General features: G+C 41.8%; 1 long non-coding RNA gene across 1 annotated transcript; it reads left to right on the top strand.

Moving 5' to 3' along the window:
- Positions 1-13,153: 13,153 nt before the first annotated feature.
- LOC125442975 lies at positions 13,154-44,026 on the top strand. The gene is made up of 3 exons (XR_007246054.1): positions 13,154-13,314; positions 38,281-38,402; positions 43,027-44,026. It is a non-coding gene; the product is annotated as an uncharacterized LOC125442975 (long non-coding RNA).
- The last annotated feature ends 28,063 nt before the right edge of the window (positions 44,027-72,089 follow it).

The following is a 72,089-nucleotide window of genomic DNA, read 5'->3' as shown; positions in this document are numbered from 1 at the left end:
TGTATATAATTTTACCATGTTGTTAGCTGCCCTGAGCCCTTCAGGGATAGGGCAGGGTATAAATTAAAATTGAAATGAAATGAACATGTTGTCTTCAAACTTCTTTATGGGTGAGAAAAGTAGCTCCCTCTTCTATTTTGGCAGGAAACTGTGCTTCTTAGAGACTGAGTTGGTAGAAATCTGACTGAGAGATGTTAAAGGGTTTATTTTGTATTTCAGACAATTTTATGCTAACAAGGGAAAAGCAATAATCAAAATGAGGTTATTTGCATCAGCACTGAAAGTTTGCAAAATTTGGTCACAATCCTCAAGAATTCCCTACATAAAAAAGTGCAGAGACACTCCAGTAGAGTGCCTTTCTAGGTAACCTTTGCTTTTGTTCAAGGGGGCAGCCTGTACCTGATGTTTCTTCTTCACAGCATAATCACTATTCAGTTTGTATGTTTATTAGTAATTGGCTTCTGTTGAAGACATCATAATTCTCTCACACCTTTTGCCCCAAAGGTAAATGACCCTATAAGAGCTCATTTGAACCTTTCACTACTTAGAGAAAAGAGTGTACAATACATAATTAATATTTGGAGGAAAAGATAAATGGAAAGAGCTGTTTTCATATGAGAGTACAAAACAGATGGAGAGTTGATGAGGCAAGAAGATGCCATCTTGAACCTTTATCAAGCGAGACAGGTGGTGAGATGCAGAGTTCAGACCTGATCCAGCAAAATAACAAGAGGGATGTATTTTTGTTAATTTACAAGATAATCTGAAAATACATATAATGGGGCACAGGCTCAAGGGCCACTGTTCACACTACACACTATTCATGTACATACAAAAGAGATCTATGCATACATAGATCTCTTTGAACCCTTTTCAAATGTTACAACCATGAATGCTGGGAACCTAGTACCAATGAGAGCAAATGCCATATTACAGTACCATGAGGACAGGAAGGATACCAATGTTTTAATAAATAGATAGTTGCATTGACAGCACTTTGTGTGAGCAGGGCAACACACAGATTGTTCATGTCCACTACATCTATATGCTTACATGGAAAATTCTGCACATTGCCCTGTTCACATGAAGCAACAACTACACATATCAGGGGCATTGCAGATAGTCCACACCTGTACTGGTGAGTTCATCATTGATGTATGGTTGTAACATCTGATATGAATGCAACAAGGGTGCAGTAATCACCCATTGTGTTACGCAAGAAACTAGAATTGCCTCCGCCTCATTATGTGCAACAGTAACATATGTTCACAGTTACGTAATATATGAAATGGCCGTCAGTGTCAAAGCATATGTAACATTGTGCTCCATGAGTAGATCACCCTAAATTATTTATAACAAGTACATATGAACTGAGGATGTAGTGAGAAATGGGAGTTTTCCCCATACCATTTCCACAACTGAATATTGGGATTTCAGTATATTAAAGAATATAGGATTTTTCAACCAGATAACCAGTCTTCTGGAGTAACCAGCAATGTGCCAACCTAAGCAGAGTAACACTCTACTAAACTAACTGATTTCAATGGACACAGGAGGGTGTAATTCTGTTTATAATGGTACTGCAAAGAATTCCTGAGACTGCAAGGCTCCGAAATTGATTTGTATAATGGTGTTATTTTTAAAACTACAGAACAATTTCTGACAATTTTTACCTTATTCTTCTCCCTTTTCCTCAAATCTAGACTGATGTCTCTGAGGGGGAAAAAACATACTCATACTTATTAATATTGTAACCACAATACCAGCATAATGCAATCAGTTGCATCTCCCTCCTCCCCTGAGTAGGATGAAATTGTGTTGCTTTTTCTCCCAGGAGGCTGAAAACTATCACAGGGTTATTCCATCGATGGACTCATATATTATGCCAACATTACAAGCAGATGAAAACAAACTGACAAAAAATTACAACCTCCTCTCGCTGGCTCCATCTACCCTAACTTGCTTCAAACCACTGAATTTTACCTGCAGTGAAATGTGAGGTGAATTTGCAGGGGGTTTCCTTCCGACCCCATGGGATTTTGAGGCAAGCAAAAAAAAACCATTTCAGTGAGATGGCAAATCTAGTGATAGGTTCCCCCTTGATGGGGAGAGGTGGCATGCAAGGATAAGGGAGTAAGGGAGAGGAGAGAGGGGGAGGGGTGGCATGCAAGGGGAGGGAGGAGAGGAGAAAGGAGGGGAGGGAGGAATGGCATGCAAGGGTGGCATACAAGGGAAAGGGAATGTGGGAGGAGAGGGAGGGAGGGATGGCATGCAAGGGAGGGAGGGGGAGGAGTCCTGGCATCTGGACACAGCCCACCCACCCTAGCACAGTGAGGGTGAGGGGAGGGGTGCCCTACAAGGGAAGGGAGGGAGGAGAAGGAGGGAGGGGTGGAATGCAAGGGTGGGGAGGGTGTCCCTGATTGTCCTGCCTGAGTGGAAATTCTCACCAGCTGGTTGGCCTTGCTTCCTGCTGTGGTGAGTCTGCGGCAGCTGTTCTCACAGTCCCTGTCAGTTGCTTTTCCCTCAGGCATGGCTTTCGAGGCCAAAGGTGGGTTGTTGGTGACTCCAGGGCTGAGCCCATCCACAGTAGGGTTGCCAGGTCCTTCCTTCTGTCTGGCAACCAGCAGGAGCTTTAGGGAAGCAGGTTTGAGGGCAGCGATCAGTGTCCCCTTCACAATGATGTCTCTTCTGGTTTGATTCAGAAACACCAGCATTATACCAAGGGAATGGTCTAGCACTTGCCCCAAACTGTATGATTTCCATAGAGAGTTTTGGAATGCTAGAATGCCAATAATTCTGTCAAACTGGAAGTGACATCATTGCACAAGGTACTCTGATCATTCCTCCCCTTCTGCCAGCCTGATTCTGCCCATTGACCAACTGAATGTCAGTGGCAAGCGGTAAGGTTGGTAAATACCCTAAAATTCAGTAAAATTTGGATTCAGATTTATTTGGGCATAAAATTATCTGTATGCCTGAATAACATAAATAACATTTTTGGATAAACCCAAATATTCGGGTAAATGTGGATAATTTGAGTCTGAATTTTTTTTGTATTTTTGGGGTGTTTTTTCACGTTTTGGTCTGCAGGTGGCACATTTTTAATGCTATCAGCACCAAAATTTTCCAAGTATCGTCCAGAGACTGTCCTCATGACACCACCCAAGATTGGTGAAGCTTGGTTTGGGGGGCAAAATTACGGACCCCCAAAGGGGGTGCTTCATCCCCCATTGTTTCCAATGGGAGCTGACAGGAGATGGGCTCTCTGAATCAAACTTCACCAAACTTGGGTGGTATCATCAAGACAGTCTCTGGATGATATCCTAACATTTTGGTGCCACTAGCTTTAAAACTACACCCCTGAAGGCACCCAGGAAATGTGCCCAGATTCTCTGTTTTGGTTCCATTGGCTCTATTGTAGACAATGGGGAATTTCTGAGTGTGTAAGCAAGCTGCACATTTTTGAAGACAGAGGCACCAGACTTTCAAGGTGGCTCCAGGAGGCCCTCCTGGTAATAATATCCAGGCTTGGTGAACTTTTCTTCCGGGGGTTCAATTTTATGGGCCCTCAAAAGGCTTATTTTGTTTCCCCGCTCCTGCACATGAAGCCAGTTGGATGAGTTCTCTCAGAACTCTTTCAACCTACCCCCCTCCACCCCCAGAAGCAAAGTTCACCAAGTTTGGATGCTATTACCAGGAGGCCTCCTGCAGTCTGGCACCTCTACCTTCAAAAATGTGCAGCCATGCTTACACACTCAGAAATTCCCCAGAATCTGCCAGGCTTTTCAGCAAGTTATATTGTGGGAAAAATAACTTTCCCCACCATAGACTTCAATGGGGCTTGCTGTTATGCCCAGCTGGCTCTATGGTAGAGGTTTCAATGGGAGGCACTCTGGTGGGGATCTTTCTCCGGTTAAGGGCACTTATTTCCTACAGGGCTGCTGGTGTGAGTCTCCTGAAAGGAACCTGCCAAATTTGCTAAAGTTTGCTTGGGAGGGGCAAATGTTGTTGGCACCCAGTTGGTGAATCTGATGCCTGAATATGCCTGAATTCACCCAGATTTGGGCCGAATCCAGTATTTGTTGCATCCGAATCTCCCAGTCTAGCAAGTGGTACAAAACAGCAAATGATTGTCTACCATTAGCAGACTGTTGGGAACCCTAACCCCTGGATATCCATGAAATCCAACTTTCTTTTTTCTAGTAATTTAAAGTCAGTTTCTAATCAATTCTGCTTGATCTACAAGAAATTCACAGACAGGAGGGGCCAAAAGGGAGTTCCACAAAATGTCACTTATAGCTGCTTAAAAGAAGGCAGTGTGTTCCCATAACTTCTCAGTCTCCTGCGAATGCATCACCTTGAGGTATCTGAAATAAAGCAACTGCAAGGGCTGAAGTTACAAAAGGGTGCACTGATTTCTCTTCAAAGAGAAATGAAAGAGAATAATGGTTATATCTTAAGTAATGAGTTTCAGGGAAAAAATCCCCCTCCCCATAACATCGCTGCATGAGTCACAGTTCACTTCACAGCATCTGATGAAGTCAGCTTTGACTCAGAGAAGCTTATATCCTGGAACATGTTACTCTTAGGGCTACTGGAATTGAATTAAATACATCAGGTTAGCAAAACACACACACACACACACACACACACACACACACACACACACACACACATGCACGCACAACATTAAGGGCTGTTCCATGCTATCAAAACCAGAACAAACATGTTGTTATGTCCATGGTGGAATTAAGGGTGTGGGTTTATTCCTTCCACACAGGAAGAGGTAAGTGTTCACTCTGTGAATCAGGAAATGTTCAATCAGCCATAGAAAGCCAGTGTAGCTCACTGGTTACCAGCTGCCTCCAGTATAAATCTTGTCTCAGTCATTAATACACTAGTATTAATACACCTTAGGCATGTCACTTTCCATCAATGTCATGCACCCAATCAACAGGAAGAGGATAATATTATCCACATACATATGCATGCAAAATGTAGCTGTTTGTAGGTAGCATACGTCAGAAATAACCCGGTGGGCCAATTTTGCAATTCTATGAGTGCACCCTACTCTGCTTCTCCAAACCAAGTGTGACAAACTAAAGGAAATTATCAAAGGAACTTCAAAGTGTCAGAGCACTTCGCTAGATTCATCTGTGCCAAGGTCTTTGGTTTCATTTTGCAAGCTAAAAAGGGTATTAAAGATGCATTTGTCAAAAGACGAATCTTCCAGCTTCTCTGTGTAAATATATATATTTTTTCCAAGGGGGAAAAGAATCTGGGAAGTTTAAACTGCATGAATAGGCTTTGAGTTTAGTGGCCTTCAGCAGAGAAATGGAGCACCATATGAAAATCCTCTTTAATGTTCTAGGGCAAAATACTATGGTTACTTTTAAAAGTATTTAGGGTTTTATTTGACAAATATTTTTAACCCACATCAAAAGTTGCATTTTGCTTTAAGGATCGTAAAGAGTTTCACTTGCATAAAGGAGCTTCTGAAATGGCTGACTTATCAAACAAGGCTCTTCAGCCAGAGACAGAATTATTAGGATGATTCTTGGGATGCAACAGGTTTTATTCAAGGCAGTCTGGATCTGAAATGTCATTGTGTCAGTCTGCATTAATTCAAATTAGACATGAGATTTCACTGACAGATGGGGCATGAGACCCAGCCAACTGGAAGGTTAAATAGTGCAGCCTACACCAGCTGAATGCAGGCATTTGCTGCATGCTGCTGAGCTACCCACCCAGCAACCCAGCTGTATCATTCACTGGAGGACTAGATTAGGGGCTGAGAAAAAAACTGTTTTGATCCCCTTAAATTGGGGGGCACAGAGAGCTATTTCCTCTCCTTTTATATAGAAGTTGAAGATTTGGTATATAAATAGACCTTGCCTTTTGATTTGTTAGGCCATAACTAGTGATTGAAGGAATAAGGCAGGTGGTCAAAATACAGGGAGCATGCTGAAGCATTCAAGGATGAAGTGTGGTGGTAGAAAGTACTGTTCACCTGCAGCTTATTTGTGGAAATCCTGTAGGGTGTTCAAAACAAGAGACTAACAGAAGTGGTTTGGGACTGCCTACCTTCACATAGTAATCCTGAATTTCCTTGGTGGTCTCCCATCCAAGTACTAACCAGGGATGACCTTGCTGAGCTTCCAAGATATGATGAGACCAGGCTAGTATGAAAGAGCAGGATGGGTAGAAAAAACTGTTTCACTCACTGTCTGTACAGAGTGATTGTTGGTAATCTGATTAGGTGGGTGGAGGTTGAGCCCTTGTCAAAGTCAGATCACTATGTTCTAAATTCACCATTGAGCATGCTACCTTCTCCCTGGAAGGGCAGTAGACTGGTGCAGATGTTCTCCCTTTAGAGATTAATGGATCTTGTTCGTTTCCAGGTGGCTCTGCAAGATCTTGCGTCACCCCTGTGACTCTGTGGAGAGTATTGTAGCTGTGTGGAACAATGGTTGTCTGGAGCTATGAACAGGGTTACTTCTTTCTGTCCTCTCTGGAAGCTTCCTCCCCCTAGCTCAGTGGTTTAATAGGAAGATGAATGATATGAAGAAGACTGAGAGATGGCTAAAGCAGAAGCTTCATCTCATCCATGTCAACTTTTTAAAAGCAGTTTGACTTGATAACTCCAAATCCAACTCTATCAGTGATGCTAATTTGGCCCCTAACTGCAATATTTTTGGAAGTGCTTTTTATGATTTGGAGGCCAAGCTGAGGTTAGTTAATAGTTCAGTCTTCTCACTGAGATTCAATAGATTACATAGTATAAGTCAAATTCAATCAGCAGCAAGGGACATCCAATACATTAATGCAACAGAGCTTGGGTTTCAGAAATCGGGGGGGGGGGAGGGGGGCAAAAATCTGAAACAGCTGAAACAAGCTGAAATAAACCACAACCATTTAATCATATGCTAATTGATGCAGAAATTACATAGTGGGAGAGTACTTAACAACCACAGACAGAACACAGTGTGGTCCTCAGTCTCTAAGCCTTTCCTAAAGCATCTTTAGAAATCATTGCACTTCTATATGGTCATATTGTGTGTGTGTTTTGGTATCAAGTCACAGTCGCTTTATGGTGACCCCATAGAGTTTTCAAGACAAGAGATGTTCAGAGGTGATTTGTCATTACCTGGCTCCATGCCACACCCCTTGTTGTTCTTTAGAGGCAAAGACGTAGGTATAGATTTTTATGGGGTGGGTTCTGTGACTGAGCAACAGAGGTGGGGGTGGGGTGCGGGGCATACTCTCAGGTGATGCTTGCAGTCCCCATCTCCGTCCTCTTCTGTTGGGGGAAAGTTGGCATTTGCTGTCCACCCTCAGGAGAAAAGGGGGTAGATGGCCAGGTCGAGGCAGGTAGTCCCGGTTTGCAGTGTTCGGCCTGCAAGACCCAGAACCCCCTCCTGTGCACACCCTGGGACTGGCTCCTGAGCAAACTTGCCTCTATCGGTTGGGCTGCAGCCATACCTCGTGAACCACCAAAGTGGACAACAGGAGCTGCTGTCGGTATGGCGTTGTCAAAGCAAATTTTGCAGGCCAGCCAGGAGGAAGGTCCCCAGGGATGCTAGACTGGGCTGAAGCTGACTTTGGGGCAGAACCAGCCAGTCACCCTTCCTGCCCCCACCCCCGGCCCCCACGTCTCCCTCCACTATCAGCCCTTTCGCCCAGCAGAAGCAACCCTGTGCTTGGATCTCATGACGGACACGTGTGTGTTTGTGTGTGTGGGTGGGAGGATCCTTGTCTGATCTTTGGGGTTTTTGGACAAGCCCCGGCTTTTAGGCACTGTTTTGCCTTCATGTGTGGATATCCCCCTCAAGCCTGGAGGGCATCTGAGCGGCCTGCTGGGATCTCCTGGCTGAGTCCAGAGCTGCCGAGTGCTGAGGCCACCTGGTCTGCCCGGAGGGTCTTGGAGCAACCTTGGACTCACACTGGCTTACAGATGATGCTCCCCTGCCCCGGTTGGGCTGCAGAGTCCCCAGGAAGAGAGAGAGCATTCCGGAGGGAGGGGAGATGGACGAGGGAGTCAAGCTCCAGCCGGTAGATGGGGAATATCTCCTGGTCTCCTGACCCAGGTGGAAGGAAACCTCTGCACTGGACTGGGGGGGAGGAGGCAATGGCTGCACTGAGCGAGGATGCCCCTGGGAGGTGAGCATGCAGCAGAAGTGAAACGGAAGCCACCCGCACCAGCACAGCCCGCATCACATGCTTGCAAGCCGCAAGCCAGCCAGGAAAGAAAGTCTCACCTCTCACGAGAGCTCCCCGGCTCAAAACCTGCTTCGTGAGTGGCGAGACTTTCTTTGAAGCGCTAAGCACGGCAGCTACTGCTAGCGTCTTGACTCTCTAGGCTTTGCTGCTAGTCTGGGTGCGCAGGAGCGCCCACCCCCCCGCAAGACATGCAATGGGGGGTTTAAACCTGAGAACCTCCCCCTTACCTATGTCCCTGTTTAGAGGTCTTCCATCCAAATACTTGCCAGGGTTGAGGCTGACAGTGGTTTACTGGGCCGAGGTAACCTAGTAAGTTTACTTGGCAGACCAGGGATTTGCATCTGGATTTCCCAAATCCAAGTTCAACATCTTAACTACTACACCACAACAGCATTGGTGTAGTGGCTAAGAGCAGTGGCTAAGAGCAGGTGCACTCTGATCTGGAGGAACTGGGTTTGATTCCCAGCTCTGCCCCTTGAGTTGTGGAGGCTTATCTCAAGAATTCAGATAAGCCTGTGCACTCCCACACATGCCAGCTGGGTGACCTTAGGCAAGTCACAGCTTTTCAGAGCTCTCTCAGCCCCACCCACCTCACAGGGTGTTGGTTGTGAGAAGGGAAGGGCAAGGAGATTGTAAGTCCCTTTGAGTCTCCTACAGGAGAGAAAGGGGGGATATAAATCCAAAACTCTTAAACTTTTAAACAGTTTTAACATCACGATGGCTCTCTCAGTCCTATTATCTGTGCAAAAAAGCCCTGCTGGATAATTCAGTTTTCCATAGCTTGTGAAAAGCCAGGAGAGAGTGTGCCTATCTGAACTTCGTCAGGCATGCCATCCCATGAGGTGGTGGCCACAACAGAGAAAGTACATGTACACGATGTTGTTGATCTTGCCCATCTGCAGAGTAGCACCTGCAGAAGGCTCTGCTCAGATGACTGAAGCTGTTGTGGTGGAACGTAAGGAGAAAATTAGTTCTGTATGAAGCCACTGAGTGAGATGATCTGAAAGTTCATCAATATGCAGGTGACACCATCAATATGCAGATGACATCATCAATATGCAGATGAAACCAGCTCCACATTTCATTATCCAAGCTTCCAGATGCATCCATCTTGGCTTTGAACCAGTGCTTTGAAGGCATGGTCATGTGCCTTAGGCAGAACAGTCTGAAACTGAATCCAGAGAAAACAGGAGCGATGCTAGTCAGGAAGGCTGAATATTTGAGAGGGGTTGAATCCACCTCTCTTGGAGAGCAGAAAGAATAAATTTAACTACAGAGAGAGTGCAACTCCCTTATCACTACCAGCCAAGAGAAACAAAAGGTGGAAATCATGCGAGCAGACAGGAAACTTAGCCACAAGAGGTGTTATAAAACAAGCCCATATCTAAAGTGGGGGAGGAAAGTTGATGATTCATTGTCTGCTCTTCCATATGGTTAGGATCTCTGGGCTAGAGGAACCCAAAAACAATGACCCATGGTTTCTGCCAAAGGTAGTACATTGGCCCAAGATAAAAAGAAAAACTGATGATATATTGGGATTGCAAGAAAATTAAAATATTGTTGCTGGAGAGGAAATAAATGAGTTGAAAAGCCCCACTAAAGTGCAAAGCAAACTATTTTAGCATCCTGGTTAATTCTATCCTGATCACATTTCCTTAACAATTTAAAGGGTTTTTTTGCCTACTGCTAGGGATAGCCAAGGAAGAGGTTTGTAATGCTACTCCAGTGGTTCTCAACATTGTATCTACTAAGATGCACCAAGATTAAATGTGTGAATCCTACTGTAGCCACTGTAGTAAAACTGACAAAGAATCATGAGATAATAGCAAAAAAAATCTAAATTTAATTGCAGCCATCCAAGCCTTCAATGAAATGGCCATAATCTCCTTCTTTGTATACAAGGTGGGGCAGTCATCAGTTGAATCAGTTTCATCATTGAAGACTGAGCTATAATAGTTTTCCCATTCACAGGGATCTGAACAGAGGACTCCTTTGAAAAGGATTTGTAGCTTGAATTTACTTCATGCAAAACCTATGGCCCCTTCCGCACACGCAAAATAATGCGTTTTCAAACCACTTTCACAACTGTTTGCAAGTGGATTTTGCCATTCCGCACAGCTCCAAAAAGCACTGAAAGCAGTTTGAAAGTGCCTTATTCTGCATGTGCGGAATGAGCCTATGTGTTTCTCATCAGAAAGAAACATTGGCCCCTTCCGCACATGCAAAATAATGCATTTTCAAACCACTTTCACAATTGTTTGCAAGTGGATTTTGCTATTCCGCACAGCTTCAAAGAGCACTGAAAGCAGTTTGAAAGTGCATTATTCTGCATGTGCAGAATGAGCTATAGAAAACCTCTGTAGTGATTTGGTATTGGTTTGTAAAGATTGGGCTAAATGAATTCAGTATATAAAAATACTGTGTATGAATTCACTATATAAAATACAATTTGAATGAAGTGTGATCCCCTTTTCTTTATTTTGCACATTAGTTGTATAGTATCCTTTGGCCCTTCAAGCACCAATTGGTACTGCCTCTTTAATAGTTGGTTGAAAATCATTGGTTTAAGCAAAGCACAAGCCTCCCCATCAGGGGATAAACAGGGAAAGCTGGACTTGCATGCCTTCCTAAGCAGAGTTAACCTTTCTAAATCTATTGATATTAGTGGACTTAGAAGGATATAATTCTGCTTAAGGTGGCACTATAAACCACTATTCCCATTTCAATCCCACTGCTGTATCACTGCCAGTTCTGTAATTCGGACCATGCAGATAATTTCTGTGGATGGAAGAGATAGCCATCAGTGGAGCAGAGTGGGACTTTCTGACCTCCTCCATCTTACCCCTGAAATGCTTCTCCAGAATGATGCTTCTGGAGGACAGGGGACCAACAGGAAGAGCTTGAGGGGAGGAATCAGAAACCTGCAGCAGGAGGGGGGACCTGATAAAAATTTGGTGTAAACATCTGAGGGAATTTTTAAATATCAGGTCTCCAAGGACATTTTCACGTTGTGTTGTGAATGTGAAAGTGGCATTTATCAGAATGGTCATTTGTGTGACAAATGCCCCTTGTTTCCTCTTTCATATAGACCAGGGGTAGGGAACCTGCGGCTCTCCAGATGTTCAGGAACTACAATTCCCATCAGCCTCTGTCAGCATGGCCAATTGGCCATGCTGGTAGAACTGATGGGAGTTCCTAATTTATCAAACCTGATTCTATTCTCGAGAGCTAATGTTCAGAAAGTCACAGCTAGCATAAGAGAGGCTCAAAGGAGAATCCAACCTCCAGTACATAAACAGAGATTTATGCTCTGCAATTTGGTTGTGTGGTTGTCACAACCAGGGTTCCCTGATTGGATAGGCTATCTCACCCAAGTTCCTTATGATCGGGTTCCTGCCTGCCATTCATGGCAGCAGATCTTGATAGCAATTGCTTTTCCCCCCCCAGGTAGTTTGACAGTGCCAGTGTTCTGTTAATTGTTATTTCCAGAAAGGAACACCCATTGTTCAAGCCCTTTGTCCTTTCTTTTCTTTCTAACTCAAGTATTGTGTTCTGCTTGAAAGTACATCCCACCACGTCCCAATAACAATAACCAATAGCAGAATCAATTAAATCCCCGCAATTGTGTTTTCTTCCCCTTTTAATAAAGCTACTCTATTTCTGAAAATAATACGACTTGAGCAATTAGAATATTCTGTAATTTCAATGAAGCGAAGTGAGCAGGTGGGCTCATTAAAAACAGAGTCTGATTTAAAAGTGTTCTGAAGGTGCAAAGTGTATTCTGGAAGGAGGGACTGATGGTACAAGACAAGCTTATTAGTATGCCTATCAAAAAAGGGGGAGGGAAGAATGAAGTTTTTTTTTCAAAAAAATCAGTTTTCTAATCCTTATTTCCAAAGGTGGAATTACTCTCACATACTAGGCATGTAGTTCATCTCCTTTAATTTTCTTCCCAGAGCTTTGAGAATGCCATTGTTTTATTTCTGAAATGGCACCAGTGCATTCGGAATTCTTTATTTTTCCATTTTAACTTTTTGGCTTTTGTTCAATGCATTGTGCATGAGTGGAAAGCAGTGGACTCTGATGTGGCTTTCCCTCTCTTCCATGTAAGTGACAGACTCTAATCTGGTGAACCAGGTTTGTTTCCCCTGTCCTACACATGCATATTGCCTGCTGGGTGATCTTGGACTAGTCACAAGTCTCTCGAAACTCTCTCAGCCCCACCTACCTTACAAGGTATCTGCTGTGAGGAGAGGGAGGGCAGGAGTTTTTAAGGTGCTTTGAGACTCCTTACGGTTGAGAAAAGTGGGAGATAAATCCAAACACCCCCCTCCTCCTCCTCCTCCTCTTCCTGTTCAATTGGCCATAGCTCATGAGCATCTTTCCTGCCCCCCAGGTGCACAGTTTTTTTTAAATTAAAGACTTACATTATTTGTCTTCATTATCCTTACAAGAGTTTGTTTTCCTTGCTATGGTCAGTATTTGGTTCCATCAGTTAATATGAAAAACAGTTCTGATGAAATATTTGTCCTTTATCTAACTGGGATAAAATATGTGGGAATTCAGACTCGGATCTGTAATAAGGCCAACAGAGACTGGTGGAAGCATAGTTTGGGGGTTAGCTACCTCCAGCCCTCCTCATCACACAACCACCATTTATCAGTTTTCTGCCTGCCACTGCCATCACCTTGACAGCTGCCACCACCTTCACTACCACCTGCTCATAGGGGTCAGAGCAGTTAATCCTCTTTGCTTCTTCACTTCTCCAGCCCTCTTTAAAAATAATGTGGCAAGCCACACAAGTTCTTCCATGAGATTTAGCCATTATTTGAGTTGCCTAAGCAACCACAGAGTTGCCAGGGCAACTGAAAGGATGGCCGAGCACTCACAAGAGGAAGTCTCACACACTATCCAAAATGTCACGTCACCTGGCTACAGAGTCAGATGTCTTCTTGGGATATTTCTTTTCAAATATCTAATGCTACCTATAAAGAACAAACCTTTTCATATACAGAACTTGAGAAAATGGCTCCCTTTGGATTAAAGGAAGGGGTTGAATAGACATGTGCAATTTTTTCCAACACAACAAAGGAGGTATGCATTTTATAAATCTGGTCAGGTGGGGTGGGAGGTGAAAAGCATTCATTTGAAGTGACTGGTTTTTGTGCACTTTGTAAATTTTATCTGTGGAACTGTGGTTACAAGAAACATATGAACCACAAGGAGCATGGCACTTAACTTTTCCGTCAAAGTCTTCAGATAGTTTTTTTTTGCAAATGCCAAGCTATACTACCTTTGATGTTCAAAGATTTCCTTACATGTTTGTTATAAAAAATGATTCCTTTGAATAATGTTTGCTTTTTGACTCACTGAGTGCGCATATGTTTTCAATCTCCTGATTCTCCATGCCAAACTGATTTGACAGCTTTGCCCCTTAGATAGATATGTGCTCTTAGAAAGAGATAGAGGCTGAAAAGATCTGCAGTTGTGAGGGATTTTTTTATTTTTGGGGGTGGGGGGAGAGTTGGTGGGAGATAGCTGTTTGGTTGAATTTTTTTTCTTAAATATATTCTCCCTCCATACAAAAATATCATACCATGATTATATCACAAAGACATAGAATGAGGTGAATATATCAGTGAAATCACAGTTGGGAAGGGGGGGCAGGTTAACAGAGGAATGACAAATTTAAAACAAAAACTAAAAATTCGAAGGAAGAACAGACATCTCCTTAACCCTTCATAGATTCAAGGTAAGCAAGAACATAGACTCTGGATTGAAACTGTATCAGTCCTTCTGCAAGAAGAGAGAAGAGACAAATGGCAGAGGATGATACATAGAATCCCACTGTGGTCAGGAAAAATATATATCTATGCAGCAAGGGACTAGATGATCTCCTATGTAATGAAGATGGTACAGAGAGGCAAACAGTATCACTTTCCACTAGAGATGAACTTTTCTCTATTTCAGAAATTATGTGTTGATAGACTTCTTGCAAAATGTATTTATGTCTTACCCGATGAAGAATTTTCACATTCACTTTGTGTTTTGATTGACTGATTTACTGCATTTTTATGCCATTTGTTGCGGGTGACTGGGACAACACAAGATCCCTCCTCTTTGTTCTTGTCTTCCTTCACTGTGAAATCCAGCATCCACCAAACCAAATGGGGCTGTGGACATACCCTACATAGACTTACATGCCATCCAAATGATCAATTATACCTAAAGAGCCAGCAGTCTGACATTCAGCTGCCTGGTATCTCAAGCCTAGGCATTGCTCAGAAGGAGCTATTTGTTCCTCATGGACTTAGCCACATGCCCATAGGGCTTCTGGGTAGAGGGAGTACCCTGGGGATGGAACAGGCTTTTTCTTCTGACAGAGGCAAGCATTACTTATCTGGTTCAGTTACTAACAGTTTCAAAGAGTAGCAGTGTTGTTCTGTAGTAGAAGAGGAATTACAGATTTAAAACCAGAACTACAAAACTAAAGGAAGAACAGATATCTCCTTAACCCTTCATAGGCTCATTCCACACATGCAGAATAATGCACTTTCAAACTGCTTTCAGTGCTCTTTGAAGCTGTGCGGAACAGAAAAATCCACTTGCAAACAGTTGTGAAAGTGGTTTGAAAATGCATTATTTTGCGTGTGTGGAAGGGGCCACAGATTCAAGTACAGTAGCAATTTAAAAGTCAACAAGATTTTCAGGGTATGATCTTTCAAGAACTTTGGCTCTGGAACGTCTAAGACTCAGGTAATACTGGGCTTGAATCTATTAATTTTAAATGGTCTCAAGCCTCTTTGTGAAATGATGTTTAACCTCTTCCAAGGGAGTAAATAAATTTGTAAATTACACTGACCTCTTGACGTGTGTCTGGTTATAGGGTGGACCAGGTGTTTTCCAAAAACTCAACCAAGGAGGTAGAGGAGGGGCTGAAAACTCTGGTTCACATTTGATAGCTGGTATAATCAGTAAATCAGCTGTTGAAAGTTTCCTCATGATTTCCTCAAGTTTCCACAATTGGCACACCAGTGAATAAACATTCTGTGCTATTTACACATAATTCTAAATCCTCATCCTTCACAGAATCATTGGCTCATTCCGCACATGCAAAATAATGCACTTTCAAGCTGCTTTCACAACTGTTTTTGCCATTCCGCACAGCTTCAAAGAGCCCTGAAAGCAGCTTGAAAGTGCATTATTCTGCGTGTGCGGAATGAGCCATTGACTACTCTCTCATAAAATTGATTTCAAGATCCACCTGTCATTATGCACTCTAAAAATTAATAATATTAGTTTATGATTATCTTCTGCTTTGTTGACCTAACTTTATACTGATACAACATAAATCAAAATATACCTCTTGAATTCATTTTCCAGGTGCATTTTTAAAAGATTCTGATGACAGTTGATTCTGCTTAGAGAAGATTCATAATTTTTATACCATTTCAAACAACCTTGGAAGGGTTAGCTGTATTTTCACATAATATTAATTGTAAAAATAACTGTGAAACTAAAGATGGAAGAAGAAAATACTAACACTGTAATTTCCTTGCTGTGAGCCAGCATTTTCCAAAGGCATCCAATATGAAATTGTGCTTTTCTGGGCTCCTGGGGATTCTTGTATAATCAAATTGTCTTGTAAAATGTTAATATGACAATCTTGTCAGTTCATTTACATGGCAGGCAGCATGTGTAATGTGGGCAGGCTGTACAGAAGCATTAGATAGACCCAGTTATGTTCCTTCGTGCATATTTTGTTTCAGCAAGTTTTCATTCCCTGGAATTCAGATTGAGAACTTCATTAAAAAAGATTCTACCCATCCATTTTTAAAGCAAGTATTGTAGTATTGCCATTAAATTTTACTAAATGCAAAATTCTGTGAAAATTTGACACAATTAATGTGCTATAAATGATAAGTACATCACATATTTGAATAACAAAGGTAGTACATATACCGGTACATATGGAACATACAGGCCAGGGCACCCAAACCCCACCTGCTTCTACCTCATAGGCCCCATCCAGACATACAGAATAATGCACTTTCAACCACTTTCACAATTGTTTGCCACAGGCGAATTCCGCATGGGCAAAAAACAGTAGTGTGAAAGCAGATGAAAATGGTGTAAAATGGTTTAAAACAGCATGAAAGGGTTTAAACCGTTTTCACACCATTTTCACACCACTGTTTTTGCCCATGCAGAACCTGCCTAAAATCCAGCTGCAAAGTGGATTGAAAGTGGATTGAAAGTGTATTATTCTGCTTGGGTGGAAGGGGTCTTACTTAACTTTGAGGCTAAAACAGTGTTTTCCCACCCTGGCTCCAATACCCCTGGAAAATCCCCTCCTCTGGCCGTGAGTTAAATTAACTTTTAAAAAACTGTCTGATTCTTTCTGTACTTGGGCAAATAGCTATTTAAAGAGACAATATTTTACTGGAGAAAAGTCAGGCGGGAGCCTGGCATCAAGGAACTGCAGGAGGATGGAAGGGGGATGAGAGCCTTTTCTTCTCTTAAGGGGTCCGGTTATCGCTGTCGCTCGGTGCGGCCTTGGAGATAGGAAATGCATCCCTTTACCAAGTGTGGAACTGTTGTTTTGCCTTTGCTTTGTAGAGTAGGCCCAGCACGGCTAAGGAAATTTGATGGTGCCAAGGGGGATATATGCTAGGGGTTTACGTGGGCTTTTCAGAAACGTCTTTGCTAATGCTGTCTTTCAGGTTCCAAATAAAGATTACTGAGCAAAACTACAGTTTGTCTTATTTTCAGACCTGGGGTGTGACAAGAAATCACACAAAGAAAGGACTGAACTTGCAACTCCCTATGGCTGCTTATAATCCCCATCACTGATTATTAATATTCATGACTACATAGAGATATTAACGGGCCTAAGAGTTTTGGGTTCCTCCTCTGCTCTCCCTCAACAGTATCAAGAGATCATGTTGTTTATTTGAATACTTAGAATATGAACAAAATTAATACATTATATAGTTTAGTGTGTTATGTTTAATGCAGATAAGTTCATCAAGTTTGTGAGTGCCCATTCACTAGGTAGGCAAATTGGCTTCTTTGACTCTATAAATTGGTGTCCTGAAAATCAAAGGTGGAAGCTGGATGGGCACAGTCTTATTTGTCTACCAAATTTATAATATGAACCAATATTAGTGGACAAATGAACCGATCAGACTTTTATTTTTTACTATACGCTTTGCCCTCTTCTCTGTACCTCTGGGAAATGTTCAGAAGTCCATTTCATATTCTATTGTAATCCAGGGTCCCAGAATCAGGAGTCATTCTAGAGACCAAGTTTTATTACTGATTCAGGAGGATCTGGATAGGCAAATAGATAGAAACATCTCTGGCAGACTTTGCATTCCTTTCTTTGTTCTGAATAAAGTCATACTTTATTTCAGAGGACTCATTGCTGTGTAATATGGGCATCTTACACCCGGTTTACCTGGTTTCATTTTAAGTCTGTCTCTTTGTTACTAACTGCATGGCACACACGTTTCTGAGACAAAAAATGGCAAATGTATAGGATTGTTAAACCTCCAGGTGGAGGCTGAAATCTTCCTGGGATTACAACTGATCTCCAGATGACAGGCATCAGTCTATCTGGAGAAAATGGCCACTTTGGAAGGTGAATCGTGGCATTATATGGTACACATTGGAGAAACACTCAAAAGAAGCAATAAACTTGAAGAAGACTAGTAAAAAGTTCAAGGAGAGGACCTTACGTTGCATACACATACCTTAGTATTGCCATGGAGAAACAACATGGTGAGCTCCATTTTATGGCAGAAGACTCCTCTCCACTGCTTTCAATATAAATTGAAGGCTGAAGAAGAAAAATCATTGCTTTACCTTTGTGACTTAATAAGCAATTCTTTTTTTAACTGGTGGGACTAAACTTTTTTTAAAAAACTGCTGTTGCACCATTTAGGTTTGCCACATATGGTTTCTTTCCCCATAATTGCAGTAGTCTTGCTAGTATGTAGGGTGACACTGAATGTTCAGTGACATTGACATAAATATAATGGGGCTTTTTCAAGTGTATGACCTAACAACAGAGTCTGCCAAAACCACAATCTCTAGAGACTTTGTCAAACAGGCCTTTTAATTTGGGGCCAACCTCGACGGGAAAAGAGAAGTAGTGTTCCCCCAAAAGCTAGAACAATTAACCTTTCCTAACCAGTTGTGAGTGTGATACTTTCCTAAACTATCCAACATGGTTCAACAGCAGCAACTCCTATAAACAATTTTGCTCCTTTGATGTGGAAGAAGCTGTGGCCCAGTTGAATCTGTTTCGTATCTATATCCTTTTCAACCAAAAAAAACCCCTAAGTAACTTCATCCACCACACGATGGTTCATCTTTGTTTTAGAATGTTTCGCTAGGTCCTAGTTCCTACCTAACAGACCTAGGTGGGCACTAAGACTCAAGTGGAGCATTCTAAAACAAATATGGTCCAGCATGTGACAGATGAAGTCATAATTCTACTTAGTTCGTTTGGTAGAAAAGGGTATAGAGGGTCCCAAGTTACCTTCTAGCATCTCCACTTAAGAAACTTTTTTCTGGAGTGACAGAGAGTGTTTTTTTTACACAGAGAACCATATTCTGACCTTAGCAGGGTAAAGGATGTATTGAAGGGAATCTCCACCAGCTGCTAAAGGTGTAACCCAGCACACATATAGTTATTAAAAGTGGCAAAGGAGATGAAGGCGGCTCAGTTGGCAGCCGAGAGGAGGGGCCGAGAGGAGAATCTTTTAGACTGTGTATGTCACGGAGAAGGAATTCTGACAATGGATATTCCACAGAGTAATTACAAAGGTCCAAATTGAGATTTAAATGCTTTATATAATTTTGTTTTAAAATACACACACACAGTAAGACACAAGGGGACACTTTATACATTCAAGTTCCTGAGATATAGAAAGGTGTTAAAAATATAGATTGGAGATAGAGAGGAAGGGTTTTTGTTAGGGGGTGGGGTAATACGTTACCTCCTAATGATTCTTAGAAGAGTAAGAAGTAGAGGCAGGGAATCCGCGCCAGCACAGAGACCCAGTGAAGAGGCGATATTGTGTCTCAGATCCAGCATGACCAAAGAGAGGAACATGTGGCCAAAGAGCAATATGTTGCAGAGTAAACTGAACTTTATAAGATTGGGTCATTCCTTGATGGAAAGGAACCAATTATATCTGTGCTGGTGTATGGGGGTGCTGAGGTGAATTGAGTCATTTCGTCTACCCTTTAAGCCGACAATGGGGCCAAAATTGCTTTGTTAAGCTAAGCGAGGGAAATGCTGAGAAAGACTTCCATGCAGATTAACTCTTGGAGTTACTGCCCAGGATATTTCCAGATTTAGCTGAGACATTTTAGATCAGGATAAGGTGGAGTGGTTTTAGGAGGAGTCATGACAAAGGGAGAAGTAAAAGGAACAACTCTTTGTTGCTAGAAGAGATAGTGAAATTCAGCAACTGATGCTAATAGTGGCTTTCCACTTATTCTTTGTCTTTAACAGTATCTTTGCAAGGTGTGGTAATCAAGCATTCTCAAGTGACTCGATATGGGGACCTCCAGGTTATGCTGGAGGGTAACTGTTATCTTAGCTTTTGTAAAGCAGACCTGTGACCCAACTTTGGACATGCTGCTACCTACACCCATAGGAGTGCTTTTGGCAACTGGCTTTTTTTGCCAATATGATTTTAAAGCAAGAAATATATAAATAATATTCTGGGGGTCCTTTGGGTCGTTACAAACCCTAGAAATATTTGGGGTGGTACCATGGGTTCATAATAGATCATCTATTTTGCATGCAGAAGTCTCCAGGTTCCATCCCTAATATGTAGTAGAGGATGGAAAAGACTTCTGCTGGACTTTAGAGCTGTGGTGGCAAACCTATAGCGGTCCAGATGTTCATGGACTACAATTCCCATCAGCCCCTGCCAGCATGGCCAATTGGCCATGCTGACTGGGGATTGATGAAATTATGATCCAATTCTGAACTGCCATGGGGCTCTACCTGCTCAAGAGGGAAGCCTCTGCCTGACTGCATATAATACTGACCTTTGTTGGGATAAGAGCTCCTGGTAGTTGGAGATTATCTCTTAAGTAAACGTTAGTTAGCTTGAGGCTTGCAGTTGGCTAAGAACACAGCCAGAAGCCTTACATAGGTATTAATGGCGATGCGTGTCGCGTTGATGGATCCCCAATGTGACAAGCTTACACAAAAGAAAGTCCAGTCCAGTTATAGTTTCTTATCTAATAAAAAGAGTATTTATTAGTGAACTCCATTCTGGATAGAAAGGTAGGTAGATAGAGTCACTATGCTATCTTAATCTAGCTGGATGGAGATGGATGCCAGGAGCATCCACCCTCTCTCTAGGCATGGTAGGAGGAAGAAGTGGCGAGAAGGAATTAGAAGGCGGAACCCGGAAGGAAGTCCCTAAAGGAGGTATCAGTCCTAACATCAAGGGATAGGAACCAGCATGATGGGAAGTGAGGTGTCAAATCCCCTAGGTCCTATCCTAGCCACTAGCTCTCTGGTAAAACCCCTCTGTAGGTTGAGGCAGGAAACAAGCGTATTAACAAGAGTCCTTCACTTCCAACACCCCTCTCGATGTTTCTTGACTCCAGGTAGTCAGGCTTATCTTGCTTCTAAACTTCTCCAAAAGCAGGCTTCGTTAGGGAGTTTGAGTGAAAAGGTCTACAAGCATCTCTCAGTGGTGTGACAGTATTAGATCAGTTGAATAGGGCCATTCTTTTGCAGTCTTCTCTTATGTGGTACTTCACATAAACAATGTGCTTGGTGCGCTTCTTCACATCTTCTTGTTTAGATGGTTTAATGCAACTTTGGTTATCTTCATACACTGGTATGGGAAATTGGTGGTAGTCTATGCCTAGATCCTTTAGGAGTTGGCATAACCACTGTAACTTCGTGACAAGCGTGAGCAGCAGACACATATTCTGCTTCTGTATGGTAGATGCTTTTAACTGTTATGTCTTGTTTGGTACTAGACCAACTAATGGGACCATTGCCAAAAGAAAATGAAGTTGCCCATTGGTAGATGCTCTGTCAGTTGAGTCTCCGGCCCAATCTGCATCAACATAAGCTATTAGTGCTAGCATCTTTGGTAGCTGGCAGTTTCAGTTTAAGATGTCGCGGTTCCTTTCAGATATCTAAGCCTCTTCAGTGCATTCCAGTCCTTGGCTGTTGGTTTGAAACAGTCTTTCTGCACAATAGAACCAACTGCTATTGCTATCATCCCTGGTCACAGTCCATGTAATAGCATGTATAGAAATTTTCCACAAAAGCTTCCTCTATATTGAGGGTGTTATGAGAGAGTAATTCAGTGGGATCATCTTGTTTTGATATAATTGACTTGAAACATATAGGTATGGGAGCTGGATATGCTTCGGTGTAGATCCAGGAAGTTGATTAGGTCTGTAATCTTCTGTTGTTGATTCAAAGGAAACTCCCATCTTTTCTCTCTCTCTATTTGAATTCCTAAGTAGTGTTACCCAACTTTTCCTAGTTGCTTAATTTCAGAGTCGTTTGTTCAGATATTGTATTAATCCTTTGTAGTCATCTTGGTCATCATAGAGGCTAAAAGCAATTCTTTATTAAAACAAAAATATAGAGTCCATTTTTCCTTTTCTGTTCCTGACATAAAGGCATTGGTCAGCCTATACTTTGTTGAAAGTCTGCTTGAGAGTAGCCGCGTTGTTCAAAAAAATGTGGATTTGATCTTTATCTGTTGAACTTGCAGCTTCTTGCTAGCTGCAATGCTGAGTGAAAGTTCTTATGGTGGTGAAAGTTGACAGTTGAATCAAAAAAATTTCATCCAAGAGTCTTTCCATTGGTTTAGCCGGTTCATCTAGCGGTCTTGCGAGATTAGGAAAGTCCCCAGTCTTGCAGATGGTACTCCCTTTGTTTGTTAGCGTTCTGATGCGTCTCACCTCATCTCTTGGGATTTCTTCCCCTCTGCAGCTGCTGCTGGTAGTGGTAGAGTACTCTGGTTCAACATCTACATCTGGAATTTCTTCTGGTTCATCAAAGTACATCTTGGTTTGTCATCTAAATCCTAAGCTGTCATCTCTCTGTGCATCGTTGGCAACAGGATACATCAGCCAGTCTTGCGAGGGGCTTGGTCTGGTCATTGTTGTGCCCCACCTCTGGAGACATGGCCATTTTATTTTCCTCAAAGTGCGCAAACAGATCTGCTGATCACTTGATCTCTTATTATTATCAGCGTTCATCAAGCGATAAGCTTTTGATTAGACAAGAATATCCAAGGAAGATTGCTTTCTTGGCTCTTGGTTCTCAAACTTACTCTTTCGTTTTCTTTGCAAACATATACATAAGCTTTGCATCAAAGACTCTTAAGGTTATTGCCATTGATGAAGCCTTAAACCTTGCCAAAGTTCAAAAGGTGTTGAGGCCTGTGGCTCTAGTGTACAACCCTATTGTTGTATGTATGTAGCTGTCATGATTCCTTCTCCCCAGAAGTGCTGAGGAAGGTGTGCATTAATGAGCATGCACCTTACCTTGGTCCAGTAGACTTCGGTCAGCTCTTTCTGAAGTGCCATTTTGAGCTGGGCAATATGGAACCCGTGGTCTGGTGTTGAATTCCTTCAGATTTCATGAAGTCCTGCATCGCTCTGGATGTGTATTCTCCAGCATACCATCGCCATTAGTACTTGAATATTTAGCTGGAACTTGTTCATAGCCATTCTGACTTGCATAGTCCCTTAAACCTGTCCAAAGTCTCAGACCTTTCTTTTCAAAAGAAATGTGGTTACATATCTAGAATAATCATCAATAAATGCTCAGAAAAATATTTAAATTTACCAATCGTTTCAGGAAGTGGCCCCACAAATGTCCAGAGTGCACTAGATCCAGAGGGATTTGCTTCGTTTTCTCTCACTTTCTGTTTAGGATAAGATACGTTCACAGCTTTAGCTTATGTAGACAAGAATCACAAGAAAAGGATTAAGTTTCACAGTTTTCAAAAACAATATCTTTAGTCAAAGCTTCTTTATGCATTTTCAGGAGTTGTATCATTTACTTGCACAGTGGCCTAGGCGTTGATGCCATATGCTCAAAGCAATTTTGTGGTTACCAGGCTTTTTTTGCTAGAAATTGGACTGAAAATCATCATTGCATTTTTTCAAGGTCCAGAATTAAGCTCTGTTCTGCATTCATAGGAACATCAGGCAATTGATTAACGTGGGTACAGTCCATTCATTTGAGATGCAATGAGCACACCAATTTTTCTTCCTTTGTAACATAACATTTTCCATTTTAAAAATTCAATTCAAAATTCTGCTTTTCCATTTCAGCTATTGACAGCAAAAGAATTGAGTCATCTCAGGTGCATAATATGCATTTTTCAATGAGTAAAATTAACAACTTCATTTATCAAAAGGCCAATATACAAAGGGATCTCTGCAGTCCCTAGATATGATCAGAGAACATACATTATCATTTCCCATGTAAATTCTTTGTTCTGGTATTTTTACTCAGGTCACCACAAACAAGTCCTAATCTGTTGAGGGACATTGCATGAGAGCACCACTATCAATTAAACAGTCATTTTTGTCACCTTTTATGTGCACAGTGTAAAAATTTCGATTCTTAAAAGCTTGCTCAGATTGTCCTTGCTTGGGAATCTTTTAGTTGAAGATCCTTGCTCTAGTGGTCGGTGCTGTAACAGCGATCAGCTTTATGATCCAGGCCTTTGGCATTTGTAACAAATGATCTACTTTGTTGGGGTTGAATCCCTGGTTGGGACGCGTGGCCTATAGGTATTTTTTATTGCTGTATTGTGCCAAAATTGCACATCAAAGGAACTTTCCCTGGCTCTGGTGGTCCCGCGTGATCTCTTCCATCAGGGTTTAAGGCCCCCCTTCCTCTAAACCATCTCTGTGGTCATTTGCAATTTCTAAAGGTCTGCCTTGGTTTTTAGAATGGAGCGATGCCTTAAGGCATTGTGTTCCAAAGACTGAGAGAGACTGACTTTTCCCTACATTTTCCAACCATTACATCCTGTGCCAAGAAATATACATTTTGATCCTCTTCTACAGCTTGAGAGAATTTTAAAGCCTTCCCTCTGTTCCCAAATTGGCAACGAGGAGGTGCAAAAGTCTCTGGTAGAGTTAGAATAATGCAGACTGCTCATATCTATATCAGACATTTCCTGGCTTTCATTTTTTTGGAAACAGTGAAACATTGCTGAAGTTTTTTGCAATTGGGTGGATTCATGAGAAAGGCGCGATGCTCTTCTTGGTACCTTAGTAAAAAATATAGTCTGGCGCTTTTAAAACATGGACATTCGACCAGCCTTTTCCCTATTATATAGTCTGGCTAAAGTGTCCACGCATCTCTTTAGCAGAAGTTATATCAATGTATGTGAGAGCGGGTCTGAACTCCACGGTTGAGATGATAAAAGCACAGGCCGCGAGAGTTTGATTTCTTCCAAGCCGCTTTTGCTGCCTCGAGTTTGCATCATTTCCTGGTGGGGTTCCATCCAAAAAAATGTGAATGAGGGTCTTCTGCGATCCAGAAGAAGCTGCCAATCTAAGCTTCATCACTCTGGAAAAGCTTCGAGTCTGGTCCGGTCAAAATCATCAGAGAGGAATTAGATCCATCGAGAAGAGGAAGTCATCTTTGTAGTCAATGAAACAAGTCGTTAAGCCAATTACAAAAAAAGAAAAGTTTGTCAAAAAAATCCCTAGAGACTGCACTCTCCTAAGCCTCTGGGAAAAAACTAGCAGAAACTTAACTCCGTCATGTGCCAAGCTCTTTCCATACAGGTAAAAAACAAGGTTGGGATCTCAATCACCAAAGTAAAAAAGAAAATATATGGGCTAAACAACCATTGGCACAATAACTTGTTGGAATGCCTGGGCCCACATTAACCTGTTGGGATAAGAGCTCCTGGTAGTTGGAGATTATCTCTTAATCGTAGATTAGCCAGAAGCCCGACGCAATTTCGCTAGAACACAGCAGAAGCCTTACACTGCGTTAATGGCGATCAATTATTAGCGTGATGGATCCCCAATGTGCGGCAAGCTCATTTACACAAAAGAAAGTCGGAGGTCAGTTATAGTTTCTTATATCTAACTACAAAGTAAAGAGTGATATTTATTAGTGAACTCCATTCTGGATAGAAAGGTAGGTAGATAGAGTTCACTTTATGCTATCTTAATCTAGCTGGATGGAGATGGATGCCAGGAGCATCCATCCTCTCTCTAGGCATGGTAGGAAGAAGTGGCGAGAAGGGGTCGAGGAAGAAGCCGGAAGGAAGGAAGTCCCTGAGAGTATCAGTCTAACATCAAAGGGATAGAACCAGCATGATAGAGTAAAGGTGTCAAATCCCTAGGTCCCTATCTAGCCACTAGCTCTCTAGTAAAACCCCCTCTGTAGGTTGAGGCAGGAAACAGCGTAACAAAGTCCTTCACTTCCAACAACCTTGATAGATGGTTGGTCTGAGTCAGTATGAGGAAGTGTTATATACTCACCAGATGTGCACTAACAGGAATGCTTCTGAAATACTTGGCAGCTGTCTTTCTATCTAGCTTTTGGAGCTCTGATTTACATGGTTTGTCCTCCAATGGAATAGTTTAGGAATCATCCACTTTTAAATACTTGAATATTGCACAGAGCACTGTCTTGTGAAATATGCTGCAGCTTTGAGTTCCTTCATTTGTGGTCTCTTCCTCCACCCTTACTTCTACAATGTGCTATGATAAAACACTGCAAATTAACAATTTTGGTGTGATCTTATGTGTAATTGAAAATCTTTTGTTTATTTTTAGGTTTTACTAATGCACATATGCACTAATATGCATGGATAAAACACTGCAAATAAGCAACCTTGATGCAGCCATATGCACAGTGACCTTAAAGCTGAGTTTGAGCAGTATTATCGATACCCATGTGCCTAATTTAGAGGGGGGGGAGAGAATTTAGAAGGAAAGGAACATACAGATGAACAGAAGGATCTGTGGGAAACTGTATATGATCCCATTCCAGAATTAATTTTACATATTTTTAGATTAAGCAAAGACAAAAAAACAGCACTATTTGTAGAAATGTTTCATTGGACACAACCCAGTGCTTTCCAATGAGCCAGTTCACACAGTCTTGTAGAATCTACAGAGGCAGCAGAATGAAATAACAGAACGTGAAGGTATAGAACATTCTATTGCACTGAATACAAACAAGGGCAGGATAACAGGATGCTCCCTCTTACAAAAACTACCTGAGGGAGGAGCGGGGGGAAGTTAGTACACTAGAGTGAAAGGTTCTGGCACTGCAGTCCTAACCAGAGTTATACCTTTCTAAGTCGATTGCAGTCAGTTCATTTTTGAGAGTACAATTCTGTTTAGAACTTCACTGTAGTTTTTCTGTGCTGAGCTGGTTTTCTATTTGCAGGGAGGTTTCTTATGGATATCCCCCCTGCAGTCCAAACTAATCTATTGAAAGATCTACTGAAGGATTCCACTGCACTACATCAGCATAAGAACATAAGAAAACCCCTGATAGATCAGACAAGTTGTCCATCTAGTATCACATCCTGTCTTAACACAGTGGCTCAATCATTCAGCAACTCCACTGTACCCCTTTACCGATCTGAAGCTCATTCAATGTGTTGATCAGGTCCCAGCTATCACACTCATCTTTTTGAGCATGTAGAAACCATCACTTTATAACTGCATTAGCATTGCACCAGTGTCTGAAACCACCCCTGTCCCTTTGTGTTTCACACCACTCTTCAGCTTTTGAAGTCAAACTGAACTGGGAATTAGCAGCAATGGAGCTCTTATGGACTGTATTTGATCATGAAGTGACCTTCTATTTGACTGGTCCAATGCTTTTCAGTTCTAGAAAGAAATATCAAAGCAGCATTGCCAATTGAAGATTAACAGATGCATTTGTTCAGATCAGTTGGTTGCCCTGAATGGCCTTGCCCAGTAAGATTATCCCACCTACTAGGGCTGAACGCAATGAGCTTTTAGTTGACTCTGCTGTAGTTAATAGCAGTGATTAACAGTGAAAGAGAAAACCTCCTCGATCAAGGGAAGCAACAATCGTAAAAGACTACTCCTTTTGTGGCAACATGTGGACTTCCTGGAAAGATTTGACTGTCCATTGTTGGAAATGGGATGCTTGACCCATGAGCAGGTCTGCCTGAATTCTACTTTTTTTGACAATCACATTCTTTCAGAGAGATAAGAACTAGAGCAAGTTGTTATTTCCAATCACATAATAAACAAGAGAGTATTTTTTTAAAGTTGCACTGCACTGTTGTGTAAACCCTAAAATGTCTAAAATTCTTTTATGTTCTCCTCAGCTTTCAAATATGTGTGCTGACAGGAAAATATACTAGCAAAAAAACCTGTAAAAGAGACTGACAGCCAACACAATCTGAAATCAGATATAAGTTGTTGTTTTCCTCTCCTTTTGATAGGTCTGAAACTTATAAGCATGTCAAAGGATAAATCTTTTTTTTACTCTCTCTCTCTCTCTCTCTCTCTCTCTCTCTCTCTCTCTCTCTCCCCCACCCCACCCTCAGTTACTTTTTTTAAGGAACAAAAATATTTGGAGGGTATTTCATGCAGGACCTGTTGAAATAATAGCTTTGTGATGTGAATTCAGAACATAAAAGACTTCTATTAGCAATCAACTAGAGACAGGAGATAAACCAATCTTTGCAGTATAGAGTTTTGTTATCAGGCCTATTTGTTTTACTCCCTAAGATTGTTCCAAATCCATAAAATTTACATAAAATTTACATCTGTCACTAGAAAGGTATTCAAAGGGATCTCTTTGGTGATTTTCATCTTAGTTGGATTCACAGTTCGGAATTATACACACTTGCTTGATCTGCAGCCTCCAGATTATAATGGAACAATTGGGAAAGGGGTGGCCTTTCAAACCTGCCAGTATTCAGTCAAAAGGAGTGGGTTTTTAAAATGTAGAATGCTAAACTTTGAAGTGGTTGAACAATATATCCCATCCAATGGAGACTAACAGACCTCTTTCTTACTGTTAAGACGTGGATGCTCGATCTCCTCCTTAGGTGATCTCAGTGTGATTCTGGGACACAAGACTCCAGGGCGGAGTCCCAGAATTATTGCCACTCCCCTCCAGAGTCTTGTAAGCAGTAGCTTTTTCTCCATGTGGCATGAGCACTCACCAGAGTGAGCCAGCTGCCAGAGCCCCAGGCAAGATGGGTGCAAGCAGCCACCATACTTAGCCAGTTAGTAGTACAACAAATGGGGCGATCATGAGTGGCTGTTGTATTGAGCTGGCTGACCAACTCCTAGATGGGTTGTATGTAAAAGATCACCATGGTGAGCTGGCTGCCCAAGTGACATGAGCAGCATCAGGAACTTGCTCTTTTTGTTTCTCCCTCCTCTGACCAGGGAGTTGAGGCTGCAGGAAATCAACTCGCCCACCCCCCAATAACCCAGGGCCCAGGACAACAGCCCTAGTCTCCCATTGGCTAAGACCACCCTGATCACTCCTCTGACTGGATTCAAATTTTATTCAAATTGAGCCACACCCTTGAACTCTAAAACTGTATTCAGTGATCTTCAAAATTCTTAACATAAGTCCACATGGTGCTGCAGCTTGCCAGGGGAGGTTATTCCATTAATAACTGAGTACTCTTAGCTGTTGAGCCCTAACTCTTAATTGTTGAGGTCTGAAAAGGAGCAGTTACCTGGGACTGTCTGCAATGCTGCTTGCCGGGGGCTGACTCCTTCTACCTCCACCAGAGGCTGACTCCTTCTACCTGTTCAGTCCCACCTCCTGGTTGCTATTTCTGTTTTATGATTACATTGTGATTTTAGATTGTTTTGACCCTTACCTTGTGTTAGAAAAGTGGGATAAAAATATTCAAATTAACTAATTGGTAAATAGAAATGCATTTTCATCCTGCTTCCCCCATCGGCTATCCTTCATTTGGTGGGTTGTTTTTTTTTTAAAAAAGAGGTGTATAGGATTTTGAACTGTATGTGAAGCTGGGTCTATTTAATCCTTGATTAGGGCTTGCCTGTCTATTCAGTCCTGGATTAGCCTGGATGACCCAGCATTTGGGATTGCAAATACTTTCTTTCCACCTACACCATCTCTCCATCAAATGTACCCCACAGAAATACAATAACTTACAAAAGAAGTGCTTTCCTTAAATGGTCCAAGTTGACAGGGGTGGCTACCTGATTTGCTACTTTTTTCCACCTAGGTAAAAGGTAAAGGTGGTCCCTTGTGCAAGCACCAGCTCATTTCTGTCCCATGGGGTGAAATCACTGTCAGGCAGACAGTATAGTATCTATGTGATGGAAATGCATTTCTGAATCAATGTAACCCAATGCTGCTGAAAAGATCTACATAACCCTCACCATTTGGGGCATTCTTCCCTTGATCCTTACTTTATGGCTTCCCATGCTTTGTAGATAACTAGGCTTCCCCAGGCCCTCTGGTCCCATCAGAAAAATAATTGCATCCATTATCTCATGAGGCAGGAAGTCAGGTGATTCTCTCTTACTATCTGCTGCTGACCACAGCTCGAGGGACTGTTTTCTGTCTTTCACAACTTCTTGGGAAAATGGGAGGGGGGATTTACAGAGGGGAATAAAGAGGATGGCAAAGGCCAGGTTTGTTAGAACTGACTTTGCCAAGCTTGGGTGCTCTGTTACCTCAGCAATAAACACTACTGATCAATACCTCAGAGTCTGTTGGCTTGGAGTTCTGAGACCTAACAATCACATCACAGACTTTGTTTATGGAGTAGTTTGGCACAAAGGTGTGAGGGGAATGGTGCCTGGGGCAAAATGGCACTTGGGCCCCACCCCCCATTGCCCCCCATGGCACCACACACACCCCTGCAGCCCCCCACCAACTTACCTTGGTAAGAGCAGCAGTGGCGTAGGAGGTTAAGTGCTCGTGTATCTAATCTGGAGAAACCGGGTTTGATTCCCTGCTCTGCTGCCTGAGTTGTGGAGGCTGATCTGGGGAATTCAGATTAGCCTGTGCACTCCCACACACACCAGCTGGGTGACCTTGGGCTAGTCACAGCTTCTCGGAGCTCTCTCAGCCCCACCCACCTCACAGGGTGTTTGTTGTGAGGGGGGAAGGGCAAGGAGAGTATAAGCCCCTTTGAGTCTCTTACAGGAGAGAAAGGGGGGATATAAATCCAAACTCTTCTTCTTCGGCTGGCTGCAAAAAGTAGCCAGCAGAAAAAGAGCAGCTGGCTGCTCTTTGCAGCCAGCTGAAAAGCTTCTGCCGTGCTTGGCGGGGTGGGGCAAGGGGGAAGGTGGATGGGTATGGGGGTGGAAAATTTTGCGCCCCCACATGACTCACTGTGGGGCACCCGGGGCATTTGTTCTCAGATACACCCATTATAGCTATACCACTGGTTTGACATTACCTTCCCCAGTCATCTTCCCCAGCCAGCAAACTGGCTACTCACTTTACTGATTTTGGGAGGATGGAAGGCTGAGTCAACCCTGAACCTGACTTATGTTGGGATAGAACTCAGATCATGAGAAGAGCTCGGACTGCAGCACTGCAGCATACCACTTTGCACCACAGAGCCCCTTTCTTCCAACTACAGTTGTAAAATGTCCAGAAATTTTGAAGCCACCAGGGGCCAGGTAATATCTATGTGATAATTACTGTCCTATCAAACCAAAACTAATTTTACTGCTTTAGCAATGTAAAATGCATCATTTATAATTTACTTAGCATATAAAACTAGGATATTTGCCAGATTTGTGGCATTTAAAAATTATGAATGCTTTGGTTTTCTTCAAGAAAAACTGCAAATATATTGTATACTGAAGATGAAACTGCAATCTGACTCTGCTACCTTAGCACATATATATTACTTCCAGCTAGATGCTGTTTTCTTCATTCTGTAGCTACTGGTTAGAGAGAGCTCAGTTCTCAATTAAACTTTCAAAGGCCGTTTCCGCATGGGCCAAAAACCTTGGCTGCACTGGAAGCGGTAAAGCGCCGGGCCTCAGGCTGCAAGTTTACACAGGTGGCACTGCTGACACGCAGCAGTGCATCCCTGGATGCACTTCCCCTTCCCCTCAGGGGGAAGTCAGGCTGTCCTAAAACAACCCTTTAAAGGGGTTGTTTTGAGGGAACTAGCGTCTTCAGTGACCGGATACCCGGCGGTCTTGGTGCGAACAGCACCGCTGGGAACACGCTGTTTCCCCTTCCCTCTCCCACTTACCTCTCGCTGTCATCATCCTGCTGGCCTCCTAAGTCCCTCCCTTGCTGTCCTCTGACCCCTGGAGGTTGGAGGGCAGCGTGGGCGGGGCTTAGGAGGAGCCAACAGGACGCATGTTGCTTGACCAGGTAAGATGGGAGAGAGAAGAAGAGGCGACTCGTGCAGAGCCACCTTTCCTGCTTGGCGAGCCTCTGCTGTAGGGCGGCTCGCCTTTAGACGTCTTGAGCGGCCTTCCACCCGCCGGCAGAATTCTTGCACGGCGTGAAAGGGGCACATAGAAGTGACCCATCGCGGAAACGCTTATTGAGGATTTTTTTCCTTCAAGGCTTTGATGCAATTTCTGCCGCATCTCCTTTTGATCTTTTTTTAAAGACCAATGAGGCAGGGCAATCAAGTACTTGTTACCCAGTGTGTGGGTATATGTATTACAATGATTTGGCAAGGGAGAGATTAAAAAATCAACTAGAAGGGAAGGAAAGATCAAAAATGTCCACAAAAGGCAACAAAAGTCCTACATGCTCCTCTCATGAATATTAAATATCCTTCTAGGTGCTGTCCCGTTTTATATGCCAATAAAGGCTTGTGTTGTGTTGTTGTTCCTTCTAGGTGCAGAAATGTACCATGGGTTTAAGAACTACATGTGCATAGTTTACGTTATTAATACAGACATTGACCAGACATGCAGTTTAAAATAATGAAATTGAAAACCACAAAAGATCTGAATAAGACCTTTACTCTGTATATAAATTGTCCACAGTACAAACTTAGCATAACAGAGAAAATCTTTTAAAAAAGAGAAAAGCAATTTATTTTGTAGAATATTTATATCCCTTCGGCATTTCTGTTTAGATACTTGGTGGAGTTTTCATAATTTCATAATTTATGTAGAGACCTGTGGCATTTTGTCAGATAAGAGCTTTTTGACCCATTCAGATTCAGACCTATCTAGAAATAAATCTGAAAGTGGACAAATGGGTTTAAGTCAAGCAGCTTCATAAAGCGTTATATATGTCTACAGCATGCCTATCATGACTTTAAGAGCATTTCACTAATTCTAAAAGAGCAAATATTTCATACAAGTTTTTTTTTTCAAAAACACACTCCCAGAATTCCAATTTTTTCAAGGGGAAAAAAGGGGGGGAAGCCTTGAAAAAAAGGGGGTGGAAATGCTTTTCTTCAACATTTTCAGTTTTTCATCCTCAGACCTTCACATCTCTCGTTTCAACTTTGCTCATTTTGCTTCAGTGTTGAACTCCCAAAGCCAGTGATGACTATTCCCTTGAACTAGTAATTAGATTTACTTGTTCTTGAACGTATAACTTCTTCACATAAGTCAGCACAATAGATGCCACAGGAAGCCAGACTAATGCCACAAACTGGGAAGACACAAAAGATGCCCGTACACTCTATCATTTTGTGTATTGTATTTGTACACTACTGCTCCTCAGAGTAGGCCATACTGAACTCAATAAACCAATGTTCTGACAGTAAATGGCAATTGGATGTGCCAATATGTTAATGTACACTGTAATGCAATTGACTTTAATTAATGCATCACCTTTCCATATTTATCTCGGGGCATACATAATAGGGATTCTTGAACACCTGCCAGTTGGGCTGATGCCCTGTTTGCTCATTGCAAACAGGGAGCTGATTTTTTGATGATTGTTTTAACTGTTTGTTGACCTGTTTGGGGCTGTTCAGTTGTCTGCTTCACTGTATTCTGTCCTAACCATGCAGTGCAGCACAGTCAGGTTTTTATATGCATACACTTTCTCACACAGTCCCATTACTACCTCCTCCATCCTTACTGTGTGACTGCTCTGCTTAGTAGGCAGCTGTTTAAATGGAAAAATCTGTCGCAATCATAAACCAGTCAGTCATAGCTAAATGTTGTGTTGCACTAAAATTCTACTCTTTGGTGTTCGTTTAAGTAGTCCCTCGCTATGCTAATGATTGCTGATCGATTTGAGTGAGCAGCGTCTCTGCTCATGCAGTTCTGCAATATACCCAACACAAACCGTTTCAGCAGCCATCCACATCTGTCTGACAAATATCAAACCAGCCAGGTGATTCATTCATGTCTGCTCAACACCTTCGAACAGAAGAACACACTGATGATGAAATTCACAGCATCCCTAATACATAATCCAAGCAAGCCAATATGTTGTGAGTGTGCAGTAGCTATGACTACATGCTGATTGCAGCCATTACAAAGATGGAAAAGTACTTTGAATTCTGTCAATTTGGAATTGCAAGTAAATTGTCAATGTGAACATAGGAGATGCTCAACTCAACAGAAAATAGGCTTTGTGAATAAGGTAAGTTTGATTTTTGAACACTGAATCATCCCTGCTTAGTGTATTGCATTAAGTCATATATTCATGCTTAAAGAGACAAGAATGCTTGGTATAAAGGAGAACTGGACCTCCTATAGAGAATGGGGCACTATAAAACAACATACAGAGAACACAGGGGTAGTATTTCAAAAGATAAGTGAATGGATTATCTTTGTGGAGCTCCTCTGAACAAGAATATTCCAATAGGCCTTGTGGTGGAATGGCCCCACAGAACCCTAAGCTGTGTTCCATTTTGGCCCTCCAAGGTGTCCCAGCACCCAGCAATTTTCGAGTCTCTACCCAGCAACACATCACTTTCCCAATTTCACCTGGCTTTTGGATGAATTTATCTTGCTGTTGTCCTTCAGTGCATTGCTTCCAGCTGGTCATTTTTGGACTTACCTGGCAAGAGGCCCAACATGCCTAGCTTCTCTTCCATTTTGCGGATTAAAGGCACCATTTAGTGCCCTCATCTCTGGCTAGCCATTGACTAGTTATGATGAGAATAGCTTGCTGCATTTGCATGCTTCTTGGAAAATAGTAATCTAACCACTAACCACCTACCTTCTCTTAATTAACAGGGTCATCCTCCACCTGTCCATCTCCCCGCTCATGTCATCTAACAGGATGGCCAAGGCTATTTCAGCCCCATAACCAGGGTTTAAACCAAATTGGAATGGATCTAAACAATCCACATCATTCAGTAATCTCTGAAGTTGTCCAGCCACCACTGGCTCAATCACCTTGCTGAAGAGTGAAATTCTGTTTAGGGTAGGCCTTAGCCTACATTTATGGTTAAATAAATGCATGTTAAGAAACTCCATGCATGTTGCGAACAGGCTACATTTTTAGAAAGGCTGTTTCACCTATGTGACTAGCTTTAAAAAAATAGCTGGAATTTTTTTCATTGTTGCTTAAGGTTTTATATGATTGAACTTATATGTCTTATATGATTGAAGCAGTGAAAGTACTAAGATTGCTTCTTTCCTTCTTTCTTCAGAACAAGTCCTTTCGGCAAGTTACTTCAAAAAACTGAAGCTCAGTTTCAGCCAGAAAGTTGAACAAAAATCTTTTGTAGGGATACATTAGTAGTGGGGTCTAGGATTGCTGACTGACTTGGAGAATCCCTTTAACAGAGACTGAATGGGATGTTATTTAGCAAGTGAAGCTATTTACCCCAGTGCCCTGAAAATTTTCAATTATCTATTTCCATACTTCTCATCTTTATTAGAGAAACAGGGCATTTTACTCCAGATCAGTTAGCAATGCTAGTGGGGACAGAATATTTTTGGGGAAGGTTATTTTTTAAAGACAACAAAGCAGGTCTACTAAGAATCTTACGTAGTTCTATTGTGGTACTTACTCCCAGAAAGTGTTCTTATACAAGCTATAAAAAGGTAGTAAAATATTTCCATATGTAAACATCTATGAAAGACTCAACTTTGAGTTTCACCCTTAACAGAATTTAAATTGAGGATTCATAGGAACAGGGCATTCTCGTCTGTGGCCCCTGTTTTCTGTAGCCATTTTGTTAAGATCCCCAGAGTCCTTTCTCTGATTACCTTTAGGAACCATGTTGAGATTTTTTTTAAAAAAAAGTCAGGCTTTTTGTACATGATCAGGAGATAAGGGCTGTTCATTTATGTGTCCTGACTGCTTGAGTGAATTTTAAATACTGCCATTTGAAACTTAATTGCAAGTCATCTTGAGAGTCAAAGCCAAGTTAAAAAAGAACATAAAAATAAGCTATGACTCAGAGATTGAAGACAACATGTGAAGATCTTCTCTGGCCCATGTCACCCACCCCCATAACACACACACACACACACACACACACACACACACACACACACACACAATGCAGAATGATGAAAACCCAAAGAGCAATTGCCTCCATTAAACAGTGCTAATTTATCTGGACCATGTTGTTAGTGTCTAATTAGCCGTACCTTATTCTCCAAATAGATACAAATGAAAGACACATTGACTGAAGCAAGAAATGGCTTAACTGATTTTTACTCAAGTGTGAAGCAAGTAACCCATTATGAAAGAAGAGAGGGAAAAGGGGAGAGAACAACCCATCAGTTTTTACAGCTCAGCTTGAGCACTTGGTTTTGACATTTGAGTGACTCTCTTGTAAGGAGCCAGGCATGCTTCATTAAACATGGCCCTTAATAAATCTCCCAAGCATCGCAGCCTGAAGTAAATGACAAAAGGCCGGAACCTTTGACAGGGCTTCTAGCACTCAAACTTAAAATAAAAGACTGATCACCAAGATGTTCTAAGAAAGGAAGGGACATTTGCCAAGGATAACCAGAGTAATTCCTGACAATGTCAGCAGCTGAATTTGGTGGTCTTCGTTGGTTTTGGTGCATTTGCTGCTGCCCTTCAGCAACTGGAAATCAGAGGTATCAACCTCTGAATATGATGGAGAAGGAGTCCTTGTAGGTTTCCCACTGTGCAGTTGAGCCTGCCCTGGCAACCAGCAGTACACAAATGAACCATAGCTTTCTTGAGTAGAGGGTGCTGGGGCAGGTTATGGTGAAAGCTGAAGCTGGTGAAGCTAGCAGGCAGGGTGGCTGGTGGATGGAAAGAAGAGGCAGGAAAGAGCTATGGGGGCTTTCAAGGCAGGGAAAGAAGTAAATAGTTGGGAAGAAGGAAACTAACCCCACAATCATTTGTGGGTTCTCACTTGCATAATAATAATTGTGTGTTGTCAAGTAGCAACCAACTCATGATGACCATGAGGTTTTCAAGGCGAGCAGAGGTACTTTGCCATTGCCTTCTTCTGCATGGTAATCTCATGTGAAGATGCCTCCGTGAGCCATGGTGGCTCTTGGAACGCCCACTCGGGAACGTGCAAGTGGTCCTGGGGCTCAACCAGTGTGTCAGTGTGCCACCGCTGGACAGGCCTTTGCAGAATGGACCAAAGAAAAAGTTATGGGACCAAGAGTCACCAGATGTCTGTATCCCTGAACAAAGGTTTTAACCTCTGGTCTTTTGTGCTCCAAGTTTGGAAGTCCATCAAAAACTCTGCTATGACATCTACTTATCTAGGTAAAACTCACTGAACTAACTAAATCTGATCCTGGTGAATATTCCATGAAGTCTTAACTTACAATTGAGATGGCTCAAGTCTTAAGAAGATTAACACAAACCATGTTCGATTTAGCTGACAAGTAGATTTTGTTCTAACTCAGCATCATTTATGCATTGGCTAATTCAGTGCAGCTGTCATAATCGCAAGCTTTAAAAAAATTAGAACTCATTCTTTTGCTGATCATCAGCTCTATTTCTCATGCAAGCAAAATATAAAAATAATTTCATTAAAATGAATCTGTGACATTTCATTACACAGAAATGGTTGCTGAAGAGCCTAATAATCATTTATATTAATTGGTGCATATTTCAAAGTGTTGCTGGCAATGAACCCATATTTTGATCTCACTGAAACATCTGTAGCTGCGAAGACTGTGGGAATGTAAACCTTGGTGGGATGGGATTAATGATGTGCATTCCTGGAGTAATTTCCATAGCCTGTTTTAGATCTTGAAATACACAATTAGAAGATCAGGCTCATTCCGCACATGCAGAATAATGCACTTTCAAACTGCTTTCAGTGCTCTTTGAAGCTGTGCGGAATAGCAAAATCCACTTGCAAACAGTTGTGAAAGTGGTTTGAAAATGCATTATTTTGCCTGTGCAGAAGGGGCCCTAGTTTCAACCCAGTATATATAAACTTGCTAGTGGCTCCTTCTGCACAAGCCCCCCCCCCCATTTTTTGCAAATGTTATCAACCCCCTGCATTTGTCCGCACTCACCCCCTCGAAATCACTTCCTGGCTGCCATTTTGTGGTCATTTCAGGGTTGTTTTTTTTTACAGATTTGTAGATCTGATGCTGCAATTCTCTTGGGGTCATGTCTATGTAGCTACATAGACACAACTTTCCATTTTTTAAAAAAACCCTGATGGAAGTACAGCACAAGATGGCTGGGGCAAGCTCAGAAAATGGCACTGATGAGGAAGTCTTGGTACTACAGAGTGGCATGGGAAATGTTTTAAAGAGATCCACACAGCATGTGAAAACTGTTTGATAAAAGAAATACTTTTAGAAAACCGTTTTCCAAAAAGAATGGCTCAGAAACAGCATGCAAATAGAACCTATTCAGGCAAGAAATAAAATGTCTTGGGCTAAAAATCATGTGGAACTCCATGGAGGAAACATTTTATTTCCTGCCCCAAAATGTTTTATTTGGTTTGTGCGGAAAGTGCCAGACAGGCTATGGCCTCCACATTCTGCCTCTGAATAAGCCACTGTGGGAAACAGGATGCTTGATTATGAGATTGATCTAACTCATTTGAGTTGGTGTTCTTGCAGCGCATGAACTTATATTGATTTATATATGCCTTATATTGAGTCAGACAAATGGTCTATCCAGTTCACAGTTGTTGTCTCCTCTCACAGGTGGTTCCTGGAGATTCAGGGATGGAACTTGGGAAGAGAACTCTGCAGGGTATAATACCATAGAATCTACCCTCAAAAACTGCTGGTTATTTTCCTTGAGAGCTGATCTGTGAAATCTGGAGGTGAGTTACAATTCTGGAATATCTCCAGGTCCCACCTGGCGGCTGGCTACAGTAGTGTTTCCTGTGCCTCATTATCTCAGCATGTTAAGTTTCAGCCAACAAGCTTCATTGCTACAGCAGGACTAATAGTGAAGTGGTTATTAAATTAATTTCCACATCAGATGATCATATTTAATGATCAGCCCATGACAAATGAATTGAATGTTTAATTTTTTTCCCGAGATGTAAAGACAGACAGATGACCCAACAGGAAAAAGGTGTTATGAAAGGAAGCCTGTAAGATATTCTAACGGCTCTCATTTTAAAAACTGCCATCAGATTGTGACGGATAATGAAAGTGATTCTGCTTAGACACATTATGGGAATGACACTTCAGAGAGGTAAAATGTACTTTCATTTATTAAATGAGTGACTTAGTGCTAATGTCGAGGCTCCACAGTGAAATGTGCTAATACATTCAGAACTGTGTTCAAAAGGTGTGAAGACAGATTGAACGTGAGTATGGGAGGGAAGGGGGAGCCATTTTGTAGCTGTTTGATTTTACATAATAGGGACATTTTAAGTTCACAGGCCCACATCACTGGCGAACTATACCACCGTGAAAAAGTAAGATGGAAGAGGATGGACTTTTGATTGCTTACTTCCTCAAACAGAACAGAATTTTTAAACTTTACAGAGAAGACATTTCCAGTGATCCAAACGTGGCCATTGACTGGGAAGGAGTAGGGCAGAAAGTTTTATAAAAATTTAAAAATAATAAAATAAATAAATCTTCAGTCCACTATTCTAGTACAGTCAACACACTGTAGTCATTTTTTGTGTCATTGTACAACTCATATATAGCTGTCAGCATTAAGTATTACATATTTCTCAAATGTTGACAATGCTGGCCAAACTCTATACATAACTCAATTTGTTGCCTTGGCTACACTGGCAGTTTAACATGAATAGTTTTAGTCAGGTAGATCACCATGAATTATTCCACTTGTGAAATGGGCTTATCTGGATTTTGTCCAATAAATGTAAGAAACATTGTTTGTGAGGCTATCCAGTTGCAGTTGAGAAACTGATGGGAGAGGATGGGGCTTGTGTATATGGTGATGGTCCATGTATTGAGGCTATAGATAACCCAACATGGTCATTTGTGATCTTTCTTGTATCTAATGTTTCTCTGACCTGGGTGGCCTAAGCTAGCTTCATCTTATCAGGTCTTGGAAGCTAAGCAGGTTTGGCCCTGGTAAATGCTTGGATGCAGAGGCAGGAAAACAAAAACCACTTCTGACCGTCTTTTGCCTTAAAATGTCATGGGGTTATCATAAGTCAGCTCAACTTGATAGCATTTTCCATCACCCCCATGTTGTCACAGTGATTGGTTTGCTGTATTTCCATCACCATCACTGATAATTCTTTGTGTCTTTTAGGCTGTTTACATGGTATGTGTAATTTAAATGTACAGTTATCAGCCCTCCCCAGTGGGGGTGGGGATGTGGCAGGACAAAGATACAATTAAAATGGCCACAATTGTGACACCCCAGAAGTGAGTTCGGGACTCTCTAGGAATTGGTCAAAACATTATAGTAAAACCATAGAGTTTTCAGTGATGCTAACATTTCCACCCCCACCATTTCCACCCTCTTATTTTCTATGGACCTGTCAACTCTAATGTTATGCCATTTTTTGTTAAACACAATGTATCTTCTAACTATATAGAATGGATACAAAAATAAAGTTGAAAATTGTGTCCACTTTAACATTAATCCATACAGCATTTTTATCCCCCGCCCCTTCCAGGCAGCTCAGGGTGGCATATATGGTCTGCTCTCCTCCATTTTGTCATCACATCAATCATTTGAAGTAGTCCAGTCTGAGAAACAGTGACTGTCCCAAGATCATAATGGCTGAGGGCCTAAGCATACGTTAAAAGGGCTTATCATCTATCTTGAGCTACTACAAAGACTTTAGATTCTACATATACTTAGGGCTTTACTCAGATCTAATTCCTAGTCTTGTACATGCCCAACAGAAATTGGGACCACAGCGTGTGGGGAGAAAGAGCCTAAACCTTTCCCTGTAGCATTGTAACAATCTGACACAATTCTGGGTAGCTCCTATTTGTCCAGCTGGGAAAACATATTTGTAGCTTTTCACTACAGGAATGTTTATCCAGTGGACCAAATAGTGACTCACATGACCATTTCAGATCCAGAAAATGGTATGCGGAAGAAGGTTTCTGTACATCACGGTGGTCCTAATATGAATTTGCCCCCATGAACCTCAGAGTTGACTGAGCATGAAACTTGTAGACATCTGATGATAAGCCCTTGTGGTGGACCCAGAGAGGAAACCATGATCTTGAAGCATGTCATTATACTCTACTAGCAGGGCACCTATGCTTCGCTACGCATACTTCATCACAGGCTCTCTATGAATTTCGGGGTGACATTCAACATACTTCTTTACAGCCTGTTTGTGCACATTGGGGTGACATGCAGCATATTTCCTCACAGCCTGTCTGTAGACTGATGGGTTTGTTTTCACATATTTTGCAGCAGCTTCCTGTAGTTGTCTTTTTATAATGCAATGTGTTATTGCTCTCTTTCACCTGGTGGGCTCCAAAAGACGTCTTGTGGAAGCAGCCATTGTATTTTCGGGATGCAGAAAGGAAGTGTTCTGCAATTGGATACTGATGAGTGAGAAGGCTGTGAAGAGGTTCAGGGTAGGGTTGAAGGGCAGGGAGCTGGACTGTACCACCACTGCAGCACATTCCTGGGGACTCATCCTGGCACTTCAGAGCACGACAACAAGCACAGGGTGATCGAAGGCTGAGAGCAATAAACTTGTCTGCACAGTAATCAATCTGATGTCCATATGCAAAATCCAACAAATGTTTAGTAGTCCAAGATGATAGTGTGGTTTGTAATCTGTTTTGATAGTATTTGGCTATCAAATATGGTGTTGTTAATGTGGGGGTGGGTGGAGGAGTACTTTTTCACAGCCTGTCTGTTAACTTCGGGGTGACATTCAGCATACTTTTTTGGAGCCTGTTTGTGAACTTTGGGGTGACATGCAGCATATTTCCTCACAGCCTGTCTGTGGACTGATGGGTTTGTTTTCAAATAGGTTCACACACGTTGTGGAGAGCAGAGGTAGAGTGCAGTTAGTGAAGGACATGAAGCTGGTGGTGTTGAACTGTCACCCTTAGAATGTTCATGCAGCATGTCTGTGGACTGAGCGATTGGTTTGCCCTTACAATGTTCATGCAGATGGCCAGAGATGAGCAGTTAAAACAGTAAATAGGTAATAAATAAAATGAAAGTGAATATTTTGGGAAATCCTTTCTTAGTGAGCACCTGGAGTACGTAAGAACATAAGAACATAAGAACAAGCCAGCTGGATCAGACCAGAGTCCATCTAGTCCAGCTCTCTGCTACTCGCAGTGGCCCACCAGGTGCCTTTGGGAGTTCACATGTAGGATGTGAAAGCAATGGCCTTCTGCGGCTGTTGCTTCCGAGCACCTGGACTGTTAAGGCATTTGCAATCTCAGATCAAAGAGGATCAAGATTGGTAGCCATAAATTCACTTCTCCTCCATAAATCTGTCCAAGCCCCAAGCCGTAAGGAACAGGTGTGCCAAATTTCATGTGTGTAGCTTCAGTGGTTTTTGAGTTCTGTGCATGAGTCAGTCAGTGAGTGGTATTTCGTGTTTACAGATATAGATTAGGACTGAGAACCTAGGTCTGTCTACTCAGACTCCAACATGTCAATAATTCAATCACAGCGGAAAAGTTCAGAGTGAGGAAACAGTTGATGAAGCAAAAAGAGAAAGACTCCAATTTGATTTGTACAAGGGTGAAGTGAAATCAAAACAGGTATTATCAAGTTGAATTAACAGGGATGAGAAATCAGAGTTAGGTAGCAATTGTGTTCATACTTAGGCAGTTTGAGGTGAGCTACAACATTTTAAGAGATGGAGCCATATTTGCTGTAGGCAGCCCATTATTTTAAAAAATAGAAGCTATCACAATTGTATGTGTTTATAGTGAAGCAGTGGGTGCTTGGGAGAAAAATACTACTGTGTTCTACAATGAATACAATAATAATTCTCATTATCACATTTGCTTCGATAAATGTTTGTAGTTTCATGGCCAGTTTCCCACATTCTAGGGATGTGGATAATTACTGTGTCTTCACACTAGAGATAACATATTGAAACACTCAATTTTTTGTTTTTAATACTGTTTTTAATAGGATGAACCTCAGAATAACTCAATTATTGTAATAACTCAAAGGCTGTTGGAGTCAGGACACAAGTTAGCATTTTTTTTTCCTGTGGTATAATAATACCAGAAGGATAATAATACTTTTTCATTTATTTAAACACATAATATGCCATGTTTCTGGGCCCCAAGTAGCTCTCACAAAGCATACGCACAAATGCACCCTTTTCATTCCTTTGTGTTTTCAGATGTGGCTTGCACAAGCTTTTTTTTGCCCTGCTCATTTTTGTGACTGATGATCTCAAATTATTCATACTTGTTTGGCCAATTTTATGCCATTAAGTGAAAAGATTATTTGGAGAAATGTTTATTTTAAAAGAAAATAAATTGATGTACAACTGTTTTTAGGACTGCTTCGGAAGTTACAACTTGTCTTGAAAGCAGCTGCATGGGTCCTTATGGTGACACCGTGGACAGGACAAAGCCAACTAGGACTTCATCAGCTGCACTGGTTCCAAATGGAATACCATGTCAGATTCAAGGTGAATTCTAGCATTCTAATCCCTTCTAACATTAAAATACTAGCATTCAAACCCCTAAATCAGTGGTTCCCAAACTTTTTCAGGATGCCACCCCTTTGGCTCCCAAGCCACATCCCTAATGTGCACCCCCCCTCCAAAAAAATATACAAACACACACCCTTTTCCTTGGTGTTAGGTCTACTGCAAATTCAAACAAATTCTAACACTGTAAATGCCACGTGTATTTCACAAATAAAACATGACCTAGTAAAAGTATGTTTTTTGCCATACTTAAAGGGTATGTTTGCATCTAACTTGTTATGTCTTCATAGTTTCAATGACATGGATGTGCTTGGTGTAGGGATATCAGTTTCTCAATATCAGGCTGCAAGGCACTAAGAAGTAGTCTTGGATCCCCAAATGCAATAATTTTCAGCCTGTTTCTCTGCTTGGAAAGAAGCTGGATGATTGCACTGAAGTCTTGCTCTACTAAAAATTTTGTTGAGAAGGCAATAAAGTACATCTTATCCCACAGAAATGAGACCTAGGCTTTGCCAGATTTGCTTCAGTTCCATAGGACCTGTATGCTGTTCCACAAGGCCTATGGTTAAAGGCAGTAATGGGTTTCCACTGGCCCCCCTTTCTCTGCCTTTGCCCCTTCTTCCCTTCCCTTGTGTTTGGATGTTGATTCATGCTTATATGATTTTATGCTTATAATTGTTTTCCCATTGACTTTCACTTATTAAAGTGGTTATGTTAATGCATTTTATATCAGTGGTTGATTTTATTGTACATGTTGGAATTGTTGTGAGACACCCTGAACACATTGACAGAGAAGGAAGATCTATAAATCAAATAAGTAAATTAAACTCAATGTTTGAGTTGCATGAGGGAGAACCCTAACTGAAGTGGGGATTTTGATTTTTGGTGTAATGGTTAGAATGCTAGATTAGATCTGGGAAACCCAGGCTTAAATCTCCGGCTGTTTCCACACGGGTGGAAAACAGCGCCCTAGGAACAGTAAAACACTGTCCCTGGGGCTCTGTTCACACAGCAGGCACTGCTGCATTGCAGCGGCACTGTGCTCACCCCCCACAAGCGGTGTGAAGACGCCACTTTTAAACCTCACTCAGGGGGCGAGGGTTTTTTTTTCCGGGTGGAAGCTGGCATTTTTCCTGCGGCCCTCCCAAATGGCTCTTACCTCCTGTCACCTTTCATTGCGTTGTGGAGGCCAGGGGACATGCCTCCTGACCTCTGACCCTAGAGCCATCGCTCTGGCCACGGGGGCATGTCCCCTGGCCTCCACAACATGAAATAAGGTGACATTAGGTAAGAGCCATTTGGGAGTGGCGCAGCCTGTGCGAAGGTTGCGCCATTGGCTGCACACCTAGCAAGACCGTTATGTGAATGGTCCTGGGCGGTGCATCAGCATAAACAATGCTGATGCACCCCTCCTCAGCTGGCCATGCAGAAATGGCCTCCGCTTTGCCATGCAAGCTTATTGGATTAATGTGGTCAAGTCATTGGTCCTTTCCGCACAACAGAAAAAAATGTTTTGAGGCTGAAATATGAAACATTTTCTGGTGGAATTCCGCACAACTAACATTTGGGAAACATTTTTTTTTTAATTTAGTAAAAATTGTCATTCTGACTGCCAGCCACTTTTGTGCAATATTGTAATATTGTGCAATATTGGCTATTGTGTAATATTGGCTATCATTCAGTATTGACTATCATTTATACCTATGCTGAATCAGACCATTGGTCCATCATTGGTCCATCAGAGACAGTACTGTCTGCTCAAATTGGCAGTGGCTTTTCACATTCTCAGGCAAATATCATTCAAATCACTGTCACCTAACTGGAGATGTCAGGGTTTGAACCTGGGACCTTTTGCATTCTAAGCAGGTGCTCTAACACTGAGCCACAGCTCCCCCTCCCCCCTGAACCTTAATGTTACATAGTTGGAACCTGAACGCATCCAAAGAAGGGCAGTTATTCTTCCCAAGGAAGAATAAGGCAGTTATTCCTTCCAAGAAAAGCATCATATACATTACAGAACTCTTCCTGATATTTTAAAGCAAACGACAATATGTTTGGCAATTACAGATATAATAAAGCTACTATACTTCAATTAATCTCCAGGAAATCTAGCATTATATCCTGACATTTTCTGCCTGCTAAGCAAACCTATATCTACTTACATTGGCTGGGCCATTAGTCATGTGAAAATCATCCCTTCCTCAAACATAAATCCTGTAGTAAATAGTAAACCTTATTTTTAAATTGTCACTCTCTTTAATGACAATGTCACTAGTATGTAAATGAGACTATCTAGATGTGAACATTTTCCAAGAGGTGCATGATGTTTTCTTTCTCTTTATAATTGGCTTAATTCCATTTTCAATTTGATCCAATTTTCTTTGAATGAGTTCAGGCTCACTTGCCAAAATGTCAATATACATCTTCTCAGTATTGAGCAGGATTTGTTTTCTAAAAATGCATTTGGAAACCACAAGGTGACAAGCAAATGACAAAAAGCAGGGATTATTGTTGCAGAATAGATGTAGTGGAGGTTGGCAGAAAAGGAATTCATTGAAAAGTTGTTTGCCAAGGGCCACTGCCAATGTACCTGACTAGGATGACGGCACCACATTGCCAGGTATGGTTTTTCATAGAAATGAAATAACATGTGCAGTTTCCCTCCTGTTTCCAAACTTATGTGAACATTGTGTACACTTTATGGTCCATAAACTGTTGGAAATGTATAAATGTTTATGGTTAATTATATGTAAATTTAGGCACATTTAGCTACACAATAAGTAGCTTCCTTAAATAAATATAACTTCATTAAATTGCACATTAGCAATGATTTTGTGTTTGCAAAACAGATGTTTTAAAATCACAGTCACCTTGCTGGCAACATGTGCTTTCTGTTAAGCTGTGCACCTCACATACTCACATTTATGATTCCCTCACAATTTAGAATGGCCAGCATTTCGAGGAATTTTGCAAATATGCAGCAATGCCATTCAGCACAGCAGGTGGCCAGGTACCCAGTGGTGATGCATTTTCACAATGCACTGGCTTGCTTGAATTATGCATCCTCCATGGACATAATTTAAAATCAGAAACATCAGATCGTGCGCGATACTTCTGTCCAGGTGGCAGAATTCATCATATTGGTGTCTGCTTCAAACTTACAAGATTGAAGTGGAACTGGTAACCAGGCAGACAAAAGAAGTGAAACTCAGATATCACAGAAGCAAGGTGCTCATCTTATTCCTACTGAAGGATGCTGCAAATTCTGTTGCTAACGTGTCTGGCAGATGAATTTACAGTGTCAGTCAGATATGAGGAGATCACCCAGCCTTGTTTAGTTCATGACAAACAGACATGGAGCCTGCCAAACAGATTTGCACCAGGTTATTGCAAAACTGTATATGTGCAAAGATGGTGCTTTCGAACCCATTTGAAGCTATTGCTATCACCAGGGACTACTTAGACACCAAAGGGTAGATTTTTACTGAAACACAGCATTTGTTTATGACTAATTTATATGATTTATGACTGATTTAATTGTCTATTTAAACATTTGCCTGCTGAGCAGAGTTGTTACACAGCAAGGGCGAGGAGGGGTGGATATTAGAAATTGATTGAGTTGTGTGAGAAGAGCAAATTGCATGGTTAGGAAGGAACAGAAGTCCTATTTGCATGTTAACAGTGATTGCATGTATATCCTGCTTGTACATGCATACATCTGTTTGTAAGAAAAAGCCAGCATGCATTTGCTTTATGAATGCATCAACTGTAACAAAAGAATTAATCAACACACATAACAAGAACTGTAACATGAGAATTACTCAACACATACACCAAGAACAATCAAGTGTACACTGCACATGGATTGTACCTGCATTAATTATAGCTTGGAAACAGGCCTACAGTGAACCAATGTACTGAACAGCCCTGAACAAGTCAACAAACAATCAAACCAATCATTGAAAAACCAGCTCCCTGTTCATGACCAGCAAACAGGATCTGAGCTGGACTGTCTTACGTTGGAAAACTGCCACTTTCAACAACACCAAGCCAACAAAATGAAACACTTGCAAAACAACATTTTGTCCTAATTGGTGTTTTCGGTTGATAAGGGGGCAGTCATGACAAAGCAGTGCAAAACTACATAGCTGCTATCCATGACTGCACACTACCAATGAATAAATATTGAGTTGGTGGAAGTGGTGGAAAGCATTGTCAAATAACAGCTGCATTATGGTGACCCCATAACAGTAGCATAGCACCAAGGGGGCAGAGGGATGTGCGGCGCACCTTGTGTGTGCCCCTGTGGGAGCATGGTGAGGGCGTTATGGGGGTGCTCCAGGGGTGTTTGATTGAAAGGGGGAAATATAGAGAGAAAAAGTGGGTGCACAGTCAACATGTATCGGTCCCACAGCTGGTCCGGGCATTTCACCGTGCCTACCCGGACAGGCTGAGTGGGGGAGGTCTTAGAGGGAGTGGGATGTCAGGACTGCAATTTCCAGCAATCACCAGTTCCCGCCTTTTTGCATTAGAGCAGGAAACCAAGCTGGGGAGCTACGTCAGACCAAAACTATGTAGCTCTGTCAAAACCAATGGGAGACCAAGGACAGGGGCAGAGGGGAAAAGCTGATTGGTTACTGTCTGTTTTGAAAATAGAATAAATACTGGAACTGAAATACTGAAAATAGAATAAATACTGGAATCCTCAGTTCCAGCACCTTGTAGTTAGGGCGACCCAAGTCAATAAAGTTCTTCTTTTAACGTTGACTTTGAGTGGTGTTCAGCCTTACAATATTTAAACAGGATGGCTTACAATCCACAATCAAAAACAGGTCAAGAACAAAAATGATGGATAAGGAACAGAAGATGAGGAAAGCAGTGTGAGAATGCACATGCACAGAACATTGTTTGCCCAGCCCTGAATGTTCTAAACAAGCATCCCTTTTTTCCTTTCAAATTAAGCATATGCTACTTAAAATTTGCCATAAAATTGCATCCCAGACAGAGGGATATTTGACCATTCCTGTTTGGAACTCGTACCCACAACTGTGACAGCATAATTTTCTGTTGAATTCAGCTAGCCAGGCATACTTTTGCTAGCACGAAGAAGCCGGTACTTATTAAACTTCTCTGTAGCTAATGGCCAGGGTCAGATTAAGACCTTTAATGGTCCTAAACACTGAAAAGATTCTGGTACCCCCATATTTTGTATATGTAATTCAAAATAAAAACAAGATTGAACCATATATGTATATATTAATAAATATTGTTAATTGTATGAAACAAAACACCTATTATTCCATTGCTTTCTTGCCTTGAAGATACATAGCATTTTAACTAACATGAACCGAAGATGTAAAATAATGTTTATTGTTGCTTATTTACAACTTCGTTCATACTTCAAAAAGTTTTCCCCTGCATTTTAATGGCAAAGTCTTTGATCATATCTCAAAATTAAACTGACATTACAAATCTGCTTCAATATTTAGCCCTGATTTGGCCCTGTTTGAGCCCACCTTTTCTTACAACATTAGCACACATGTTGTGGCACATTGAGTGAGCGACTGAGCACCACTTGCCTTCTTTACTCACAAGTGACGTCACGCTTGTCAAGTATTGTCATACTGAACATACTGCCACCAGGGGCTGATGGGAACTGTAATCCATGAACATCTGGAGAGCCACAGGTTGAGACCCTTTTTCTAAAGCAAGCTGAGGTTGCTCCACCACAGTGGACTACATGACAGTTGCCAGATTCCAATTTTGTTGTATTCCCAAGATTAGAATATATTAGTAACCTTTTCAATACTATAATTATATTAAGTTTTTTCCCCATTTATTGTGAGGTCCCCATTTTTATGGGTCCTGGTTCAACATGGTCCATTGTAAATCTGGCACTGGGGGGAAAAAACCCAAAACCTCCTTACTTGAGGCCCTAAGCACATGCTTATTTGCTTAATGGTTTTTTCCAGGACTGCAGATTGCTGTTTAGGAGGCTAGTGATGGGCTAGCTACATCAGTGGTAACCTTAGTTGTTAACTTGGCTCTGTAAGACACTATAGGAAGCAAAGTCATCTGTGTTTACAAAATCCCTCAAAATAGCTCATTTGGTATATGTCATGACAAGCCTTTCATTCCTTTCTCTCTTTCTCTGCTAGTTATTCCTCCATATTATAGGAAATGCAAACACAGTTATTCTTGGTCAGATTTTTAAAATCAAACAAGCAAGAAATAACTTGGCATTCTTTGATCTAAAAAAAAAGCACCACCATAAAATTGTTTGGACATGATTAAAAAATAAAAAAAAATTGACATCACAGCTCAGCTTCACATCTTTTATTCTTTTTCATAAAGAAATGCCAAACAAGAGGATAAAAATAATTGATCAAATAAACACAGAGACATATGTATACAGAGCATAAAACTTTTATGGCACTGAATAATTTGGGAATTATGCTAGCAAGAGCAATAACTTACACTACCCAAAAGCAATGCAGTACTTTTATGATTTTCTTATCTTCTAACCAAACTATAAAGTAAAACATTTTTTTAAAATCAAGTGTTTTGTTTTAATGTTACTGTGATGGATACACCATTGCTTATGGTTTACCATGGACACATCTCGTAACAACCTTTATGATGGAAGAAGGGACTGACAAAAGAGTCTTTATTTTAATGCAAATTTTACTGAAGGAAAGAGAAATGTTCCCCATTAAAATTAATGCATTTCCAGTATTTTTGTGTATAAATGGCATACAATCATGTATAAGCAGTGTTTAAATGGAGTAAAATGACAGAACCAAAACAAAAAAAAACAAAATAATGATGAATGACAAGAGAAACTAAGCCTAGTGACATATCAAATAAAATAATCTTAGAAAAGGAATCAAGATGATCTCACTGGCTCATTTTCTAGCTCTGGCCAAATAATTAAGGAAGCAACAGAGATTTGGGCAATGGAACTGGTGGATTTACACTGACAAGAGAACCTTCAACTAGGGATGCTTGAACACCCACCAGTTCAGGTTCTGCTTACTAGTCACCAGTTGAGATCCAGATATTCAAGGGGGTGTTTGATTGGGCATAAGCATATAGGGTACAGATCTTAACTCTTTGTTCTCTTTAGAAAAAGAAGGAAAAAACCAGAAGAGGTGAATTTTAATATGTAGTTAAACTGAGTCAGACCTGGTAGGTCTTTCCTTCAAATAAGGAGTCTGAAATTAGGTGAACAGTCATATAAATTGAGGGCTTTTGTGGATGATGTGGTGTTTACATTAGAAAAGCCAATTCAAAATGTGGAAAAAGTGTTAAACAAAACAAAGAGTTTGGAGATTTGCAGAGGAGTATCTAGGCAAACTGGAGCCCGGGAACAAAACCTGAGTTTGGCACCCCCCCGGTATGGGCGGCCACCCTCCCCCACCACAACCAAACAATGATTTTTGTACCAGCTCACAAAACACCTCCCACCCCCAGCAAAATATACATGTCTGTCTCCCCACCAACTCTGTTTCCTAATTTTGTCCTCACACCAACCCTATGAGGTAGGTTGTAAGCCTGAGAAACAGCTCCAAGCCAGAGCAAGTGGGTATTAAGCATGTAAATCTCTCACAAATCACCCCCAGCAAAACATTTACCAAAAAAATGTCAGCATCCTCTCTCACAAAATACCTCCAGTGGAATCCACCCCCAAACAGTATCACTATCAATGGTGTTTAAGCTAGGGAGCCCAGATACATCTTTTAACTCCACTTTAAAGGGAGAATCTGGGGTCCCCAGTTAAAACAACATTGAAAGTGATGCTGTTTTGGGGTGTATTCTCCCCCACCCTAAAACAGCATCACTTTCAATGTTTAAACTGCGGACCTCACATTCTCCCTTTAAGTCCATGCCAAAGTGGGTGGATTTAAAAGGAGAATCTGGGAAAATTTGGGGGGGGGTGCCTGCTGTCAGGGGTTAATTGTTAAGCAATTGTTAATCTAGCAGCACCAATCTTTCAGGACATCTTTAGGAGACTCTCCTGATGATATCACCCAGGTTTGATGAGGTTTGATTGAGGGAGTCCAAAGTTATAGACTCTCAAAGGTGTAGCCCCATCTCCTATTAGCTCCCATCTACCTGAAACAGCATCACTTATTATTTATTTATTTATTTATTTATTTATTTATTTATTTATTGCTTGGACTTTTATACCGCCCCATCCCCGAGGGGCTCTTTCAACTTTCAATGTTGTTTAAACTAGGGAGCCCAGAGTCTCCCTTTAAGGGTGGATTTAAAAGGAGTTTAAAAGGTGGATTTAAAAGGAGTTTAAAAGGTGGATTTAAAAGGAGTTTAAACAACATTAAAAGTGATGCTGTTTCAGGGTGGATTCCCCCCCTTCAAAAAATAGCATCACTTTCAATGTTGTTTAAACTAGGCAGCCCTGAGTGTGTTCAGATTTGTGTGTTGGGATATGTTCTATAATGTGATGGTGACGTTGAGATGACCTGGTGCAAAAAATGTTGTTTGGTTGTGGTGGGGGAGGGATACTGCCCATATGGGGGGGCGCAAAACTCAGTTTTTTCCCCGGGCTCCATTTTCCCTAGCTACACCTCTGGCCAACTGACAGAGAGTTGCTAAATTTCCAAGATGACAAATGTGAACTACCTTCACAAGTGACATTTTATGTGGGCTCAGTTTTCAATTTATCTCCACTGCTACACTTGTCTCAAATTGGTGAAAACCAAAATTAGATTAATTAGAACTGTATTCTAGTTCAAAGCAATGCAGCATTTATTTGTTATTTTTTTCCTAATCTATGACCCTTTTGTCTGGTACATTTTTAGAGAACACAGATCTAGCACATAGTACAAACCTCTGTGAGTGCCAAAGTCTCCTGCTTACCACCCACAGAATTGGCAAACGTCATCACAGGTTAGCAGGGTGAATGTCCATGAAAACCTATTTGGAGCTTAGGTAGGTATGATTAGCTTAGTATGTCTGAAGACAGGCAAACAATACTGCTGCGTCACATCACTTGAAGACCTCCTCCACCAGAGTATAGCGAGATCCAAAACTTAGTTATACTTTCCTTTCTGTTATCCTGTCAGGGATGAATTCCCACACACATGCTACTCTGTAGAAGGTGCCATTGCTTTGTATGGGCCAGGGTAGAACTGGATCCACCTTTGAGTCCTCAGTATTTATCAGCACCTTTGCTCTCTTCCCATCCCTAAGCCCTCACAACTCTTTTCATCGATCCCAGGATGTGATATCACCTGAGAGGTCCAGATTTGACTTTCTTATGTAACGTCACAGTCCCCAGAATGTATTTCCTGTCTTCAAAGATTCAACTCATAGAGATTCATTTCCAGGACTTGTTTCTAGGCTGCAATATCAGATTGCACACAATTATAGTTCAATCCCAATCCAGTTACTTCCAGTGGGAAATAACTTCTATGAATAGATAGATGGGGTGGTCATGGAAAAACCCCTAAACCCCTGTTGTAGCTAATTTTAACATGGAACACTTTGAAAAAAAACATGCCCTAGAAGCAGCACCACAAAAATGCCCAGTGTGGTTCCAAATAGTTGATTATACTTTCACCATTTGGAGCCACGGCAAGGAAGAATTGATGAAATTTCCGAACCACCTTAATAGTATTCATCTCACCATGGGAAAAGAAAAAGAAGGAAAACTGCCATTTCTGCATGGCATGGTCATCCTCGAAACAAACAAATAATTGGCCCACAGAGTCTATGAATGTCCCCTACCATTGTTCACTCTGTGGGAAGACATAGGGTGCAATCCCCAACAAAAGGAAATGGAGTTGAGGGGGCTCAGATGGGCACCACCTAGGAGCTGGCCTGCCGCTGCGGTGCCCAGCCTGCTGCTGCTGTGCCTGGCAAGCCACCCCTGCCCCTAAGCAGGGGGGTGGGGGTGAGGCGCCCGGAGGAGGTGTTGTCCCCACACACCATTTCCCCCCGATGTGCCTCTGACTCCACTCAGATGCATGCAAATGTGTCTCACCCCTCCCCATCTGGGAGATGGACAAAACATATATCTCACCACACAATCACTGCACACTGTGCCATGGAAAGAAACACAATTTACCATGAAATGCCACTGAAGATGCCAGCCATAGATGTTGGAGGAACATTAGGAGCAAAAAACTACCAAACCATGCCAATGCAGTCCAAAAAAACTCACAACACCCAGACTGAACACACTTTGCATCAGGGTCAACATTAATCAAATGGCTCTCATACCATTGCTTCTTCAATGATAGTTTGGTAAGAAGTTGGATTTTCATACTTCAGTTCTTGTGACTTGTTGACTTTGGTGGAAATTGGTATTCAAAGGGAGGCATATAGAATCAAGTTGAAATGAAACATGGTCTCTTCATTAAATGGTGAGTAATAAAATATTCAAGTCCAAGTAGGTATTTTTTCTTACTGTGTAAAACAGCTTCAAGTGAGAACAAATGCGTAAAAATAACAGGCATTTGCATCCAGCATGTTTGGTGCTTGTATATTTTTTGTATTAAATTAAGTCTGCATGAGCTTCTTGGCAAATTAGACTGTTGTGTTATCTACAGAGAGTTTCACTAGTCCCGTGTGGACTTTCATAATATGTCTGTTTAATAGATTCTAATTGTGTGGTTGTTGTTTGTTGATAGTGTTATTCAAGAAATAAAGTATGTGTCTTCACATTGTCTGGATACTTAGGATTTGGGAAAGGCAGGGCCCTACTTGGCAGGTATGGTATGGGTATGGATTTTTCCATCACTGCTTTGAATTGCAGTTTGTTTGCCAATGGGGAGCAGTTCCCTCAAACATCTGAAAACATGATTACTTGTTTATATTTATTGTTTATATTTATATATATGTATTGGTTTTATAACATCTGCAACCACAATACTACACTAAACAAGAAACCCCTACGCAACAGTGAAGCAGTTCCCTAGAACATCTGAAAGCATGGTTACTTGTAATGACTGTTGAATATAATTAAAAATTGTAATTCAAATGCATTATGCCTCTGTATTCTTGCAGTGCTATCTCACTTTTCCTCTTGTCCCCATTTCACCATACATCCAAATCTTCTAAAGAACAAAAACATACAAAAGAGGTGCTATCCTTGGTTGTGTCAAGCTTATGTTGGCAGTGGAGCTTGTTTCTCTCATATTCCCATCCTGCTAGCCTGCCTCCCAAGTGGGAATTGTCATTTTATCCAATAAGTTATGAACACAATGAAGGGTTTGAGAAATCCCATGACATAGAGTGATGAATGTAGATGTTCCAAAGCACAAAAGGGATCAACTGCACAGGTGAGTGGCTTGTGGAGTCATGAAAGGATCAATAGCCCAAGTTAAAAAAAGAAGCACCTAAACTCAAAATACATTAAAATCATTGAATGACCCAGCCACCATGTGTTGTTCCTTTCAAATTGCAAATGAGAATGCCCAACTGAAGATAAACTGCAAGAAAGTTTTCACATCTGAAGGTTGTATTGGTGAAAAAAGAAAATATAGCAGGAAGAGGAAGGGAAGGAGTTTGTGAACTACTTTGATACTTTGAGACAATTGAGAAAAGCAGGGTAGAAACTCTTCTTCTAACTCAACATAGGCTGTTTCCACATGGGCCAAAAAACAAGTAAAAGGATGGTAAAAACACCGGCCGTTTCTGCACAGCCAGCAAACAAGGATGCATCAGCATAAATTATGTTGATGCACTCACCTGGGACCGTTCTCACAGACGGTCTCAGTAGGGGTGCAGATAAAGGCACAGCTTTCGCACAGGCTGCGCCTTCCCCAGCCGGCTTATCTTCTCCTGCTGGCTGCCGTTGCATTGTGGAGGCCAGGGGATATGCAAGAGTGACGGCTCTGGAGATGAATGCCAGGAGGGGCGTATCCCCTGGCCTCCACAATGCGACAGCAGCCAGCAGGAGAAGGTTAAGTCGGGGGGGGGAGGCGGGAGGGAAACACTGCATTCCATCTGCTGCTGTTCACAAGGTGGTGGGTGGAAGGCACCACTTTTGAAAAATGAGCGAGGTTCCACAAGCAAGGTTCAAAAGTGGCGTTTCCACGTGACTTGGGTGGCGTGAACATGGCGCTGCTGTGTTGCAGCAGCGCCTGCTGTGCAAACTCCTCCCCGGGGATCGCCTTTTTGCTGTCCCTGGGGCATTGTGGAAACAGCCATCATTATGGGCAGAGAGTTTGCACAGCCACCGCCACCAAAATGCTGCTGCAGTGATACAGCAACACTCCAGTGCCTCCAAAACGGTTTCTTTGAAAATAGCTCACCGGGCGTGTCTTTTCAACAATGGTGCTCCGCAGCTGGTGTTGTGCAAAGCACCTGCCAGGAATCTGTGCTGCAGAGCCTGCCCCCACAGTGGCAGCCAATTCTGGCGCCGAACACCTGTGACGTCTACTTTGGGATAAAAGAACACCGTTTACGAAGTGCAGTCGTGCGAACCACTGCAGTTCAGCTGATCGCTACCTGACCACGCAGCACCTGCCCGTCTGAATGCTCCATGGCTGCAGCCCTGCCAATAACACCGATGGCACAATGGTGTAATTGGCTGTGCAGAAATGGCCATTGAAAACATATATGAGGTTTAGCTTTACTAGTGAGTATGCAAGTCACCTTGACATTCTTTAGGGTGAGGTCTAAAAGTGCAACTATTTTTTGTTTAGCAAAGTTTTTTTTCACTTCCACGTGTTGTTGCTAGGAACTTGATTTCCAGGCCACTTCCTATGTGCGATATAGTGAGAACACTTTCTGAGTTACTCATATTAATAACCTTGACACTGGCATTCAATATGGAGAAAAACAAGCAAAGAGAGTAAAAATAATATATCTTTTTTAAATGCAAAAAAAAAAGCAATAACTTAAGGCCTGCATGCATTATCATTCATCCTGTTCAACCTGGGTGAAAGATTCATGATGGAAAGGCATCATTAACTAGGGTTGACTGTAAATGAAAAAAAAAATTGTTGCAGCAAGTAGGCTAGAACTCAGCTTTGATGTTTTCATGTTACTGAAGATCAACCATTTAAGAGATGCCACAGAAAGAGCACTGAACAAAAACGAAAAATGAATAAATCTACGTAGTTTTTGAAAATTCTTTCCATGAATGCCAAACAGAGTAGGATTATGCATTTACCTTTACAGTATCAATGAAGAAAGGGGAAAAGCAAAACAAAATAGAGGAGATACCAATTAGTTACTTTTATTTATTTATTTATTTATTGAAAATATTTATTAGCTGCCTGTCTTCCTTATGGAGATCAAGGCAGCTTACCATATTAATAAGTACATAAAATAGTTTCTATAAAAACATAACATCAAAATTTAAAATCACAATTTAGGATTGCTGTAATGCAATGCAGTCCTAAATAAAAGCCATCTTTGGCTGTTTCCTAAAAATCCAAAATGAGAAAGCCCAGTGTACTTCTCGGGAGGGGGTTGTTCATAATCATTCAGCTGAAACCAAAAAGGCCCAGGGGTATAGCTAAGGGGCATGGGGGGCTGGATCCCCGAGCTCCACTTCCAGGGAGCACATTTAAGGGCTATCCCCCTCATAGCAGCGCCCCAGTTTGGAACTTCCCATGGAGTCTGGGGCAGGGGTGCAGCTAGGGGGTGTAGTGGTTACCTCCTCTTGCAATGCATGATGTGTTCCTGCTAATTCAGTATTCTAAAGGGCCTACCATTTTGGGTAACAAGGATCAGTATCTTCTAAAAGATTCCTTTTTTCCCAACCACCTTGATTTCACTTTTTTTGTATTTTTCCTCTCTACAATATCCTTTTTGAGATCTGATTGATGACCAGAACTACACACAGAATTCCAAATGAGCCCACATCATAGCTTTCTATGAGGGCATTACAATATTGGCCATTTTCTTTCTACTTCTTTCCTAATAATTTGTAGAATTGAGTTTGCCTTTTTCACTGCTGTCACACACTGGGTTGATATCTTCATCAAGTTTTCACTACAGCCTCAGTCTCAATATGCATCACCTTATGCTTACCCATGTTGAACTTCACTTGCCATGTTATTGCCCACTCGCCCAATTTAAAGGAGATCCCCCTGCAGCTCTTCTCAAACTGTCTTGGTTTTTGCCATCCAAATAATTTGGTAACATATGCAAAATACACTTCTCACCCCCAAGTTCCAAATAATTTGTGAAAAAATTAAATACCCACTCCAATCAGAGGCGTAGCTAGGGAAAATGGAGCCCGGGGGCAAAATCTGCGTTTTGCACCCCGCCCATGGGCAGCCACCCTCCCCCACCATGACCAAAGGCCACCCTCCCCCACTACAACCAAAGAACAATTTTTGCACCAGCTCATCTCAAAGCCATCATCACATAGAACATGTCTCAACTCACAAATCTGAACGCAGCAATGTGTCATGGAACAGAGCAGATATTAAAATTTTTGACATTTTCAAAATGCTTTCAAAATGTTTAATCACTGTTATAACACTTAAAAGTATTTAAGTGTAATATGACTTAAAATGCTTTCAAAATGTTTTATTACTGAGGTGAATAATGTTTTATTACCCTTCACAAATTCCTTTACATTTCTCTGGTGGTTAGAAGAAAACAATATATATTGTGTAGAGGATAGTACCAGTATTTGGCACACATGAATTGTTCACATTTTTGTAATACACATAAAATATTATTTCAGTGCTGTATTGTTTATTATAGCAACCACCTTATATATAAATTCAGAGAGGGTTGGATCCGAGCTTTCTGCAAACTATCTCAGTTCACTTTTGTACAAAAGGTCTTTGTTATTTTTTTTCTCTTTGCAGTTTGGCCTCTTCTCCCCCCTCCCCCCCAGCCACTCCAGAACGTCAGAGGAATGCCAGGAATAGAATGAGATGTGGCATGGGGGATTGCTTCCACAAGGAAAAATCAGCAGTAATTTCATTTTACATGAGCTTTTCCTTTGCTCATGTAATGGGTGCTCAAGGTGGGAGAGGATTTCTGCCAACTCCCCCTCTTCATACAGGAAGTTGCTACAAGATTGCTTTTGGAACGGAAGCATCCCACAAAGCACCCAAAAGATTTTACTTTTAACTTTCATGGAGGGAAGAAGGTCATCTTTTAAAACTTACCAGGGCAGTTTTGAGAACAGCATGCTGCATGCAAGATCTGTTCTCTCAGCTAGCTCCATCCCAGCCCTTTCGTCAGTATTCTAGCCTTCATGAGACAAAACTGAAACTAAACAGAGCCAATGAGAAGAAGGCTCATTTGCATGCAGGCTCTGATGATGATTGGGGGGGGGGCGTTTAGAGGAAAAATCCTTTTGGGGGCAAAAGGGATGAGGGCAAATTATAAATGAGTGATTTTCAGATGCCCTGAGGATACTGGGAAACTGTAAAATGAAATTGGGACTCACCATAATTTGAGAGGTTCACCAATAGTAGAGACATAAATACCCAGCTGAGCAAGCTTTTTAAAGTATTGAGAGACACAGAGAGCCAGCCAGAGCAGGCAAGGAGGCAGACCAGGAAGACAACATAAATGAAGTCGAGCTGGAGCAGGCAGGCAAGGATGACGACGATCACAGAGGGGGCACAATTGGACAGAGGAGGGGCAGGGAGGGGGTGATGGTTGACTTTGCGCCCCCCACGTGACTCCCACGGGGAACACCTGGGACATTTAGCACCAGATGTCCCTGTGGGAGCTCCGCCACTGACCCCAATACTGCTCCTTGTGGGACCCTCAAGAGCAATCACTGTATTCAATCTCTGTGTTTCATGCCATTTAACCAACTTTTAATGCATAAGAGAACTCCTCCTCTTATTCCACCTTAAGCTTACTCAAGAGTCTTTTTAGAATAATATTATTTATTTATTTGAGGATCTTTTCTCCCCCTTTAATCCATAAACTTTTCTCAAACATGAGTAAAAACTAGACAAAAACAACTCCTCATTCACAGTTCAATATGGTTAAGAATGGCCCTTCAAATCGTTCCTATAATCCAAAGACCTGTCACATTCCAAACCAGTGTCCCTTTTGTCAGTTGCTTGTTAATTTTCTAAAATGGTGAGATTGCCTGTTTTGAAAGGACCATACCATTGAGGCTATTTGCACTGATGACCGTCAGAACGGCAGTACCAGCTCTCCCTTAGAAGCTCACTGAGCATCTGAATGCTCTGGAATGCACCTTCCTTTGAGGACTGGTTCCATTTTATTTGAATATGAATGTAAAGAATTCAAACATCCATTGTTGCAGGGCTTTCAATAGACTCCTTTTTTACAAATGGCTCCAACTGTTAAAGACTAAGCAGGAAACTGCAGTACATCATTCATCAAAGAATGTGGAACAAATTACATGTGCACTCATTAGCAATTACCTCTGAAACCTTCCTTCAGCCTACCCTACCCAGTAATGACAGCTAATAATGGGTTCCCTGACACGACTGACCTATGAGCAACCACACAAAACTGTTCAATAACCTTTAAAAAAACACATAATTATACCTACCTTTGCAGCATTCACTATTATTTCAGTGAAAGTGCATCAAGATCTTTATATATATAGTCTCTCTCTCTATGTAATACCACCCAATTCAGGGGTGGTTTGCATGAATGTTCATAGACTCAGAGCATGTCTTCCACAGACTGGGTTGAGCCTTGACTGGATTTTACGAAGGTAACACCCAGTCCAAAACACAAAGAGAAAAAAAGGGAGTCTTACAAGGCATCTCCCTAGACATATCAGCTCAAGGACCCAGAGAGTAACTTCAAGGGGTTTACTCACTTGTGTTTGATGTATGCTAGAAAACATGAAAATGAGACATCGAGAGGCACAGAAGTACAGAACAAAATCGGAACTGCAAAGGCAAAAGGGGTCTTCAAAACACACTTAAATGCAGAAGAAAAATCCGGTATATTAAATTCTCTTTGCGCGTCCTGGAACACACAGAACACAAATATCAGATTTGATCACAGACTACAAGTAATCTGATGAGGCTCTTGAACAACTTCAAAGAATGTAATTTCAAAATGTTATGATACAATGTCAAAAGACTGTGCGGGGTGTATGTGTGTGCATTTCTTCCACATCTCCTTGTATTTAGCATCAAACTTTGTCTTCTTTTTCAATCATTTTGACATTTTCTTTCTTGCTAACATTGGAAGTAACCATACCCCCCCTATCCCTAACAATATATATATATATATACCTCTAAACAAGAACTGCACTTAAAAATTCTCTTCATAGGATCCTTTAAAGATGATTATAATGAAAAAACACTCTATGAATCTCTTGTGAAATATTTATTTTATCGTGGCATGAGTACCTTCATATTTGAACATATTTATTGTTGGTGGGGGTGATGGTCAGCCACTCTTCTTTTGGGGTATAATTATGATATTTAGATAGTGGTGGTCCAAGCAGTGAGATTGATGCTTCTCTATCCATACCCTACATGTGCTGTCATTTTCTTTCCAATCAGAGATGAAAGTGGAGGGAAACGCCTGTTTACTAAGTATTTATAGGCATCTCTTATTTTCCATGACAACAGAGATATCATCTTGACACATGCCAGGTGTATTTTTACTCAAACAAATATGCTCAGTTCTTTGAATTTGTAGATACGTTGCAATGTTTAAAGTGAAAAATTACACTAAATAATGCATCTATCCTTAACTAATTTTTTAATGCTGTTATTGTATTTACAGCCCAATCCAAATGTGGGAGCAAATCAGTTTGGGGAGGTAGCGTGGGCCCACTCTGGCAGATTTGCTCTCCCCAAGGCACTGACCCTGGCAGAGGGACAATCATGCTGACGGGCAGCTGTAGTGGCCCCATGGGATGCCCAGATGCAATACTCATCACTTCATCACTTAATTGCGATGCCATACCACCGCCACCCGCTCCAGCACAGCAGAGGGGCGTGGCAGAGGTGTTCCGGGAGATGGAGCTGATTTTAATTGGGTTGCGCTGCGGTAATCTTTTGGGTGGCATAAATCCATTAAGCCCTATGGAGGGCTTTCCAGTGCCGAGTTTAGTGTGTGTGTGTGTGTTTCACCCTCCCTGTGCTGCCAAAAAGCTCTCTGGAGGTGGCAGAGTGGCACCACAGCAACACCATCCCTAGATGCTCAGGACTCTGGATTGGCTGCCAGTAGTATGGCTATAACTCCCCCACCTGTTTTTCTGTCTATCTGTGTGTAGCAATGATTTCAGGCAAACACTTGAGTCAACATTCAGGGAAAAAACTGGGTTTGCTTATTATGAACAGGGTAATGAGACTGATTGCAGAAATGTCTGTTTCAATGTGGGCAATTAAGTCCAGTCATTGATTCAGTTGCCCCATTAACCAAGTGTTACCTTCCATTTTACTGGAACATTTCAGTAAGTGCATAAGAATGTAAAAGGCTGCTCCAAACAAAAAAAAGTGCTCAAAAAATTTCCCATAAACATGGATTCTGATATATTTTCTTGAGATGCACCTTTTCTAGACCTGTTTACTAGTATTGTAGCTCAATCAGCAAATGGTTTGACATCAAAATTTAAGCTATCTTCTTAGCAATGCTGACATTCTTACATACCAAAAACAAGAACAAAATCCATTGGTGCAAAGCACTGTGTGAGGTTTCAAGCTCTTTATCAGGCTGGATGTTACAACATTCAAAAAGGTATGATGACAGAGGGCAGAATCTACAGATCATGGCACTCATCTTCCTTAAATGTGAATTATATACTGCTGAGAAAGATCACTTAATCTCTCCCCCCCCCATTATATTGAATTAGACATTTAAATTACACTGTAGATACAAATACTTTTCTGACCGAATTTCTGTTCTAAGACAAAGAGGCTAACATCTCATATGCTGTGGCAATTTTTTTTGCTGTACTGCATTCAAAAAGAGTAGTGCCTTGGTGAGCATGGGCTTAGGCCCCCAGGTTATAGTGTTAAATAGGGTTGAGCAATACCAAAAATATTCAGTAAAATTCAGATTCACGTTTATTCGGACATAAAATTATCTGTAAGCCCGAATAAGACGAATATCATATTCGGTATACCCAAATATATTCAGGTATCCTGAACCATTCAGATCTGTCTGATTTTTGGGGGTATTTTTGGTGTTTTTTCAGATTTTGGTGTGCAGGGGGCGCATTTTTGAGGCTAGCGGCACCAAACTTTCTGTGACATTTGTTTGTGTGAATGTTCATTTGGGGCCATATGTTGAATGAATTAGATACATACCACAATAAGTCCCATTCTACTGTAGCACTTCTGTAGAGATATCCAATTGCATATCCAATACCTGTTCCAAACAAAAATTCTGAATGGGCATGCAGTTCCATTCTGTGACATGGACAGCTCAGATCAAAACAGTGGATAATCCAAGATAGGTCCAAACTAGGGTTGAGCAATACCAAAAATATTCAGTATAATTCACATCAAGCTTTATTGTAGTGTAAAATTATCTTTATCCCTGAAAAAGCCGAATTTTACATTTGGAATGCCCGAATATCCTGAATAATTCGGGTATGTCTGATTTTTTTTTGCATTTTTGGTTTTCAGCCTATAGGGGGTGCATTCTTAAAGCTAGCGGCACTAAAGTTTCAGGGTATTTTCAGAAGATTCTCCTGATGATAGCAGCTGGGTTTGATGACGTTTGGTTCTGGAGGTCCAAAGTTATATCCCAAAAGGGATGTCCAGTGAAAGCAGTACTGAGGAAGAAAATGACCAGCATTTTAGGAAACTCCAGAAAGAATGGAGGTAAGCAAATAAGGGTGCACACACTGATTCAGAGCACACAAACACAAATCTTTACACCCCCAAATGAGTCCTGAGGCAGTATGAATTACGTTTTCAGGAAAGCCAGAGACAAAGAACTGGTTACTAGGGTTCCAACAAAAAGACAGGAGAGCCTTGTTGAGTCATCAGCACCCAAGAGAATGCCTGCACTACACTCTTGAATACTGACTGATTGCTGGGATGGGTGCAAGGAGGTTAATGACTGTTCTACTTGGAGTGCTGGTTAAATCACCTTAAGGTAACACAGTGGAGACTAGCTAGCCTCATTGTCCAGCCTGACACATCTTAGCACCAGGGGAAAAGTTCAGCTGTCAACCACCTTCCTTCTCAGGCTTGACACATAAGCTCAGGCTTAGTGGGAGGAGAGGTCTAGCTGCTTACCATGTATTCTTTATTTGAGCTGTAATTCCATGGGATCCCCACATCCCATCTGGAGGCTGGCATCCTTTCTCCAGTAACTTGGGGTGAAGAGTGCATTGCTGCCTGAATGCCTGATTTGGGATGGTTGGTTTTGCAGGCTGTTTGAGCGTGTGTTGGGCAGTGCATTTTCATTGCAATTTCCATTATAGCAAAGAGAGAGCAAGGAGAAGAGAAAGGGGGAAGTGTGTGAAGAGATCAGCGCTACAGGGGTCAGTGCTATCAGTCACAGACCAGGAAAGGGATTTAGGCGTCTTAGTTTATTTATTTATTTATTTATTTATTTATTTATTTATTTATTTATTTATTTATTGGGTTTATAAACCGCCCTCAGTTGATAGTTCCATGAGAATGTCAACTCAATGCATGGCAGCTGTAAAAAAGGCAAACTCTATGCTGGGGATAATTAGGAAAGGAATTGAGAATAAAACTGCAAAGATTGTCATGCCCTTATATAAAGCAGTGGTGCGACCGCACTTGGAGTACTGTGTCCAGTTCTGGTCGCCGCATCTCAAAAAGGATATTGAGGAGATAGAAAAAGTGCAGAGAAGGGCAACAAGGATGATTGAGGGACTGGAGCACCTTCCCTATGAGGAGAGGCTGCAGCGTTTGGGACTCTTTAGTTTGGAGAGGAGGCGGCTGAGGGGGGATATGATTGAAGTCTACAAAATTATGCATGGGGTAGAAAATGTTGACAGAGAGAAATTTTTCTCTCTTTCTCACAATACTAGAACCAGGGGGCATTCATTGAAAATGCTGGAGGGAAGAATTAGGACTAATAAAAGGAAACACTTCTTCACGCAACGTGTGATTGGTGTTTGGAATATGCTGCCACAGGAGGTGGGGATGGCCACTAACCTGGATAGCTTTAAAAGGCGCTTGGACAGATTTATGGAGGAGAAGTCGATTTATGGCTACCAATCTTGATCCTCCTTGATATGAGATTGCAAATGCCTTAACAGACCAGGTGATCGGGAGCAACAGCCACAGAAGGCCATTGCGTTCACATCCTACATGTGAGCCCCCAAAGGCACCTGGTGGGCCACTGCGAGTAGCAGAATGCTGGACTAGATGGACTTTGGTCTGATCCAGCTGGCTTGTTCTTATGTTCTTATGTTCTTATGAAATTTGTACCTGCAGCCATTAAGGCATTTAATGCTAAAATCACCATGCAATTACTATACGGAATCCCACTGTGGATACAAGCATGGAGCTGCGATATGGAAAGAGTTCAGTCATGCTTTCTCTATAGTATACTCGGCTTACCTCACTCAGTCCCATATGCTGCGGTCTGTTTGGAGGTGGGCCAACATCTACTCCATACAAGAGCATGGTGCATGACCTTCCAATTCTGGATACGATTGTGCTTTAACAACTGTCACAAAAGCTTTACCTACCAGGCTCTTTCTTTCATAGCCAAAACCGAGTGGTGGTCCTTTGTTGAGGCGAAAATCCATGAAATGGGTCTATCCTTGGATGCATTGGTTTTAATGAATGCCAATGAGCTAAAGCTGACTATCAAAAAAGAGATTGTATGATCCTGAGGTATAGTCACCTGATGGAGCAGGCTAGTAAGCGCTGCGCTGCCTGGCACTTGGGTATACGATGAAAACCGTATAGCATGGCCAAGTATTTCCAGTGGGTCTGAGAACCCAAAGTGCGACCAGCCCGGACCCTTGCCAGGTGCAATATTCTCCCTTCCGCTACCACTCAGGGCAGAATACAGAAAGTGCCTTTAATGAAAAGATTTTGTCCCTGCAGTTCAGCTTCTGAAGAATCAATCCAACTGTGATATTACACTGCCCGTTACACAGTTTAGCCAGGAATAAATATCTAAACCCGTGGTTAAAACCCCCCATTGATAATATTAATCTATCAATTGTGGTAACAATGTTGGATTGTGGTTCTGCAAGTGTATTGGAAGCGCTGGCTAACTTTTTGTGCTCTGTCATCAGCAAACGGTTATAACTGTACTGGAGATTGTATCATTACACTGAGGTCGCCATTTTTCTGGTATATTGCTGCTGTTTTAATTATGCCATTAAAGGTTTATATATATATGTTCTTATGAGATGCTTTTCGCACTTTCTTTTTGTAAAGCCTGTTCCCTGTTTTGATACATGATTAGTTAATCATAAGCTACTTTAAAAAAAATCTAAGACTCATAGCTGTCATTCAAAATGTGCTTAAACCGATGACAAGCTTTCTTTTATAGTCTGAGGATTTAAGGATGGAAGGAGGCAAATGGCGAAAATGGAGTCACTTTTCATATTGCCATCCCTGTAAAAATCCATGGATCCTAAGGATGGGGAAATTTACAGTGAGGTCTTGAAGGATGTGGTGCTTCCCATTTTCACTGGGATTCAGCTGACCCTTGCTGATATAGTAAAGAAACAAGGGGCTATACTGAAGCATTACTGTTGTAGAAGCAAGTTATTGAGGCTGCAAAAATGCTTTGTCCCAACTTAGTTTAACGCAGAATATGGCCCTGTACCTTGACTCAGTGATCTGGCTACTCAAAGACATGCTATGATAGCATCAAGGCAAGATAATTTCACTTAATTAAATATCTGTGGGGATCCTAAAGCTGTATATATTTAGATGTCTCTCCCTGTAACTGGGAACTCTGTTTTTTCAGAGTTTCCTATCATGACACAAATTGATAAATTGCAGTACTGCAGTCAAAGATCTGCTCATAACCTGAGTTCAATCCCAACAAAAGTTGGTTCCAGATCAAGGTTGTCTCAACCTTCCATCCTTCCAAGGTCAGTAAAATGAGTACCCAACTTGCTGGGGTAAAGTGTAGATGACTGGGGAAGGTAATGGCAAACCACCAGATGCACATAGTTTCCCTAGTAAACATTGTGATGTGATGTCAACCCCATGGGTCAGAAATGAGTCAGTGCTCGTGCAGGGACTACCTTTCTCTTTACCTGTCCATTTGGAGAGTGTAGACTTCATATGCTGCTGTTCCATCTCCCCCATCCTCATGTATCCTGGATACAGCATCAGAACAGAGCCCATAACATCTGGAAATGTGTGACTTTATGAGACTGAAGGTCAAAGTAGATGTTACAGAATCCATGAGTCTGACCCATGGACACCAGTCCCATTTTAGAAAAGAATTTAGCCATCTAAAATTCTGTAATGGCTGCATCTAAATCAGCTCTTGCCAAGTGCCACAATAGCTGCTTCAGTACAGAAAAAGAACATGCAGGTGGGGGGGGGGGGTAAAATGTCCTAGTTCTGCCACAATCCCTTGTGACAATTTTAAATGGCCAAATCCTTCTCCACAGGTCACAATCATAGATGTCATAATGACTATTTTGGCCTGAAATTCCCCGTGCATGGACAGATGCATTTTTTGTAGCAGCACCCTGAACATCCTGAAAAACAGACTCATGGATCATAAATGTTGCACGTTACAAGATGGCAGTAATTGCTCTATTGTCCATTCTAGAGTGAGTTGACCTTCTGGAAAAATGAACACTCAGAAAAAGTAAAGTCTTTGTGAAAAAATAACTCCCTGAAGGGCATTATTGAAGTAAAAGGGAACAATAAATGCAGCATGCTTTTAGAGAAACGAAGCTAATATATATCACACTTCGGAGGCTCATAAAGAATCACATAAACCACTGGGAAATTTCCTCCTGACATAATCTCCCCCTCTTGGATTCAATAAACTCTTAGGAGCATGAGCAGACCAGTTTGTTCATTACCCTGATTTTCCCTTTTAACTGGCTGTCAATTGCTCTGAGTATTCTCAGAGCAGCAAGCCTTCTCGGTGCTCATTAGCATTTGTGCATGTGTTTGTGTGCATAATTTGAACTTCAACCCGAGATCCTGCAGAGCTGCTGCCAGTCAGAGTAGTCCATACTGACCTTGATAGACCAGTGGTCTGATTTAGTAAAGCTTCTTTGTTGTTCACAAACTTCATCAGAAGTTTAATATTATAGGGAACAAGCTTGGGATGCCCTCCACGTCACTCAAAATCAAAACTGTCTACCTTCCAAAAGTGAAGAAGAGTTTGGATTTATACTCCCTTTTCTCAACTCTAAGGACTCTCAAAAGCAGCTTGCTTTCCCTTCCCTTCCACAACAAGCATCTTGTGAGGTAGGTGGGGCTGAGACAGTTCTGAGAAAACTGTGATTGGCCCAAAATCAGCCAGCACCGAGGCTTCATGTATAGGAGTGGGTTCATCAGATTAGTCTGTCACTCATGTGGAAGAGTGGGGAATCAAACCCAGCTCTCCAGATTAGAGTCCATCGTTCTTAACCACTGCACCATACTGGCTCTCAGGTACTCAAGCAAACCAGTTTCCACATTTCCTTATGTTTATTGTTCTTTTAACTGTCAATTGTCTTAGCATTCCCCTTTGTAGTTCTATTGATTTGGCTTTTGGTTAACTTACGAAGCCATGTCATTCTGGGAAGGCCTCTGAGCATGTGAAAACTTGTCTGTTGGCAGTGGCGTTCCTGCCTAGGGACAGGGGGTACCCTTTGTCCCCGGGCGCCCCCATTTGGTCACGTGGGGGGGCACCAACATTTCAGGGTCGTTTGTGTGATTTTTAATTTTTAAAGTGTTTTTTCACGTTCCGGCCTGCAGGGGGCGCGTTTTTAAGGCTAGCGGCACCAAAATTTCAGGGTACCATCCAGAGACTATCCTGATGATGCCACCCAAATTTGGTGATGTTTGGTTCAGGGGCAGCAAAGTTATGGATGCCCAAAGGGGGTGCCCCATCCTCATTGTTTTCAATGGGAGCTAACAGGAGATAGAGGAGTTTACCCATTTGAGGAACCATAACTTTGGTCCCCCTGAACATATCTTCACCAAACTTGGGTGGCATCATAAGAATAGTTAACATATGATACTCTGAAAATTTGGTGTCACTAGCTTTAAAAATACATCCCTTCCAGGCATCCCAAGAAATTTGCCCAAGATTCTTTGTTTTGCAGTGATTTTGCTCCATTGTAGCCAATGGGGAATTTCTGAGTGTGTAGGCAGGCTGCATTTTTTTGAAGATAGAGGCACCAGACTTTCAGGGTGTCTCCAGGAGGGCCTCCTGGTAATAGCATCAGGTTTGTAGACCTTTGCACAGCTGGGGTTCAATTTTATGGGGCCCCAAAAGGCTTATTTTGTTTCCCCCGCTCCTGTACATGACAGCCTGTGGGCTGAGTTCTCTCAGAACTCTCTCAACTCCCACCCACACTCCCAGAAACCAAAGCTCACCAAGCTTGGGTGCTATTACTCAAGGAGCCTCTTGGAGCCACCTTGAAAGTCTAGCGCCTCTATCTTCAAAATGTGCAGCTTGCCTCAGAAATTCCCCATTAGCTACAATGGAGCAAAGTCACTGCAAAACAAAGAATCTTAGGCAAATTTCTTGGGGTGCCTGGAAGGGATGTATTTTTTTAAAGCTAGTGACACCAAATTTTCAGGGTATCATCTGATAACTATTCTTATGATGCCAGCCAAGTTTGGTGAAGTTACGTTCATGGGGACCAAAGTTATGGTTCCTCAAAGGGGTAGGGCCCATCTCAGGTTGGGTCGCACTGAAAACAATGGGAATGGGGCATTCCATTTGGGAGTCCATAACTTTGCTGCCCCTGAACCAAACATCACGCCAAACCAGGTGGTATCATCAGGGCAGTCTCTGGATGATGCCCTGAAATCATGGTGCCGCTTAGCTTTAAAATCGCTGCCTGTCAGGCCAAAACACCAAAATACCCCCCAAAACCCAAATGCCTTGCATTCAAGCATTTGTTCATATTTGGGCAGGAAATAATTGGACAATTTTTGTTGAATGTGCCCAAATTTGCTTGAATTCAGCCACAAATCTGCTATTTGTTTCATCTGAATCTTTAATCCTCAAAAGTGATGCTGTTTCAGGGTGGGTGGAGAATCACCCCAAACAGCATCACTCAATTTTGTTTTAACCAGGGTCCCCAGATTCTCCCTTTAAGATGGATTTAAAAGAAGAATCTGAGGCTCCCTAGTTTAAACACTATTGAAAGTGATGCTGTTTGGGGTGGATTCCACCTGAGAATATTTTTTGTGAGAGATGATGCTGACATTTGTTTGGTAAATGTTTTGCTGGGGGGTGATTTGTGAGAGATTTACATGCTTAATACCCACTTGCACTGGCTTGGAGTTGTTTTTCAGGCTAACAACCTACTTCATAGGGTTGTTGTGATTAGGAAATTAGGAAAACAGTTGGTGGGGAGAGAGCTATGTATGTTTTGATGGGAGTGGGAGGTGTTTTGTGAGCTGGTACAAAATCATTGTTTGGTCATGGTGGGGGAGGGTGGTCAGCCCATGCAGCCAGAAGCCCAGGCAAACCTCAGGTTTTGTCCCAGGCCAGTTTGCCCTCATGCAGCCCTGTCTGTTGGTGAACCTAATGTGTATCTTTAAGGGAAGGAAGATCTAACACTGTGTGACTTCTAAAACATGGGAGAGAAAAAAGAGAGACTTTTAGAAGTATACTAAATTCAGTGGGCTGCTCTCAGGGAGCAGAAGGATGGAACAACATTTTCCTTGCTAGCCTCAAAGCTCTGCAGAATCAGTTTTTAGTCACATCTGTTCTTGAAATCCCCACCACCTCTTGGGTAAAAAAGTTCCATCTGGATTTCAAGTGGGCCCAATAGAAACCCAGATCATGTTTAATCTTTAATCAATAATCTGTCTTGCCTTCTGGGAACATGGACCAGATGTGCAAACTTCAGAGGCAGCGAGCACAGATGCTGAGAACTTTTCCTGGGTTTGGATCCCAGCAGCCAAGCAGCTTTTGCTCCTTGGGATACAGTTGCTCTACAATAAAGGAGTACATTACTCTTAAAATTTTACTGGTTGGTCATAAGTTTACATGTTGATGACGAGTGGGATCACCCGAAGCAATCTGGGTTCCTAAAATTCTTTATTTGCATTTTACAGTACAGATTCCGGTAAGTTTTCCAACACAGGGCAAATAGTGGGATTGGCGGGGGAATAATATGGTCCAAGTGGAGAAAACTGTTAATCCTTTTCGATGATGTAGTATTGATCTGCCTCCCCACCCCCCCCCAAAAAAAAACCTCTCAAACATGCATAATTATTTGGAATGTCTCATCTCTACAGTTTTGACTTCCCACCAAAAAAAATGTCCATTTCAATTTTGTTTCTTCTTTGTGAAATGAACTCCTGATGGTTTAATTGTGCACTATTTTCTTGCACTGGTTTACATGGCACAAACTTACCACGTTTTATTTATTTTAAGTAAGAAGCAGAATGGTGCTGAAGGATCCCACTGCCAAACAGAGCTGCTCCTACCAGGAACAGACGATCAAACTAGAGATATCTGTGATGTCTCAGGAACTTCTAGGAAAACTTCCCATTTCATGCAAGGTGAAAGACCTGAAGGAATTGTGAGTCCTTTGTGCTCTTTTTGTCATGAAGGTGTCACATGAAAAGATCATTTTCATGCTGAAACCCACCCCTACACTGTATACCACTGAATTCCATGACATTCAGCTGGATCAATAGTTAAATAGATCAATTGTCACTGGTTTAATTTGAGTTAGACATGATACACAATCTAATTTCAGTGAAAATGTTTGCTCCTGGGTATGAGGCATTCCACAAACATGTGCAAATCACCTTTCCTTTAGGCTACATCCACACAGTACAAAATCCTCACATTTGGTGGGAGACATGAGAACTCTATGTCACATGTGCCAAGCGAGGCCCCTTCCACACAGCAAATGTATTATGGATTGCAGTCATGATAAAGGAACCAATTTTCCTGTTTTTGTGTTCACATGCATCCAGGCAAGCAGCAATTGGAGCCCACAGAATCAATCTGGGTTGCTGTCATGCCTTCACATGGAGATGCATCTATTTTTAAAAATTATTTTCCACACATTTTCCATTGTGAAATGTAAATTTAACCATATACATAACATGATTTTTACAGCATAAAGAATAGCAGCTCTATGGGACAGTTTGCAGACATAAAAATAACACGTGAGATGGGTGCTAAGATGTGGTGCAGATAATCAGGAGAATACGGTTTGATTTCCTGCTCCTCCATATGAAGCCTGCCAAGTGACTTTGGGCCAGTCACATTTCTCCCAGAACTCTCACATCCCCATCTGCCTCAAAATGCAAAATGTGCCTGTTGTGGGAAGTGAGGGAGGAAAGGGAATTGTAATCAGATTTGAGATTTCTTATGGGAGAGAAAGGAGCTGCCTGGCGTAGTGGTTAAGTGCTCGCACTGCCACTCACACAGTCAGGAGTTTGAGCCCCCGTGGGTCAGATATCCTGGCAGCTGGCTCATGGTCAACTCAGCCATCCATCCATTCCTTGGTCGGTAAATGAGTACCTAGCACATAGCTAGGGTGTAAAAAATAGTCGGGGAAGGCAATGGCAAACTACCCCACAAAAAAAAAAACGGCTTGGCTATGAAATCACTGCTTGCAGTGGTACCCCAGGGTCGAACACGACTGAAGGGGAAACTTTGCCTTATGGGAGAGAAAAAGTGGAAGATAAAAATGAACTCCTCTCTTTCTAAAGCTCCTGTTCTCAGCACCAGTGTGCATCTGGAAGGCACAAACTCCTAACACACTTGCAATTCAAAGTCCTTCTGTTCTTTTCCAATAAACACAGGGATTTTGTAATGTGTAGATGGAGCTTTAGTGCAGTCAGACATCCAGCATTTCGAATTGGGGTTGGGGGAGGAGTACATTCTGCT

This window comes from Sphaerodactylus townsendi, linkage group LG13 (genome assembly GCF_021028975.2).
Source record: "Sphaerodactylus townsendi isolate TG3544 linkage group LG13, MPM_Stown_v2.3, whole genome shotgun sequence".
Classification (NCBI taxonomy): domain Eukaryota; kingdom Metazoa; phylum Chordata; class Lepidosauria; order Squamata; family Sphaerodactylidae; genus Sphaerodactylus; species Sphaerodactylus townsendi.
This window is presented reverse-complemented; position numbering and strand designations above follow the sequence as displayed.